Raw genomic sequence first — 72,089 nt, forward strand, 5'->3', positions numbered from 1 at the left:
ATATATATATATATATATATAAAAATAGATATAGATACAGTGAGCAAAAAAATTATTCATGCACAGGGTTTCCACTATTAAAACTGGGGCTAAAATTAAGGATTTTAAGGAGATTTAAGGAGATATTTTCCTATTATTTAAGGAGATTCGTTCGCGAACAAAGCCTATCCAGTCAGGCATAATTTCATATATCTCGATGTAATTTTATCGCAAAGCACTCTGGGATGTCCTGTTGGACCTCAGAATTTTATAAGATAAAGTAGCGAAACTCATTTTTTTATGTACCTAAAAGAATTTCGATTTAAGTTATAACGATGCCATTATTTTGTGCTGCTATAAACTGTGGAAATAAAAGTGGAAAAAACTGTAAAGATATTACATATTACATACAGATATTCCTAAAGACGAAAAAAGGCAAGCTTATTCATATATTATTTATAATATTTTTTTTTTTCATAAAAAGTTTATAAAATTATTATTGTAGTATTCTAAAATATATTCTTTTATTGTTTAATTTTTAGATGTAAACAGTGGGTCAACAACTGTCGCACGAAAGATTTAGACGAAAAAGATTTTGTATTTTTAAACAAAAACTTTTATTAGTGCAGTAATCATTTTGAACATAAAATGTATTATTCTACAAATAATAATGGAAAACGTTTGGTACAATCAGCAATTCCTACAAATTTTAACATCCCAAATTCTTCTCCACTTGTTGGTTGCAAAAGGAAATCACCAGTTGAACGTCATTAATTTCCAGCAAAAAAGCAAGTTGTTCACCTGTTAATTCAGATAGTAACTAAGAGAAAAAAATGTCTACTAATGAAATAAATTTCAACAAACTTCAAAGGTTACTACTGACATTGCAAGTCAAAAATTCTAGACTACGTAAACAAGTTCGACATTTAAAATCCAAACAAAAAATCCAAAAAAACTGTGATGGGTCTATAAAACATATTTTAAATTTATCCAGGAAATACAAGTTATTTTTTTTCTTATACAAGTTAGTTTTTTTAGAAGTCAATTAGAAATGAGTAAACGAGTCAATAAAGGAAAACGTTGGGTAGTTTGTGACAAAGTTTTGGCTTTGCGAATTCTGTTTCATAGTCCTCAAATTTTTAACGTCTTGGGAACAATATTCTGTTTACCAAGTCAAACCTGTTTATTATAATTTTTGTCCCGCGTATTTTCAGATCTTCAAGAAGGGTTTTCTACTCGATTGTTTTCTTTATTAAAGTTACATGCTGATGCAATGAATTCACATGATCGTAATGTCAGTCTTGTTATGGATGAAATGTCATTAAAGCAGCATTTAGAGTATCATAGAAATTCTGACAGGGTTTATGGTATGAAAAATGGAAAACTTTTAAATCAGGCTCTTCTAATTATGGTTAGAGGTTTGGCAAATAAATTGAAACGACCAATAGCTTATTTTTATAATAATTCAACAGTATCAACAGCTGACTTGGCTTCTTTACTATGTGATATCATTTCTATGGTTCAAGAAACTGGTTTACACATTAGATGTGTAGTTTGTGATCAAGGATCTACTAATATAGCTGTTTTAAGTTTGTTTGGGTTTTCCGAAAATTTACCATACTTTCCTAATCCTTCCAATGATAAAAATATTTATGATCCTCCACATTTAGTAAAAAGTATCAGAAACAATTTACGAAGACATAACATTGACATTAATGGTGAAATTGTTTCTTGGCAACACATCCAGTCTCTGTATAATTTAGACAAAATAAACTGTGTACGTCTAGTGCCAAAACTAACAGATAGACACTTAGATCCTGATCCTCTTTTAAGTGTATTACCAACAGCAAGATTTGTTGAGCGCATGGATACTTTATTCGATATATTGAATTCATACAAACTATATGCAGATAAACCAGGTCGTTGCGCTCTAACTTTAAAAGGAGCAAATATTTCTCAGTTGGAAAAGTTAAATCGTTGGATTGAGAAATGGAAATTTTGTTATGTTAGAAGTCAAGCAAGTATATCATGTCATTGGGGTTTAAGTGTCACAATAAATAGTGTTCTAACCTTAAGTAGAGAGCTATTTTCTGAAGGTTTTCAGTTTGTTTGTACTTCCCGTTTTAATCAGGACTGCATTAAGAATTTTTTTTCCATTATTCGAAGCAAAGGTGGTTGGAATGACCACCCAAATGTTAGACAATTTCGAGCTGCCTATAGAAACGCTTTATTACTTTTATCTATAGAAAAAAGCAAATCCAATAGCAGTATAAAGGATTCAAATTTTGAGACAGCTTTCAATATAAATGATCTCATGAAGTGTTGTACTCAACCACTAATTGTGGAATTTATGAAACAGAAAATAACATACCTAAAGGAATATCTTATTTTCATCCAGGATCATTTTATATGTTTAGTGGAAAAATTTTAATGCAACCAAAGGATCTTTTTCACATGGCTGGATGGCTTATTCAAAAGGTTAAGTTATGTCATAGGTGTGCAGATGTACTCTTTCTTAGTTCAGCTGACAATCCATCAGCTTTTATGTCACTAGTTTGTGAAATGGAAACAATTTTTATGAAATTTATTGATAAATATCTTGAAAGAGATGGACTGGCCATGATTCTCATCAATAAAATAAAAAAAAAAAGTCATTTTCAGTTTTTGCGCAATCAACATAAAGAACATGCGCTTTATTTGAAAAAAAATATTGTTCTGTTTTTTGTTATTACAAGAATTTTTTATTTCATAAATTTTTTAAACAGAGACATAAACCCACGCAATAAGTCAAATGCAAAAAAAATTGCGCGTATTCTTCATAATTAATATATTATGATACTATTTTTATTTTTTTAATAACTTTTTAAAAAAATTGTGTTTTTTGTTATTACAAGAATTTTTTATTTCATAAAATTTTTAAACAAGAACAAAAACCCACCCCATAAGTCAAATTGCAATTTCAAAAATATTGTACATATTGCCCTTTGATATATTATGATATTAATATATCAAAGGGCAATATGTACAATCTCCTTAATTACATAATTCTTTGTAATTTATGTAACTTACTTATGTTAAATTATGTAACTTATTTATGTTATAATATATAATATTATTAACTTTTGTTAATGTATAATGTTAACAACTTTTATTTTATGTTCTAAAATAATAATTCTATGTTCTAAAAAAATTACACTAACTTGTTCTACAAAATGTTCTACAAAATGTTTTTTTCCCATTATTTTATTCTTATTGAAACATTCTAATGGTAATCTTAACAAAATTGATGTATCTTAATGTTACGAAATTGATATATCTTTAATACAAAGTTGAGATTAGCAACAAAGTTGATTAACTAAAAAAAAATATTTGTATTAGTTGCGGAAGAGGTCCGGCAGAACATCCCAGAATGCAATTTCGATCAATTAACAGGAGTTTCGCGAAGTGGATAGGCTTCGTTCGCGAACGACAATTTTTTGAAGGAAAAAGTAAGGAGAATTAAGGAGAAAACAATTATATTAAAAACAGAATCTTTCTTTTTTCTATAAATATTAAATACAAATAAATACAGATAAACTATTATAAGTGAATATATATATATATATACGTATATATATGTATATATATATATGTATATATATATACGTATATATATGTATATATATGTGTGTATGTATATATATATATATATATATATATATATATATATATATATATATATATATATATATATATATATATCATTAAATAATGACATTACATTTGGTGATATAAACTAAAAAAACATTTATATTCAAGGCATAAACCTAAGGCTATTTTTTTTTTCAGCACGGAATCCAGTTTTATCAGATGACTCTTTAAATTCACAATTATAGATAATGTCTGTCAAATTTAAGTATTGACAATTTCAATATCTTCCATAACTTTTCCTTTTCTTCCATTTTCAATGTTTTTTCTATAGACAGGGCTTTTGAACATTGATCATCAAAATACTTCTTTCTTTTATTTGCAGTTATCTAATTAATCTTTTGTTATTTCAACTTCATGAGGCATGAACCCATGAAATGTGAGGTAATCTTGGACATATTGTCATCTTTCAGACTTTAGTTGCTGTTAAAACCACGTTCAACTTGAGCTTGTCCATGCGATAAAATAAGGACAATTTAAAAATGTGTTGTAGACTTGCATACATCTTTAAATCAGTGTATTCCCACAAAAAGTAGTCCAAACAATCCATATCTTTATCTAAAGTCAAAAATACTTCTTTATTATCAACGACCACATTTTTACAGAACGTGGAATATATTTTCTTAGCTAAATCACCGACAGAAGCTCTAATTTTCTTGAAAGTAACAAGCTTCATCAACAGTTTGTCAAAAAAATAATCACACTTTTCTGTGATATTCAACCATAAACGATGGAGAAATACACACCAGACAGCAAGAAACCAGTGAAGATGAAGGGCTTTTCCCAATAATATGAGTTCACATTGAGTCACCAAACTTACATATTTCCTTTTTGAACGTGTCCATTTGAATATCAGTAATCTTTGTCTTACTCTTAAGTTGTTGCAGATAATCCTTCAATGAAAAACTAACATTAATCTTGCTGGTTGAAAGCCAGTTTGTGTAATTAAACAAATCTATTATTAACAAAGACGTTGTAGTTTTGTCATTTAAAAGAAACATCTAACCGAATGAATTTCGCATAAAAGTTGCGTAATAGTTATTCAAGAGTCACCACTAGAAAAGGAGCCATTGGTTTATCAGTTTGAAAAGAAACTGGAAGAAAAAAAAAATGCAAGATTGAAAATAGAATTTTGTGATTTTTTCTCAAAATTTTTAAAATAATATGAAAAGATTATCTCAGAATATTTCTATACTTTTCTAATAAAACAAAATATATTACATAAAAAGCAATAAAATTGCATCTGGATCAAATATCATCTACCAAGGAATGTATTTAGACTGTCACATTTCTTCAAGAAACTTCAACTTTAAAGGAACTAAAACTTTATTTGTTTGAGTACTTAGATGTTCAAAGGTGGTGTTTTGCCCTGATTTATTAAGTCCAGGTTGCTTACTCTTTGGTAAAGACTTCCAGTAGTCAACAAGACTACCTTTGACCAAACCTCTATTGCTTTCTTGGCAACACTTTGATTTTTAGCCCGTCGAGTCCCACAAAATATGTAAGGAAAATATGTTGCCTCAGCTATTTTTTCATAATCGCTTGCTCTTGATGGACTTTGGTATATTGAAGAAATTTAGTACATTGAAGACATTACCTTCTTTAAGTTCCAATCTATAGCTTTAGCACCAGTTTGTAAGGATCCATTAATAGTATGTAAACCACAGGCAATATCAATGAGTGTATTTAATTCATTTTTATGACATTCTTTGTTGAGCATTTCCAAAAACAGTTTATTTACATTAGAGATATCCATAGAAACTTGAAGCATTTTTTTAGCATTTAAACCAGTCGTGCAGGATTTAAACATATTTAAAATATCTGGGGCTGCAGCTTTTCCCATGAACTCTGAACTTCTTGTACAAACAGTATTCCTCACTTCATTCCAATAGCGCACATGTAAGTCCATTTGACCTTTCTTTACAACTTTATAGTAAGACTTATCAAAAAGACATACAAAGTTATCCACCAGGGTAAGGTCTTTTCAGTGTTTGGAAGAACGCGTTCCAAAAGGAACGAGTTCCTTGAACTTGTTCCTTTTTTGACGAACGAAGCTTGGAACTGGTTCCTTTTAAAATAGCGGAACGAGGAAAGAGAACGAATTTTTTTTTTGAAGGAACGTGAACGAAAAGTAATAGTTCCTTAAAAATTTATAACTTTACTTTTTGCAATAGTTGTTTTTAAAGTTCAAAATCAAAATAATTTGTATTTAGATGATGTTCAACCCAAGTTCGGATTTACTTGGCCACATGTAATAATTTTTGAATTTATTTTTACAGTTTAAAAATTAGTGCATGTGCTAACTTAATCCGAACTAAAACCGCGTAAAATAGAAAAACATTAAATAAAAACATTAAATAAAAGTAAAAATAGATAAACAATAAATAAAACAGATAAACATTAAATAAAAGGTATTCTTAAATTTTATTTCACGTGGTTTTAGTTGGCGGAATAAATCCGATTATTGATATTGTCAGTGATGTTCCAGTTATTGAAAGTGTCAGAAATTATGCATGTAATAATAATACTGAAGTTAGTGGTAAGTTTGTATAAAATATGCTGTTACTTTCTATCGATTTTATATTGCATTGACTTAAGTTTATTATTTTTAAAGTAAGTTTATTAACTAACGTCCTTAACTTAACTGAGGTCGTAAGTCTATGAAACTAAACTACTCATTATGCTTAACACTAAGTAATCTTTTCTTTTTCTCTTAGATAAAAGAATCATTTTTTGTATTTAATGGAAAGAATGGCAATAATATAAATGGAAAATGTGTTTTGTGTGGCCCTTTAGGAAAAGAAATAAGTACAGCTAAAAATACATCATCTAATTTAAAACGGCATAATAAGGTAAATAAATGTAGTGTTTCTTACTATTTTGAAGTTAGCTCAGTTAACTTATTTTGAATTATGCATGAAATAAAATACATACTTAGCATGCATAGTATCATTCTATGTACTTCATACCAGCGGATGCAAAAAAGAAAATATTTTAAACATAAAGTAGCTTGAATAGGTGCATATAATGTTAAACATGCAAATTTAATAATTACACCATGTTGAATAAAGAATGTAACTCTTTGAATTTGCTGAGGTTTCGAATTTGATTTACTTGTTAGTAAAAATTGTTAATTTAAATTTTTTTTTTTTAATTAGAGAATTCACCCATTCAAAATGGTTGCTTTTGAAAAAGCTATAAATGAAGGTAAAAAAGATGCATTTGTTAAAAAGAAAAAATTAAGTTCGTAAGAGAATGTGAAAAAAGGAGTGGTACAATCTACTCTTGAGAAATATGGAACCAATAAAGGAAATGAGCATTTTAAATTAGATCAAAAAAGTTTAGATCAACTTGTTGTAAATTTTATTGTTAGTGAAACACAACCCTTAAATATAGTTGATAAACCATCATTTGTGAATTTGGTGAAATTAGGCCTTCCTAAAGACCTCAAGATTATTTGTAGTAAAACTTTAAAATACGTATTAATAATCTGTATTTATCAATGATTGAAGATATATTTTCAACACTTGCAGATGTTATGTATGTTGCAACCACAGCTGACTGTTGGAGTAAAGGTTTTAGGGGTGACTTGCCATTGGATAGATCAAAAGACTCTACAGCGTCATTCAGTATCTTTAGCATGTAGTCGCTTAAAAGGAAGACAAACATATACTGTTTTGGCTAATGTTTTGTATAAGATTCACACAACCTATAAAATACAAAACGAGATTGTTGCTACAACAACAGACAGTGGTTCGAATTATGTAAAAGCTTTTAAATCATATCCAAATTCAATAAATTCAGAGAATGAAGAAGATAGTAATGATGATGATGAAGATAATGACAATTTATGGGATGAGAATATAAATTTGTATGAAATTTTGGACAAAAGTAGCTATGAACAAGAAGAAAATGACTTATTTGTTCAGTTACCACAACATTTTAGATGTGCTAGCCATACACTAGACTTAATAGCAAAAAATAATGTTGAGAAAATAGTACAGACTTCAGAAACTAATTTTAAGAAATGTTATAGGAAAGCAATGGGCAAGTGTTCATCATTATGGAGTAAACGAAATAAATCAAATAGAGTAGCTGAAAAAATTCACAATACATTAGAGGTTTATTTAAAAACAACAAACAAAACAAGATGGAACTGTACCTATGATAGCTTATTACAAATTAAAAATATATTTTTAGACTCTAATGGACATAACAAAATGAATAACATAATGGATTTCAAAAAATACAATCCGAAATACAAAGGTTCACTAATCAAGAAATTCAATTAATTCATGAATACTGTGAAGTGATGGCTCCTCTTGCCCAATCTTTAGACTTTTTATTAGGAGAAGAATCAATGTTCATACGGTATTTGTTACCAACGCTTTATGCTTTGGATAAAAAATTAATTATTTTGCAACAGAAAAGTATGAACTTTTGTGGTCCACTCGTCAACACGGTAAGAACTTCAATTAAAACTCGATTTTGTTCTATTTGGGAAAAAAAAGAACTAATATTAGCATCTTGTTTAATACCGCGTTTTAGATTTTTATGGCTTGATGGTGTCAAACGTTTCACAGCAGAAACATGGTTAAAGTCTATAGCTCCGGTTAAACGACTATTTTCACAGCAGAAACCTGGTTAAAGTCTTTGTTTGAAAATGTGGATCTTAGTTCAACAGCTTGTGAAATCAAATCCTCTTCACATATAGCAACAGGTTTGTCTAAAGAAGACTTTTTCTGTTTACCAGTGGAAAGCAACGTAGTTACAAGTTCTGGTATTGAGGAGTTGGAGTTATATTTAAAATCACAGTCAAAAGAGTTTAATGTGTTATTATTATACCCAGCAGATTTAATGGTTTATTTAGAACTTAACACATCTCTTTCGTCGAGTGCTCCAATTAAACGACTGTTTTCGACAGGGTCTAATGTGATGACTGAAAAAAGACATACATTAAGTGACTCTCTATTTGAAAAATTAATTTTATTGAAACAAAATAAAGTTGGTGTCTAAAATTTTTTTTTTGTCTTTATACTTTTTTCTTGTTTTCTAAATCTTTATTTTACAATAACACTTTTATAATGCTCATACTTCCGAAATAGCTGAAATTAATATATCAATTTTATGTGTATAAAGTACATGCAGAGGCAGACTAGGCCAACAGGACAACAGAAATATTAAAAAAAATTTTAAAAGTAATGATTAAGCAAAACACTTTAAAAAAGCACCCGCTTAGCGAAACAATATATCTACTCTTAAATTTGTCACAAATGTGCAATAAGTAATACCATTTACCATGTAAAAATAAGTTTAAAAAAAGGAACGAAGTAGGAACGAGGTCTATTTTTTGAGGAACGCGTAACAAGTTCTTTTTTTGATTAAGGAACGAGGAATTGGAACGAGTTTTTACTTTACGAAATGAACGGGGAACGGAACGAGATCCTGTTAAAAAGGAACTTTCCAAACCCTGGGTATTTTATCAGAATTTTTTTACAATAAGAGGCAAGACCATGGGTTACAATATAGCCAGATTTTGTTCGACCACATAAAAAGTTGCTGGCAATTTCTCTATCTGGAAATATCAAAGCAAATTGTTTAGACTTATTCTCACTTGATCTAAAAGAGTATTTGCTTTGAACAATATTTACCAATAAATACCAAACTACCAATAAATACCAAATAAATAATTACCAATAAATACCAAATTAATTCTGCTTTCAAAACTGCTTCCTTCTCAAGCATATCTGAAATGATACATTGCTTTGATGAGGTAGGCTTTTGTGGTACTGATTGCAAAGTTTCTTTGAACACAAAAACATAACCCTCTTTAGACAATCGCTTTACATCATATTTCATACAATTACACATTTGAATATATCATTTTTTTGAACTTATTAGGAATATTAAACACTTTATTCAAGATCTAGGTGTGTAGCAAAGTGTAAAATTATAGTATAGAAATTTCCTAGAGTTACCAATATGGTTTTTTAAAATTCTTAATAAGTTTTGCACTCCGTAAGTGTGGTTTAACCGTAAAAAATGTTTTACTCTGCTGAAACAGATTTTTTGCACAATTTGATAAATCAAGTTTTTCCATCAATACATTTATACATTCAAGGTTCTTAGGTGATTATTTAACATTTAGTTTTATTTAATTAAAGTTACAGTTAAAAAAATCAAATTTGCACGATTCAAATTTTAAAAAAGCACGAAAAAATTTGATTATTGGAAAATAATTTATATTGGGCATTGGTAAAATCCGAAATGCAGAGATGCGGAAACTTTCAATGGGTAAAATGGGTAAAAGAGCCTTTATACCCATGCCTGCTAATGAGGACAACTTAAAACAAACTTTGCATCTTGCAAGGCTGGTATATTTATATTTCTGAAATCAAGAAGTGTAACTATCATTATTTAACGAAATATTCCGGAAACTTTTATATTTAGGCATCTAAAGGAATTAGTGAAAAAATATAACAATCTTTTTAACATTAAGTTTGTTTAACATCTTGCTAATGGTTTTTTTCCCTAAAGTATATACAATTAACTGTAATTAAGTATATGTGTATATATATATATATATATATATATATATATATATATATTTATATATATTTATATATATATATATATATATATATATATATATATATATATATATATATATATATATATATATATATATAGCTTTACATGTATATATATATATATATATATATATATATATATATATATATATATATATATGTATATATAAAACAGAATTATAGTGTTTTAACTCATCAAAAATGTAACTATGCTTCTCTATAGATAAGTATAATCCATTTGCTTTAATAAAATTTCCTAGATGATAAAAAAAAAAAGTAAGGAGAAATTATGGAGAGCAGTCAAATTTTAACTTTTTTAAAGGTTATTTAAGGACTTTTAAGGAGTTTTTTTTTTTAAGGATATTTAAGGTTTTTAAGGAGGAGTGGGAACCCTGCATGCAGCCAATAGAAATTAATAAAAATGCATTTTTCTCAAAAAGTATAAACTTTTTTGAAAAACTAATTTCACCAAAAGATAGCGTTTAAAAAATACATTACAAATTATGTTTGAAAATAAAAAATTTGAATTAAATATAGTTGTATTTAAAAAAATAAAGAACTAACTTTATAGAAAATTCCTGACAAAAAAATTATTCATGCAACAAGAAAATTAAATTGGTAAGTATCAAAAATTATATTATATTTAATTATATTATTTATTTATATTAATTTAAACTATATATTTATATTAATAAACTTTCCAGCAATAACCAGCATTAAAAATATAAAATCTAAAAGAAGCTACACATCTCATTCGATTGGACTTCATGCACGAGTAATTGCCTTATGGCAAGATGGCCGAAGCCAAAGATCAATAGCTAAAACGCTATGAATATCGCCTGCAACCGTTCAATCCATCGAGGAAAAGTTTTAAAAAGTTGGAAACCTCGACAATCAACCTAAAAGAGGACGCAAACGAAAGACTACGGCGCGTCAAGATCGATCTTTGATCAAAAGAGTCGAAATTAATCTAAGATCTTCAACAACAGCAGCAGCAAAGAGTTGGAGGAGAGTTTTGGATTGTCTCTCAAACCGCAAACAATTAAAAATCGCTTGCGTGAAGCGAATTTACATGGACGAACACGACGCAACAAGCCGTATATAAGCCCAATCAATAAAAAGAGGCAGCTCGAATGAGCAAAAAAGTACGTGGATAAGCCACAAGAGTTCTGGAACTAAGTCATTTTGTCTGACGAGTCAAAATTCAATTTATTTGGCTGTGATGGAGCTGTAAAGATATGGAGGAAGCTAGAAGAAGAGCTTCAATTGAAGTGTTTGAATGTCACAGTTAAACACGGTGGCGGTAATATTATGGCCTCAGGATGTATGGCAGCGAGCGGAGTCGGGAAATTGGCGTTTATTGATCAGAGAATAGATCAATATTTATATAAATCAATTCTGCAAGATAATTTAAGTCCATCTGCAGATTTGTCGGGTTGAAATATAATTTTATCTTTCAACACGACAATGATCCTAAGCATACGGCTCGTTCGGTCGTCGAATATTTAAAAGTTTCAGGGTTCAAAATGCTCGAATGGGTTGCTCAATCACCAGACTTAAACCCAATCGAACATCTTTGGGCTCACGTCGAGAAAAAATTAAACAGATTGGCGAATTTCGAAGAAAGCCGATCTGAAAAACTTAATTTTGAGTTTTTGGTCGGAAATCGGGTCAGATATTACCAGAAACTTGGTAAATTCAATACGTAGACGTTGTTTAGCCGTCATTCAATCAAATGGTGGACCTACGCGTTATTAATTTTATACTAATTTTCTTTATTTTTAATATAGTTTAATTTTGTAAATTATTCATGTTTAATTTTTTTGCCTTGGTTTTTTGATTTTTTATTTCTTTTGTAATTTTTCGTAACTTATATTATTATTTTGTAATTTTTTAGTTCCTTTTTTGATAAATTCATATATAAATTTTAATAATTTAATATAAAAATCATAAATTTTAACTTAATTTAGTTTAAATTCAGTTTTAAAAAGTTTTTACTATGGTGCATGATTAATTTTTTTGCTCACTGTAGATGGATAGATAGCGCCCCAAGTGGTTTAGTTATTTATAAAAGATTTACCCGCGGGCAAGGCCCGCGAGTAGATTTTATAATTAATTAAGTGATGTAGAGGGCGCCGCCGCCCTTCGGAAATTGGATAAAGTAGTGTAGCTGCGTCCTATAAATACGTCTTATTATTATTTGAATGAACATGTCACTAGACATGTCATCTAGATAAGCCGTATTGATAGGACTTACATGGGTGGGTTGGATGGGCTATTGTCTTCGCCGTATTGTCCTGCCGTCAATCACAACTAATTGGATTAATTGGATTAACATATTTGTGCTATAAAAGACTATATAAAGGCTAGTTTTATTCAGTTGGCATCAGAATGTGGAGTAATAAGCAACGACAACAACAATTAAGAGTAATCGAAGAAGAATTCCTTAGAAGAGCGTCAGAACCTCTTCACGCCGAACCTTTTTTATTGAAAGACACAGTTGAGCTACAACCTGTTACCTATCGTCCCCTTCACATAATATTTAATGTACAAGATGACATCACCTTATCAAATGGTAGAGAACTCTGGGTGTCCGACTTTGGCCGAATTAAACATGCCGCATACCATCACGGCTGCAATAAATTTCAATATCATGAACACTACCTTGTGCACGCCCGATGGAAAACTTGCTTGGGACTACAGACGATTTTTCAGGCGATATTTCACCTTGTACGGTAATCCAGAGTGCAGAATTTGCCAAACAAATGCTAGAACAGGACAATCCTCCAAATGCGCCGATTGTGGATGTAATGTCTCCATCGTGTCAATTAAAAACAGAGAACACTACGATTCAACACGCGTCTACATCCAAGACCGCCTCGAAACGGTCGAAGAAACGATCTCGCCTTGTAATAAACACCGACAGCGATCATTCGCCTGCTTTGATTGCGAGCGTTACTACACCTTCAAAGCCGCAGAAGAGATTAAAACGCAGGAGGATCTTGGAGAGTCCTCCTCAGACACCAATTCCATGGCCGGAGATCGACCAACATCCGAATCTGACAGAAGACACTCTTTCTCATTAATCCTTTCTAAAGAAATGGCAAGAGGAGAACCAAGTGCTAAAAGAAGTCGTCCAAAGCGCAAGATTTAATATTATAAACGCTTATGCAAAAGTTTCCTGTCAAGACGATAGCGTAGATGGACTAATGGAAATAGTCGAGCAAGCAGCTCCGAATTACGTAAGAGTAGCAATTAATAATTTAAAAAAACATTCATGTTAAATATATGAAGATGAGGGATAATGTTATGAATTGTGTAAATGCAATATTTAGAAGTATAGATTGTAGTTGTAAATATTGTGTAGTACATAAAGTTAATTCTTTTTTTCTAGAATAATTCAGAATTAATTGAAAGAGACCTTGTTTTGTTTAATAATGCCCCTACTCAATCGTGGTCCAAACGCGAATCTAATAGGAAAAAATTCGATAATTTAATTGTGGATAAATCATTATACAATAATGGAAGATACATGCGCGAGCTAAAAACCAATGCTCAACTACTTCACAACTTAAAGCCATTAAGAATGTAGCGTTTCAACAATCGTACGCAATGAAGACGTATTTTTCATATACGGATTTATGCAAATCACACTTAAGCGATGAGGAATTTAATGTTTGCAAATGCTATTACGTGAGTCCATGCGCATATAACTTACATTCAATAGATACTGATTTACTCAAAGGATATGCAACTGCGATTCAAATATTTCGGAGCATAGCTGAAGAAAATCACATAAGTTTAAAGGACTTACTATATAATATTGCACAAATAATGAGTGGAACAGCTAAAAAGAAATCTACAATTATTCTTATCGGTCGTAGTAACAGCGGAAAAACAACACTTGCCGAATCTATTTTATCTGTTTACGATGAAGATAATATAGGCTCCTTCCAACCACCGAATATCACAACATACTCAACATTCTGGCTTCAGGATCTTATTAACAAAGATATTTATCGCTGTGAGGAGATGCATCTTGAACGTCCAGAGGCGGTGCAAATAGTCAAACAAATGATGAAAGGTAATCTATGTCTTAAATCAGACGTAGAAAACGACTTTGCTATTTGAATACCAAAACGACCGGTTTTCATTACCATGAATGGAACAACAAAATCAGATGTAACGCAAATGGTAAGCAGCGAACGTCAGGCGATCGAAAACAGAGCATTTATAATAGCGATGAATCGTTTATTGGAGGACCGTTTTAGTTAAGGCGATATATCTGCTTGGAGGGAGAATAAAGAAAGAATGGCGCTATTAAAGAGATTGTTGAATGATTACAATCCCGAGGTGATGGAGGAAGTAAATATGGTAGGATACTATCAAACATTAGTGAGCGAAATAGAAAATGAACTTAATTTTAAGTAACGTTATATTAATAAAATAATACATTCCATTATTATTGTTTTTCATCGTCTCTTGATTTTTATTTGCGGGGTCGTCGCTTTCAACTTTTTGACTGTCTACAATAGCTGGTAATTGTTTCTTCCCATCTTTATTCATACCGGTAACAGGAGTATTACTATATAAAATACGATAAATCCATGGCATATACATTTGCACATTACCAGTATGATTAATATAACCAAATTCAGTATCAGCAGAATAAATAAATTTAGGCATTTTATTAACATTATACATAGTAACACCAGTAAACTTCTTTAAATTATTAATACTCTAAGAATATCTTGAATTTTTCCAAACATGTATTTTATGTATAAATTCTAAAGTGTAATAAATGCGATAAGCTTGAATATTATCACCATTCATAAATGCCTCCAATTGCATATACTACTGTGATCAAAAAGTAAGGTGAATTTTTTTATAAAATGAAAAATCTTTATTTATTCTTCCAAATCTGTATCGTTCCCCTCAAAATAATCCCCCCCGACCCCAATGCACTTTTGCCAACGTTTTTTCCAGTCTTCAAAGTCAGGGTTAGGGTTAGGGTTAGTATTAGTTAATAAAAAGTATTAGTTAATGAATATATGTATTTATATAAATGTCAACATGCAATTATTACCCAAAACTATTTGCAGAAAGATTTTTAAAAATCAATAGTTCTAAGTTAGTTTTAATTTAAAATTATTTTATTTTATTTAGAAATAGTTTATTCGCAATTTATTTAAAGTATTGTAGCATTGTTTTAATTAATTGCCAATAAAGGTTGGGTCGATTTTTACTGGCCTTATTTAATTTGTTTGTAGTAATATAATTTTTGATGGGCGCACAGAATTTGTTGTGTTTTCAGATGGGACGAAAAAGTGCATCGCAGGGCCTCATTGAACTGGCCCGAGAAGAAAAGAAGTTTAAAAACATTACAAAATTGTAAAATTTCATCCACCATTTTTAATTCTCGATTTAAAGAGTGAAGAAAATTTTTGCTGCAAAAAGACGTTTTTGAGTCAACAAAAAGAAGTTTTGTTGACTCAATAAGGTACAGTAATATTAGGAAACTTTATAACATTAACTGTAAACATTTATTTGTAAAAATAGTGTTGTAAACATCATACATTTGTTAATGTTGCAATTTTACTGTGAATGTTAATAATAACAGTGACAATAACAGTTTACTGTGAATATTAATAATAACAGTGTTAATATTGCAATAATAACAGTGTTAATAATGGTTTCTTCACTTGGATATGTAGACTCAAAATTAACTATGCAGTTATTAGGAGTATAAATTAGTAGGAATAGGAACATAGCAAAAACATGATATTTAAAATAATGTAACATAAATTACTAGTATAAATGTTGGTTTGACATAAACATTAAAAGAGATTCAGTTAAATAAAAAAATTATTTTTTAATAATTTTTAGAAACTAGATTTTCTAGGACAAGTCATTTTATTCTATAATTATAACAGAATAATAATAGTAAAAAGAATAATAAAACTATAAATTTAGAAAAATTAAACAGTTTTGAAAATTGATTTTAAAATAACATGAAAAGTTCTGTGCATTTCTTTTATGATCAACAATCTTGCACATTTTATAATTTTTGTTAGCTAACTACATTGTTCATGCATGTATTTTTTTTTTTTTTTTGAAATTTATAACGCTTGCTTTTTTTTTTACGGGGAAAAAAAGTGGTTCAGCCATAATAATGAGATTCTTGATTCGTGATATTATTCGAAGAAAGGTATTGCAAGTGTATGGCAATCTTTATTGTGACACGAAAAAGCTCAGTCATTTCTACAATTATAATAAGAGCTACAAACTGTTTGTACTTTTGAACTTCTTATTCTATTCTCAATGAGGAATTGCTGAAGTTTATTTTTTCCAAACAACTTATGTAATATATTCTGTGGCATAATGAATCAGCCAGTAAAAATTGTTTACATCGTTTGGTGGCAGTTAAGTTATTCTACCTTTTAAGTTGCCAATTAGATCAACGCTGAACCAAAGCCAATTTTAACCATGATGATAAGCATTAATCACAAATTTTAAAGAATTTTTTATCAGTAAAAAAATGCAAATGGGTTTTTAAGTAATATTTTAAAATTAGTCAATATTATTAGTTAGATACAACAAAGGTACAAACAGCTAAAACAATAGAAGATGTAAAGAAATTTAATCGCAAAGACTCAACCAGTGGTGGACAGTTACATTTCATAATACAGCTTCATAATAATTGATACTTCCAAAAAGGCACAAATTAAAAAAATATAACAATAAAGATTATTTTAAAAGGTTTGACATTTGCCATTACCATAAAAATAAAATAATCAGAATATTTTATTGAAATGTTTTTTTTTTTTTTGGGGGGGGGGGTTAAAGTCGAAGACAAGTAACTAAAACTATATAAACATTTAAGTACTGTTATGTATGCTTACAAACAGATGTTAAGTTTTTATCTTTAACTACATATAATCGTAAAGCATCTTTGACAATGTAAATAATCTATTATTATGACTGATATTGTAAATGTTATATTTAAGAATTATGGATTTAATTAAGTAATATATGTGCTGTATTATGAAAAAATTATTTAAAAAACATGTTTTGTAAAATTGTTGTAAAAGTATTTTGTAAAAGTATCTTTTTTGTTTTTGCTGACCCTTTCGCCACTCTCAGAAAACTTTATGTGAGGCTATCAGAAATTTCAATGTATATCTAATGTTACATTTTTTATTATTTTATTGATTGGTAAATAAGATTAAGAGCCCTTCTTGACTAAACTACTGTTGATAAAGTTTGCTTTTAAATCAAACCAAAGTCATAGTTACAATATAGTTTAAACTTATCTTATTACAAGAATTTAGGTTTATTAACAAGATAAATGAGGATGAACAAAATTGACAGTATATCGGCTTAACGTTCTCGTCATTGGGATCCGAAAACCAATTTTGGATTTGAAAAAATTCAATTTTAATAGACAACATTTTCTTCGGAATCATATATAAAATATTAAAACAATTAACCAGTACTACGTGAAGTTAAGTTGATGTCGGAATTGACTAATTGAATGTCCTATTCCAATTTATAAATGAAAATAACCTGGTTGAAACATTTTAGGAAGAATGAAAGTTGATAGAGATTGTTTTGGTCACGCCTGTGTCTACAGCTGATGCTGAACGGTATTTTTTTACTTTAAAAAGAGTCAAGACACTTTTGAACCATTAGGGCAGTTTTCAGTCAGTTTCCGCTGGTTTTTACGTAGGTTTAAAAGAATCCATGCCATTAAATACTTTATTTTGAAAGTATGCTAGCGCATAACTCTCTTAACTAATCAACAAACGCTAGCGTCCTAAAAAACACCAAAGCATTAATTACGCTGACAAACAAGTCGTAGCGATATTGTTCGGTGAATATTTCTTAGCCCCACCAAAGTGTATTGTCATCGGCCGCCACGGTATGTATGTATGTTTGTATGTATGTATGTTAATATGTATGTATGCACGCATGTATGTATGTATGTATGTATTTGCGTAAGTATATATGTATGTATATATATTTATGTATGTGTATATGCGTATGTGTGTATGTATTTGTATGTCTGTATATATGTGTATGTGTATATATATAAGTGTATATGTATGTATGTGTGTGTATACCTATGTGTATATATGTGTGTATATGTATGTGTATATGTATGTGTGTGTATACCTATGTGTATATATATATATATATATATTTATATATAAATATATGTGAGTGTGTATATGTATGTACATATATAGATATATATGTATTTGTGTATATGTGTTTACATGTAGGGTAATGCAGCATTAAGCTCTATTTACCTTGTTCATATAATAAAATGCTTAATGTTATTGTATTAAGTGAGAGGGACATTCAATTTTACATCATAGATACTAACTAACCAATCAGGGAACTTTTCTTAACATTACTTGGGTTTTTAACCAATGGCGTTGATATTAAATTAGAATTTATAGATGAGTGATTTTTCTATCTAGTTTTCCGTTTCCTTCAAACTTGTTGAAAAACTTCCGTTAAATTAGCGCGAGTTTGTTATGACTTAAAATACAATTACATATAAAGGCGTGTTTGTTTTGACTAAAAACACAAGTACATATAAACTTAGTAAGAACCATTTTTAACTTTATAACTATCTGTGTATGTAATCAATGAATTAAAATACTAATATTTCTTGAACAAACTAAGGTAGCAATTTGAACAAAGTAAAATGGCAGTTAGATGAATGTCTAAGAGATTGTTTAAAAAGAGCCCTAAAATTCACTTTAATACTAAGTTTCCATTAAATACTTTAAATAGAAAGCATTTCCAATAGAAATAGGATTCTTTTGATTAATAATTAGTTTAATTAGCTTATGAAAATTAATGTTTTAATTGTTGTCCTAAAATGCCAAAAAGGTGATTAAAACATCTAAATAAAATTGATTCGATAAATAAAATCAATGTTTTAATTTTATAAATGTTGCACAGATATAGTTTAAATTGAAAACAAAAGTTATTTATTTGTAGAAATAGTTTAATACTGTTTTTAATATAGTTTTGATAATGGAGCTTATTGCCCCATTTGTTTAGCAGAATGGTATGAACATACAAAAAGAGAGAGAAACTAGGAAGGAAGTCTTATGCAATTAGCCAGGCAGTTATAGATGCCTAAAATTCTGTCATATGTAAGTAGATGTCTTCCAACCATGCTTCCATGCATTATGGAGTTGTTAAAGGCTCTTTTAAGGAGAGTGCGAGGGGAAATACAAGTAAATTCTCATCCAGGGAAGCGAACTGTTTTAACATTTAAGCAAGAAGAACTAGCAGACTGCCTTGTTGTGTTAGCTGAGTGGGGTTGGGGTTTTAGTAAAGAGGAGGTTAAAGACATATTACAGGAATTTGCAAGAAAATGGTATTGAAACTCGATGGTATTGAAAATGGTATTGAAATATGGATGGTCGACCAAGTAGGAAATGGTTGTGTGGCTTTTTGCAACGCCATCCGAAAGTAGTTCCGAGAAAAACAACACCTAAGCAATGTGAGAGCAAAGGCTGAAGACCCTGAGGTCATTAAAAAATGTTTTCAGCTGGTCCAAAAAACTCTACAAGATGCTGGAGTTAGCAGCTTACCAAGTCAAATATTCAACTGCAATGAAACAGGTTTTGTCACCGACCTAAACACCCAAGTTGTGTTAGCAGAAAAAGGTGCTGCTAAAGTGACCCAGAGCATTGGTGGCTCAGGACGCGAGCAAATAACTGTAAATTGTGCATACTCTGCAAGCGGCCTGATACTGCCACCTTATGTTGTGTTCAAGGGAAAAAATTTGAATTGTGAGTGGGTTCAGGGTTGCCCTGTTGGAGCTGCCTATACAACAAATAAGAAGGGCAGGATGGAATCACCTCAGTTTTTGTATTGGTTTTACATAATTTTTCTTAAGAAGCATCTTGAAAGCCACAAAACAGTCCTCATATTTGATGGGCATGTATCACATGTGAGCTTGCCTCTTATTGAATCAGCAATAACAATGTCATCCTACTGTTATATTGTAGCAATAACAATGTCATCCTACTACGCCTGCCTAACCCATCTTCTCAAACCCATCTTCTAAAACCTCTGGATACATCAATTTTTTGACCTGTGAAGAGCATATGGCAAAGCCTGCTATTGAAATATGCAAGAACGCACTATGGACCAGTATCAAAGAAGCATTTCCCTGGTTTGCTACACTCTTTTTCAAAGTTCATTCACATTATAACAAGTAAAAAGCGGTTTCGGGGAACTGGCATTTTCCTATTTAACAAGGATGCCATTAACACAAGCTTGTTTAAACAGTGTCCTCAAGTTATGATGTATACAAAAAATGCTGCAGAAAAACGCACATTGCCCACTCCAACTGTGACGGTTGATACCATATTGTATGCACAGAAATTTCAGATAGGGCTGATATTGAAGCCATGGAATGGATCTGTGACACTTGCCTACAATGTGAAAATATTATTTTAACATCTTGAGCTTAATGCACCCATTTTTAAATTTTGAGTCATTGTTAGTTGTAACTTTTAAGCTTTTTTTTCACTGTAGGACAATAAATTTTTCTGATGAAAGCTTTTGTACTTGCAGAAATATGCGTTGTCTATTACTTAAAAACACTTTCAGTTTGAATTTAATATTTATTTACTTATTTTAAATAGAAATTAAATGTTTTTGAAAACATGGGGCTTAATGCCCCACATGCATGGGTCCCATAAGGGACCCACCTGGGCGAGCATAAGGGACCCATATGGGTATCCCTAAGGGATCCCATAAGGGTTGCCCGCTGCAATGCCCATAAGGGTCCCATATATTTACCGTTCTTTTGCCCTTATGGTTCCCATATAGGCTATCTGGGATTTCATACGGTTGCTTTCTGGTATGCCCATATGGGCCCCATATATGTACAATTATTTCGCCCATACGAATCCTATATAGGCTATCTGGGATATCTTAGAGTTGCCCATGAGGGTCCCATAAGTTTTCTGATTTATTTGTCTCTACTTAGTAGTGCGCCTGTACGTAATCATAAAAGTTATAAAACTCTATACTTTTTATCGTTTATTAACATAAACAACTGGCAAATGGATGTAGGTAAAATGCGTATATTAAAATTATTGATTACCCAATTTAGGTGGATATTTAAAAGACTTTATAAGAAAAGGAATTTTTACATAAAATACTACCGATTTTGGTGATATTTTTCTTCATTTAAAAAATAAAGAGTAAACAAAAGCAATTCTTGAAAGACGTCGGAAGATGTTTTTTGTGTCCATTAATCTGAACTGGGAGTCGTCATTGTAGCTTTCGTAATTGTATATCGGCGACCGTCAATACCACGATCTCTTGCGTTTGAAAACCATTTTGATAATTCTATTTCAATATCTTTATTATTATATTGATTTGTATTTGGGTTTAGTTTCACAGCACCTATAATTGCAATAAAACTACACTGTATTAAAAGTAATAAATAATCTTAACTAGAGACATGCTGAATATTTCCTAGATCCTCGCCACCAATGTCTGATATATGTTTTGCCTAAAATAAATGACATGCAATGAAAAGACATAATCGTCTTTCTTAACCATGTAAATTCACGTTTGATCATACTTCCTTTAAACAAGTCACCCTCACTCAAACACAGCAACTTATTTAATCGAAAAAGTTTGACATAACGTTAAATATAGGCATTTTAAGACACAATTTAAGTAAAGTTTAATAATTTAATATATTATAGTATGTGATGCGACTCAGGAAGCAGAATTATTATTTTTTTAAATGATATAATTAATCCACCATCACATTTCAACCAACCCTTAATAGCTTTTAATAAAATAATAAGGTAATAAAAAGGTCATACATAAATGTAAATAAATGAAGAAAATAACCAATATGCAAAGTTATGCAAATTTATGCAATGTGCAAAATTCATTTACCTGCTAATCCCAGCACCCTTGCCTTGTAGATTGGCCAATTTATCTCTGCATCATGGCTGTTATTTTTTGATTTATAAATAGTGTTGGGATTTTTAAATGGTGGCCAATAGCACTTCACTGATGTTTGATTTGTAATCAGCAACTGGATATTATTAGCATCCACTCCATCAAGCCATTTCAACGGAAAATAATCTGTTTCGCAAGTGTTTTCAAAGGCAACAATTGCAAACATATTTTAACTAAATAAATGCTTTATAAGTTTTGAAATGTTTTAAAACTTTTAATTACAGTAATTATGTATTTTTTATTAAATACTAAATTTATAATAATATCTTTTAAAAGTAAGCGATTTAATAACAACTACTTTAAAATAAGATTTTTTTAAAATCATTTGAATTATTAAAAAAAAAAGCAGATAACAGATAATAGCAAATAGCAAATGATTATTATTAAATACTAAATAAATATAAAACTGTTTAAATTAATACATAATACATTTGTTATTTTAAACCAAGATTTTATTCATAATATTAACTTTAGTAAAAGTGCATTTGAGGGATTACAACAAAACTATTTTTATGTGGCAGCAGAAAACATTTAGTTCTTAGTTTTCTCAAAGAATAAACTTTCACAAGGTATGAAAGTTTATCAACATAGAAAATAGACAGTAAAGATGAGTCAAGCGGATCTGTAAAAAATGGCTCCTTACGATCAAACTCTAGATAAACAACAAAAGCCTCAGAATCATTTGAATCATTTACGGCAAGAATATTTTTAACTAAACAAATTTTGTTGTCTATAGCAAAGCAGTTGTTTCCATTTTCATTACTAACTAGAAACTTAGAACCAAAATATTGCTTAAATTGGGAGAGGTGACGTAACGGCAATGGAACTGGATCATAGAAATGTTGTTTTTTAAATTTAGAAGTGAAATCAGCAACATTTGTTTTAGAGTATTGCAAGTGGCCCTCTGACAATCTAGATATAATTTGTGTAACAGGGGACTGTGGACTACGGATTAACTTCTTAAGTCTTCCTAAATAACTTTCAAAAGGAAACGAAGATACATTGTCTAGCACTCCAAATCTTCGAACATCATCTGGCAAGTGTATTAGTGAATGGACATTATATAAACACTGGTCATTTCCATATAACATGCAAAAATTTGACACAAAATACTTTAACAGTTTTTCAGAATAATCTACATAGATGTTACATAAAGATGGGCTAGTAAGTATTCTAATAGCTACTGACAGACACAGAAAGTTAACATAAAATTCTTTTAGAACAACAACACCAGAATATAATAGAAATTACCTAAGTTCTGTAGCCTTCCAATGTTTATACTTAGAGAGTGATCTAGGCTTTCGTGCAAATTCTCGAGGAGTATAAGATTTAATTGCTACAAGTTTATCAGATATCAAATCTATTGCTGCCCTTGATAATCTATGAACCAACAAGCCACGTATCCATTGATTTATAAGTCTTCGAACAACTCCTAAACACACTAGATGCATATAATCTAGAGGAAATCCACTAACCAAACCAATATTTAAATTTTCTAAAGGTGATAACAATTTACTATGATGATCAGGGTTTTTTTTATTTCGAAAATTACTGTCAGTTCGTAAAACAGCAAATAGATTAGGCATTACAACTTTCCCAAGCCAAACTCCATTTTGTACACACCTTTCACAGAAATTATAACCGTTGTGAAGTTTGATGCACTTTATAAAAGATCGTGCTTGTGCATCTCAAATAACTGCTTATAATTTGATAGAGTAACATTTGTCATTTTTTTTAAACCCTGTATTCATTAGCATAATCATTTCTGAAACTAAATCTTCCATATAATCATCAAGGGAAGTTGGTTTGCTTTTACCAAATTATACCGCAATCGGAAATGGACACCACCCAGAATTTTAAACCAAGCAAAGTATAGGCCACAAACTATTTGTTAAACTTTTAAAAATTGGCAGACCATCTATAATAATATGAAAATCTTATTGATTTAGATCATTATTGAGAGGATACTTTTCAGTAAAAATAGAAAGCCAATACTGCAGGCTAAAATAGATATATTCCCCACCCCTTTAAAAAAAAAGTAAAAAAGCTTAAAAACCATTGATTTTTTTTCTGACTTAATGGGTTGTTGAAGTGATCTTTGATTGAAACAATAGTGAATGTTCCCCGCGATCTAAAACAATATCGTACTCTAGAGGTATGTTGAGGTACGTTGCGTCAACTTTATTTTCATCTAACCATTCACTAGTTTCCGAACTCTTCTGTAAGGCGATGACTGCCAAATGTTATGTCTGACGCTAGGCAGCGATACAAACTGTTAGGATTCTTTAGATTGGAGGGAGTGTTAAACCAGAAGAATAGATAGAAACGCGCTTTTTCAACATAGTTTGAGAGGCAAAGTAGATATTGCACTTTTTACAGATTCTATTAGCTAGCCTAGACTGAATTGATGGACAAAACCGTCATACGGAAGAATCGGAAAGCCTTTGGCAGTACGGGGTTAGGGTTACCATTTGACTCAAATGGTAATATAATAATAAAACGATTGTAATTTATATTATATGTTAGTAGTTGTAATTTATTGAATGTCTCTGGGAAACTTATTATAATAATTTATAATATTATATTATAAATAATTTAATAAAATATCATTTCAAATTCCCGGCATTTAATATTAGTTTCCCTACACACGAAACATCATTTCTATACCATTTAGTAGATATAAATACCTTTAAAATCTGCTCATTAAAACTAAAAAAAACAATTTTAAATTGACATCATTTTGGTCTCAACACACCTTTTATTGTTAAACTTTTCAGCACTCCCCTACCCACCCACCCACCCCCATTATTTACTGACATCATTTATGGATGACCCCTAACCCACCCTTGCTTTATAAATCAAATATTTTAACTTTTCAAAATATGCAATCTCGCTTAGGTAAAAAAAAAAATTAATAAAACTCTTAAAGGGATTTCCCATAACTTGTAAGTTTTCTTTGTTTCTTGTAAGTTTTCCCTTGTTCAACTTGTAAGTTATGGGAAATCCTTTTAAGATTTTTTTTTTAGTTAATTTTTTTACCTAACATAATTGCGCATTTCGAAAAGGTAAAATTGTTTATTTATAAAGCAAGGGCGTGTTATACTTTTTAAATTATTAAATTTTCAAACTGCGTAAATTAAAAAATATATATTTACTACATATTAAAATGTATACATATTATAATATGATTATAATATGATATTAAATATATATTAAAAATTTATATTTACTACATCTTAATATGTATAAATATTACTGTGTATACATTAAACTGTGTAAATTAAAAAAAATATATTTACTACATATTAATATTATTATGTAGTAAATATATATATATTTTAATTTACACAGTTTGCGAATTCAATAATTTAAAAAGTATAACTCACCCTTGCTTTATAAATAAACAATTTTACCTTTTCAAAATGTTTTTAAATTTTTTTTAAAAGTATTTAGGTTTCATAATATATTATGAAACAAAAATATATATTTACTATAGTAACTATATTTTTGGTTTCAGAATATATTATGAAACGTGAATGCATTTTAAAAAAATATCTTAGCGAGGCTATAGGTGTTAAACGATTAAGTAAAATTGTTTTAATTATGTTAAAACAATTTTACTTAATCGAAAATTTACTTAATAACGAAAATTTAAAAGAATTATAACACTTTCATTGTCTGATGAACAAATTTTACTAAATAATAGAAACTTTATAATAATTATAAAATTAGTGACTTATTTTGAGAGATTTCAATGTAATTTTTTTATAAAGCAACATAAAATATTTAGTACTAAATTTTCTCCACGAAGAAATATTGCAAGAAATAAAAGTTTTAAAGACGAATTAACATTAAAGACGAATCAACTTTAAGTAGGCATGTTTTACAGACTTATTTGATTCATCATTAGTATATAAATAGTATTTATAAAACAAATAATATTTAAAACCAGCACATATTTGGTTTATGTAGATTAATTTTTTGGTATCAACAGTTTCCAGTATGATAAATAATAGACCAACTTTATCATGACACACGCTGTGTTTTAAATTATTGTTAATAATAAAAATATTAAATTGCATTGAGACTTTATAATCTTCAGCAAAACAAAACAAAAACTAAAATATAATACATAACTATTATATATACATAAATTTATATAATTATAGTATAATAATATATACTTGATACCAAATATAATATATAATTGATGGCATTATTTTCCATTTTTTTAATAAATATTTTTGATAACTAAACCAAAAATATATTTTTAAAAAAATATTAAAAAAATGTAAAAGAAAAGAATTAATGCAATCATCAATAATAAACATAAGCAATTTATGAATATGATAATTTTAAACAAAAAACAGCAAAAGAAACAATACGTATTGCAATGCGGTAAGCGTTAAACCATTTTGATAAATCTGCCTCGATATCAATTTTAACATTTATTTCCCATACGGGTCCCAGACAGATCCCGCAAAAAATACCCTTATGTATCCCATACCAGATTACCGGACAAATCTCATATGGTACCCATATCGGTTGGTTGGCTGGGATATATATATAATATATACATGTATATACATATATATATATATATATATATATATATATATATATATATATATATATATATATATATATATATATATATATATATGCATATGTAATGTGTGTAAGTCTTAAATAAATGTTGGCGTAGTCTATATAGTTTTATTTATAGCACTTTCCTAAATGACCACTTCTATGCCATATATTGTTATTGTTGCATGTTATTATTATCTCTATAATTAACATTATTATTTTTATTATTGATACTATTGCAAATTGATAATGTTATCATTATAATTGTAACTATTAATATTATTACTACTGTTATTATTTACAATGATTATTTTTAATTTTACTATTATAAATTACTATTAGATTTATGTACTTTTTCAAATTTACGGTTAATATTTAAAGGTCGTCACGTAATTGCTAGTTACATTACATTTGTGACTGATTCTAGCTTTGAATTAATTTTATTTTATATAGTGAAATAAAAGATTGTTCGATATAGTAAGACTAGTACTGGTGCTCATTTTCACCTCACTGCTCGTAGTCACCTTGGATAAGCAACGAGTTGATAAGAGGTGATAACAGTTAACTTATTATCACTTATCAATTTATTTAAACATTTAATTGATTCAAAAGCATTTACTTAAGTTAGCACAAAACCTAAAATTAGAACCAAACCCGAAAAATTTAAAATATATATAAGTAAAGAAAATTTATAATATAAAGAAGAGAAATATAAAATTCATAAGTGCTTTTCTAATGCTTTATCTTCAATGTTACGGCAAAAATTCAGATAAAAATTGCAATAAATTATGGTATAAAAGTCCTATTAAAGTTTGTTTATTTATATCAAAATATTATTTGCATTTTTTAAATTATGGTATCTGTTACCGCCTGCGGTAGGTTTATAATTTTCTCAAAAATCGTTTATTTATGGTATAATATTGTTTGCAGTGTTATAATTTATGCAGCAATTGTAGTTGATCTAAAGATCTAACCTTTCCAATCGGAATTTTTACCTAGCTCAATCTGCCTAATATATTCCTTCCACCAAATATCTTTTCACAATCGTAATTAGTGTAGTTACTGTACGAAAGAATTTCGTTAAATTTATCACATCAATAAGCGTCCCAACAAATTAAAGAAACACATTAGTTTTATTCTAAATCTTATTTCCATTTTTCACCAATGAATGGGTTTAATAGCATTTGTTTTTCAACTTTTAAGTTTGTTTATTACAAAACTGTAAACTAATGCTCAACTAAACGTAAAAATTATTTCGCTGTTTACGTAAACTGTTTAATTCAGTACAAAAATATTTAATCTTCTTTCTTCGCAGTAAGCAATAAAAGACGTAGTTAAACAAAATGTTATTTATGGTACAATACCAGTATCCCGTGTTACGGTAAACAAGTAAACATAGACCGTATTTCATGTTACGGTAAATAACGAAAAATTATTCCGTTAAAAAGAAAAATCTTCAAATAGCATGGTGCCTAAATCCAAAAGATGTGCTCGTAGCTTTACAACACTTAAGGTACTAAAGATTTATAAAGATCAATGTAAGATCTTTATACTAATTACAAATAATCAAATAAACGTTGTAGTTAAAAAGGATTTAACTACACCGAATGGAAACAAAGTGGAAATCGGTACGATATTAAACTGCAGTAAAATATATGTGGAACACTATTTAACTAATTCACCCTACTTACCCAAAATAAATATTAGTGAAACTATTATAGACCCTAATGACCACATATGGGGCCATATGCCATTTAGCTTACTTTTCAATTATGTCAAAACTATATACGATGAGACAGTAATTCTATCGTAAAAATGTTTTGTGCCATCAAAAAAAGTTTATATGTTTATAAAATGTTTATAAAAGAATTGGCTTTTTCGCTAAAACATTTAATAGTCTGTCAAAATTAAATGTAATAGCCATGAAATGCATTATAATAATTCTTTCTCTAATGCTACAGAAGCCCTCATTGCGGTCCACAGTCAAAGAACATGCAGAATGTTTAGTGAGATGAATTACGTTACGGAGGAATGGAAACTTTAGTGAATTGATGCGGGAAATCAAATATATCCAGAGCAAATTTAATACCTCTAAAAAGAAGAGGACATTCAAGGATACCTCAAGAATTTTTTTAAAACTAATGATGGAAGGTAGAGTTGCTGCTGCGCTAAAACTTTTAGTTCGGGATTCCAGGCCTTGTTTTAAATAACGAATGCTTAATGCATCAGCTTAATGTGAGTTTGACGTTTTAAAATTCTCTTTATCTCTTCATTTTTTAAAGACATTGATGTCTTTAAAAACCACCGCAATATAATAAATTTCCGTAAAACGCGACCATTAAAATAATAACTAAACCAAAAACAATAAAGAAATGTAATATTAGAATGTTTATTTTCTTTAAATTTTTAAATTATTCTTAAATAATTAAATGAATTATTAAATTTTTTTAAATGCTTAAACAAACTTTTTTTCTTAACATTGATATGTTCAAATTTATTTATTTAAAATATAATTTTTTTATTTTGGTTTTTAATTTCTGCTCTGCTAATAAATGCTCTTTATAAAAAAAAAAAATCTGGGAGTAAAAAATTAAAAAATCATCATTTTATTTACTTTTCCAATGATTTGTATTTGTCAACAGCAAGTTTTGTACGTTCAAAACGTATGTATTCTGCAAATTTTTGATGCAGCCTTTAAATTCGTCTACAATTTTTAGTATAAAAAAAAAAAGTATAGGACAGAATGGCAGAAAAAATTGCGATAAAAATGAGCTCTTTAATTTTTAAAGAAAAAGTAAAATTAAAATAACGAACAATATTTATTTAAATTTTAAAATAAAATTGATAGTTAAGTTCTACTCAAGAATAAACTTTAATTTTGTTATCTATATAAAATTATATAAATATGTATATATTTATATTTTTATGCATTTATATACAATATCATGCAATATAAATTTTCTATCAGTTAAATTATTTCATGAAGAGTGTCTGTTAAAATATCATCTTCGGTATCAATATCACTATCTGTATCATCTATATCGCTTGTTTAAATTATTTCATCAAAGTCTACTAAGTTTTTCTGAACTTCTTGATCAGATGTAGTAGTTAGACAGTTTCTACGCTTTTGCATATATATTGCGAGAGAACTCTCAATAATTTCGTTTTTCTATAGATCTAACCTTTCCAATCGGAATTCTTACCTAGCTCAATCTGCTTAGTATATTCCTTCTATCAAATCTCAATAATAATCTTCAACCGACCAAAGACTATGGTTTCCAAGAATTACAACACAATCAGCAAGTGCTTCGTGAATCAAAGAAAGTCTTTAATCTGATAATAGTGACAGTGCTAAATGTCCTTTCAACTTGAAATTTAATCCAGATATACCGTAAAACGGGGTGAATAGAAACAATTTTCAACTTTGGTTTAAAATTTTGCATATTTGTAGTTGTTTTAGGTACACCATTTTTTCCCCAAATACAGGTCTCTGTTAGACCTACATTTTTACGGTATTTCCATTTTTTTATCTTATTTCATTTTAAAGAAAACAAATAAAAACATGGTGTTTCTATTCACCCCGCAGATGGGGGTAAATAGTAACAGTACTTCAATTTCATGTGTTTCTCTATTGAAACAAATTTAGGGTGAATTGAAACAGACAAATATGGATTTTTGGTCAATAAATGAATACAAATAGTTTTATTTCTTAACATAATGATTTATTTGAGTACATAAACAAAAGAAGTTACATAAAATGTACCCTACGGTAAGAAAACAAATTGGAATAGTCCTCTTCATCTTCTGATGATATCTTCACACGCTTTCGGCTTTTCTTTGGCTGAATCTGTTCAACACCTGAGGTACCTGGGTTTTGGCCAGTAGAACGTGAAGTTTGGGGAATCTCATCGTCCACGTCGAAGTCCTCAACACCGATACTTTTGCCAAGTTTCTCATTTACTTTGGTCCTTTTTGGCCTTATTTTAGGAGTCTGATCATGATGCAGACTCTGAAGGAGCTCTTAGAAACTCCTGTCAACAGCTTCAGTACTCTTTTGAATGTTTCTGGATTCTGATTTTCCTCATTATCAATGATTTTTGGAAGCATAGACAGCACTTTGTTCCTGTTTAGAGGCGCTATACCGCACTTCTTAAAACCGCTTATCACATTTTCTTCCTTCAATGAATCACACAACTTTTTCAATAACGCTGGAAATTTGTCCTTAGGAACAGTTGCTTCTGCTCTTCCTGGGCCCTTTTTCCACTCTTCGAGAATCTGCCGCCATGTTTTCAATGGGTGAGAAAAGGCTACGTCTAGAGGTTGTGTGAGATGGGTGGAGTTAGCTGGGAGAAAACTAAAACTGATATCATTGTCTTTACACAACTTCACAGATTCCATTGATAAGTGGGAAGACAAATTGTCCCCAATCAGAATTTTTCGACCCGTTTTGTTTTTCAGGTACGGAAGAGCAACTGTCAGTACCCAATCTTCAAAGCAAAAGAAATCGAACCAGCCAGACTATGTTGGATTGTACCTGGCGTTTTTTGGCCCACCTTCTGTCCAGCTTTGATACAAGTGCATAGCCTAATACACAACGTAAGGTGGTAAAATACAATCAGCAGCGGCTGCAAACATCACAGACGTAGATGACTTTGATGAGTTTATGACTCTTTCTGGATATTTTGTCCCTCTACGTATAATAACCTTTCGCTTACCAGGGTCATCACTTAGATTCGTCTCATTGATATTAGATAAAGGCAAATACGATATTAGATAAAGGCGATATTAGATAAAGGCACACCGATAATATATATACGATATTAGATATACTTAGATTCGTCTCATCGATATTAGATAAAGGCGTATAGGATATTAGATAAATACGATTTCAGATAAAGGCACATCCTTTAATTCATTTGTCAGTTCATCAAAATAGTTGTTAATTGTTTCTGGTGTTACACCTGCCCTCGAGCGTTTAATATTCTGACACATTCTCACGGCCAGTTGTTCCTTATGACGTTTTATAAATGATTCCACAAAGCCACGGCCGGGGAGGTTCTCTTTAAACCTCTTAACTTCTTTCCCTCTCCGGTCTAAAAAGTCTTTTACAAGGAGTCGTAGAGTTGTAGTGTCAATGGGATAACCCCATTCGCCACATATCTTAAGCCTACCAACAAACAGCTGTTCTTCTTCAAGAGATAATGCTGTCTGACCACCATGTTTCTTCAAATTTGGACCTCTTTTCAAGTGTCGATAAAGAACACTATAATGCAAACCATGTTTTTCAGCTGACTTTCGAAGGCTTAATCCATTCTGTATGTCAGAAATTGCTTTTTCGATTGTTTTTGGATCGTGGTTTTTGTAGCCACCTCCAACCTCGTGTTTGTACTTCCTTGGCATTTTACAGGGTTCTGAAATAAAACAGCTGTGTCAGTTAAGTATATAACCACGGCTATCTAAAACACAGGCCTATTAATCGTGCAAACCGTAAAAATAACTGGAGGCCGATTAGTAAAAATTTAGTTTAGGCTTTATTTTGATTTATAAAATTATTTTAACAAATTACAATTGTTATCTAATTTGTCAACTAAAGGCATACTTATTTTATATTTATTGAAGAAAAAATATTACCAAAATTCAATAAAACATAATTGATTCAAAAGAGTTTTATGTAAATCCAAAAACAAAAAACAACACAAGTTTTAATTTAATCACTCAGTTTTAAAATTTTTTGAGCTGGCTCCTTGTAAGAGCGTGGAGTTTTTAGCTTTGAATAATTATTTTAATAAATATTTGACAAAATTTTACAACTTTTCATACACTTATTATTCTTGAAATAACCAAAAAAAAATTGTTGATTGATTGAAAGTAGTATGATAAGGAATGCAAACAAACTGGCAAAGTATCATATCCAGTGCAATATCCAGTGCAATAAAAAGTATATAACAAAAGAAAGTAAATTGACTTAAAATGTCAGTTGGCTCTGTTAAACCACCTCTATCTAAGTCTAAGAGATAAGCACCATACTCATTACAATATGAATATGTATCAGTGTCAAGATCTTCATAACCAATCTTAAATTGAAGGTCCCCAGCAATGTTTACTAAAGCCATTTTAACAGAGTCAGTTAAACTAGACTCTAATGTTTTCAAAGAATCAAATATTTCACTTTCCTTTTGTATTAGTTGCCTCTGACAGTTTTATGCAAGTATGGCCAAGATGAAGCTCACGAAAGTCTCAATCATATTGTAAAAGTAGTTTTGAGTGCTCAATTTTAGTTTTTTCTAAAACTTATTGAACCAAAATAACATAAGCACCACCAGCTCCTTGACGTAACTTACTCAATGCCTCTTCAATAGGGTCAGATGGTAAAGTCACCAAGTTTTACAAATTTGTGTGATGTACTTAACAAATATTTTGCTAACTCAACTAATCCTTTTAAAGTATGGACTATCGCTTTAGATGTTCCAACAGTCAATGCTTTAATTCTATTTTTTCTATTATGGCAATCCATATCTTCACAGATTTGTGATAATGAAAGTATCTGTTACAGACGAAGATCATCAGTCGAATTTATGACAAAGCGCAATGGGTCTCTTAACCTTTTATTATCACCCAGTTTGTGAACATTAATAATTTTCCATGCGTCTATAAACATTTTTAGAAATACATCTGTTCCTTTAACATTGGTTTGGTCTATTTTAGGATGTGTTGATAAGGCAGAAAGAGTTTCATCACAAAAAACTCTCAAACACAAAGATAAATTTTGTCGCTCAACAGGTTTTGGAAAGATAGAAGCTGTATTTAAACGTGAAAGAGTCACAAGTGTTTTACTTTCTAAGTTGTAAAGGTTCTTAAGATCACTCCACCTTGCAATTAAATTATCATCATCATCATCATCTCTAAATTGCATTTTTTCAGTAATCCAATTATTTCTTATGTTTTTCTATATATGAACATAATCGTAAAGTAAAAAAATGTTATTTTTAGTCACCCATGGTTTCTCTTCTAAAGTTTCAAAGAGAGAGAAAAACTTTACATCGACTTTATTATTGTCACATATAATCGCAACACAAAGTCCATTTGCATTTGAAATTGATCCAAGTATAGAATCAACTACTTCATACTGAAAATCTGAATCAAAACAACATACTGGAATCATGCATACTATAAAAGTGGGTCCACCAAAAAGGCATTTAATCATTACAGCTAATATTGTTTTTGCTAATTTGTCTGGTTGATTAACAGATTTCCCAAATAGTTCTCCACCGTGATAAGTTAATGAAGCTTTAACATATACTTCATCAACTATTAAAATGCACTGTCGTTGTCGGTTAGTAACTTTGCAAAAAACATGCAAAATAAATTCATCATTGTTTAATTTTGAAGCTTTTGATGTCAATTTTTGTAGAGTAGAAACACTGGGAAGCTGATAATCATTTCGAATTCGCTTTTGAAGTGCTCTTGAAACAGAAAAATATTCAAAAGCTCGAACAATAGTGTTGAAGAATACAGTGTATCTCCAATACTTAAGACTTTCATAGAAGATAAACTTTCTACAATAACATGTTTTTTTATCGATTGATGATATAGTATGTTTGAAAAGTGTGGTAAGATCAGACTTAAGAGTGAAATTGTGGTATGAGTAAGATTTAAGAGACCGTTCGAGAGGGGGGCCGTCAAATGAGCGAGAGGGGGGCCGAATAAAAAAATGTTAGGAATATTGATTTGTTTAAATGAAGAATAAAAAAATGTTAAGAATTTGTTTAATAAAGGTTCATAATCAATGGAATCGAAAAATAAACCGTATATGAATGTTGGAAAAGTGTGGTAAGATCAGACTTAAGAGTAAAATTGTGGTAAGAGTAAGACTTAAGAGACCGTCAAATGAGCGAGAGGGGGGCCGAATAAAAAAAATGTTAGGAATCTTTATTGTCGGCCGAGAAGAGGCCGTCAAATGAGCGTAGTCAAGGGTAAAATAGTCAGAAATAAAAAAAAGTTAGGAAATTTAATTTGTTTAATGAAGCGTGATGCGCATGCGCAGTTATAATAGAGGTTCAGATGTAAAAAAATTTATTCATATAAAAAAATGTTACAATAAAAAAAATGTTAAACTTCTCTGAAAATGAGATAGTTCTTTTTCACAAAATTTTCAAACGTCATGTTTGGGTGAAATCGTTTCCCGATGGTGATATAGTGATTATAAATGTTAAGTTCCTCAACGAATGTTTTGTTATATTGTTCCGCAATCTCCAAGACAAAAAGTGCTTCTTCAGCTGATAAATTGATTGTGTTTTTATAGAGACAATTGCCATTTCCACACATTGTATTAGTTAGCTAAAAAATAAAAAATAAAAATTTATTCATATAAATATTTACAATTGAGTTCAAACGGTGGGGCATCACATATCCACACTTCTTTAAGCTCAAAGGGTGGGGCGTCACATATCCACTCTTCTGTTTCTTCGACTTCTTTTTTTTCTAATTTTAAGTTCTTTAGTTCAAGTTTTGCACATTTTTCAAAATTAAGACCTCGGAGAGGTCTTTTTAATTTCGTGTTGTTAATTTTAATTTTAAAACTTTCACCATCGAGTTCACACTCTTAATCATCATTTTTAGTTGTATTATTCATTTATTTTTCTAAAAAAAAAGATAAAATGTTAGTATAAAGTTGTATAAAAAATAGGAATAAAAAAAGCAATAAAAAAATAAGAAATAAAAAAAGACAAAAATGTAATAAAACAATATATATTTCTGAAAATAAAAAAAATACAAAAAAAATTATTTTTGAAGACTACAACTTTGGCAAACGCGACATTTTGTTGTGCAAAAATATCTTGTATTAATTAATTGCGAATGTCGCAAACTTTCTTTGTTCATGATAAACAAGTAGGGATACATGGCTGTAAAAAAAAAATAAAGAAAAAGGTTAAATAGAAAAAAAAAATTTTAATTTAAAATTATATTAGAAATGGACATACCTTTCATTTAATTGCAAATTTTTTTAGTTGTTTTTTTCTTGGCATAAACACTTGTTTTATTTATTTTGTTCAATTTTTTTAGCTATAAATATAAAATAATATCGTTTACATGTACAAATTTTTGTGAGGTAATAAAATAATATTGTTTTATAGCCAAATTAATATAATTTTTTAATAAAATATAAAAATGTTCATATTGAGTGTTATTTAAAAAAGGTTGAATATAATGCGAATTTAAAATTTCAATGCTTGTATATATAAAATAAGCTTGATCGTAAAAAAATTCCAAGTGTTTTCAATATCAGTTGATTTGTAAAAACGTAATAATAAATAATATATTCTGAATCGTAGAATTTAATTGGTATTACTTTGGCAAGTTCTTTTAAAAATGCTTGTATTTCAACTCGTATTCTTGCAAATCCCATATTTCTTTTACATAATTGTTTCAACGTTGGTATTTTTTCATATTTATAGTTTAGTCTTGTTTGTGGACAAAACCATACCCATTTATGATAATGCATATCGTATTCTTGGAAAGTTTTTCTTTGTACTTGCATTTTTTTAATTAGTTATCTAAGAAAGAATTTTAAAAAATTAATTTACAATATTAACATGAATAAAACAAGGTTCTGTAATACAAAAATATTGTTGCTTTGCCCAGTTTATATAAGCCATTATTAAATGATATAGTTTTTTCATTAAATTTGTTTTTAGTTGTTTAGTGGATCAGCAAAATATGATATTTCTGTAAAAAGTAAACTAAATAATCTGTAAAGGTTACGTCTTTGAAGATGAAAAAATAATAAATGTTTCTTTTATTCTGACATCCCATTCTTAAAAGATGTTTTTTCGATAGCTGTAAAGTAATAATTTAATTTCATCTTTATTTTTCCATTTGGAGAGTGGTAGTTTGGTTCTATCGAATACAGAAAAGATTTTATTTTGTAATTGTTCAAACTCAAAACGAATTCGTTGATGTGCCAAAGTACTTTTACATAAATCTTTCAAGGTGAGTTGAGATTGATTTTCAAAGGTAAATTTGTTGGTGTTATCTAATCTATCATTGTCGTAATGAAAAAGATAATAAGAAAAATGTCGTTAGTTTGGTTAAAACCAAATCAGTGTTTCGTCTTCAAATTTTTTAATGTGAGAACGAATGTTTTCCAAATAAATGCAACGTTCTTTCGTTTTTTTGTCCAACTTTTTGACTTTTTTTTCTCGTTCCATTTGTTTTTTACGTTTATGCAGAAAGTAGTGAAATGAAGTAAATTCTTTTTCAAGTATGTTGCCAATATTGCCCCAGTTGCTGCCCATTTTTTTAATTAGTTAACTAAAAAATTACAAATATAAAAAAATATAATAAAAAAAATTATGTTTCGGAAACAAGTCATAGTTTTAGTTATACAAGTAAAAAAACTATATTTTGTTTCCCAAAAAAAGTTTTTAGAAGAAATCAGGTTCTTGAGCGCATTCAGGTGCTTCAGGTGGTTCAGCATTAAGAAAATGATAAAAATTCAAAAGTTCTTCTTGCTTGGCTTCAATGACAATTTCTACTAAATTCATTTTTTTATTAGTTAATCTAAAAAAAAAATATTTTAGTATATAACAAAATATTTTATTGTATAAAAAAATCATTACATAAAAATAGAATTAAAAAAAAATGACAAATTTTTTACAAAAAAAAAATATATTATTGAATTGTAATAGAAATAAATAAGTAATTATTAATAATAAGTTGCTTTAGTTCTTCGTGTGAAATGAAATTGGGAAATCCAACTGCTACATTATATTCTTCGGTAGGTTTATCAAAAGAACTCGCGTTTAAACTTTGAAGATAATTATCACTCGTAATAGTGTGAGCAAAAAATGTATCGTTATTTTTTAGACTGCAAATCACTTTTTTGGTAAAAGGTCATTTTAAAGCGTCATCAAGGTCTCCTCGCACAAGTTGGAAGTAAATGGCTACATTGTTTACGTTTGTACTTCGAGTATATATTTTCATACGATAATGTGTAAATAGGTTGTGAATAATAAGCTTCATCAGATAGTAGTCTGAGATTCATTTGATCGAGTTTGATGATTTGACTGTCTTTAAAGATGTGCTGTATTACTTTTGTTTCTTTGGTTTGTTGAATTGATTTTTTTAATGCTAAGAATTCTGTACTGTTTTCTAAGCATCAGTGTTACGTTCGTTCAACTATGTTTAACTACGGTCAACGAAGTTGAACGTAATTGAACGTAAATAAACGTAACGTAGTTTTGTTTCAATTACGTTACGTTTATTTACGGTATTTTTGTATTAATCATCTTAGTTAAACGTAAATGAACAAAGTTGAACGTAGTTGAACCAAATACATTTTTGAACAACCTAATTAACTTTTATAAACCACTGATTTGTATTGCTAGTATAAATAACCAAAATTAAATTTAAGAAGATGTTAAAGCCAGAGTTTAGTGTGATTTTAGAAAGTCGAGCCTAAGCCTGCGAAAATGTGGTCTCAAGCCTGTACTTTTTGAACTAAAATTAGACTTGGCAAAGTTTCCAAAAATATTGTGTAATATGTTAGCAATAATAGTGTAAAGGAAAAACATTTGCTTAAAAGCCAATTTATCATTAATTTTATTGAATTATTAAATTACAACCCTTAAACAAGCAATTAAGCACATTTTTTTTTGTATTGAACTATTTGTAACAATTTATTATAACAATTATTGTAAACAATAAGACAAAATAGAGAAATGAAACTTTATTGCAATAAAAAAGGATACATTAAAATTTGTGAATATTACAAAATATTGGAATACAATTTTGAAATTAAATTCCAAAAACCCAAATGTTTAAAGGAGTGGTGTAGCCCCCACTTTCCTCATTAACATTCTTACAAGAATAGGCATTTATATCAGAGAGTTTATTTTAATTCCTCTATTTAGAACAAAATTGTTTGACTGAAGTGATGGGAGAAGAAAACTTTTTTTTTCATTTAAGCTTTGGGCAAAAAATAATCAGCAAAATTTTTTATTCGTTGTAGGGTGAAAATTTGCAAAAGCATCTTTTCTGTTCTTTGCACTTGTTTTTTACAAAAGCTATTAGGTACTGATAGTATTTAATCAAAAGAATTGTTTAACTGCAATAAGACTAACTGTTATAATAAATTTGTTCCAAAACAAGGTATGGACTAAATTCGGACTGAAATGAGAATTTAATTTCTGCATGTGGGATAAGGGTGATTCAAGAAAAACACAAAAGAAAACATTTAGATGTGCTGTTTTAGGCACATGGATAAAATCTTGAATGAAAAGTACAAAAATCTTTGATTTTACAAAAAAAACTTAAAAAATATAATCTCCAATTTTAATGTTTTGCTAATTGCATGATACTCCGATTAGTTTTTTAATTAATATTCTTCAATATCTTACCAAAATTGCACCCCAAAGTTCTGCTGGATATCCTATAACACTGGGCATTGCCCCCCCCCCCCCCTACTTCTGCTAGATAGTCTTTAAAAAAAAAACTTAGAAAAAATTGAGAAATTCGAGATATATGATACTCGAGATTCTTTCTGCCTCTAATTTTTTATTATTTTTAACTGTTTACTAACTGCACAATACAAAAAAATCTGATCAGTTTTTACTGTAAGTGTTTCTCCATTCCACGTTGTTTCTTTTCCTCTTCAGTTTCAATGCTTTCTGCCAGATTTCTCTTTATTTTTGCCATATTTGAATGACAGAAAACAAGCATGTGCACATTTTCTGGATCAAGGTTGTGTCTTTGATTTGTAACAATGCCCCCAGCAACAGAAAAAACTCGCTCAGATGAAGCAGAAGTGACTGGAATGCAAAGAAATTTTCGTGCCAGCTTTGAGAGTAATGGCAAAGAGGTTGAACTATTTCTCCACCACATCAGAATATCCAGTTCTTTAGGATCTGGCCTTGGCATTGCCAAATATTTATCAAGTTCTTCCTCCATGTTTGATTTTGTTTTGTTTGATGAACAGTCTGAAATTAATCACATTGTTATATTACTATGGCTCTTTTTTAAGAAGATTTTTAACATTGCATGAAAAATTAAAAGCAGCTGGAATTAATTATACGTTTATAAATTAAACATGAATCTAAAATGGAGAATTAGTAAGTTAGAGTTAAATAAAATGTTTAAATTGCTTTAACAAGTTAAAGAAAAGTATTGGCAAATTGCCACATTTTTGTCTTTGAACATTAAGGACGGCAATAGCCCAAAAAGATTTATATAAGCAATCACTGATAAAAGATAGGTGTAGATTAGCTATAGGCATTTTGTTCATACCCAATGGTTTGGACCCTATAGTGACCCATTAATAAATGACACAAAAGTTATTTTAGTTGAATCAGCAATGCATGAAACTTAGTAGGACTTTTCATGTAATTTACTGGGGATATTACATAAAGAAATAAGATAATTTGAATTAAATAAATTATCAAATTTGTATTGGAAGCCACAAAGGAACAATAAGTATTTAAAAATTTTTATGATAAAAACTTCATAAACAAGTTTTTGAAACTCACCCTGCTAAACTGCAGTGTAAATTTCCAGCCATGTGCGCAAAATCTTTTACCTAGAACCACCCTTCATGAAAAATATTTAGCTAATTCAAAACCAACCCTTTTCTTGAGCGGTCTTCAATTTTTTCATAGAAAAAGAAAAAACTTCTTTTTTCTAGTTTTGAATTCACTAAAACTTATTGAAAAAGTTCTTTCAAACAAATTTCAAAAGTAAGTTAAACACAGTTATTGTACTAAGATTATTTTAACCAAAATCTTCTGTCAAAACTATTTTAACTTGAAACAATAAATATTATAGTTAACCAAGACTTTTATTAGAATACCAACTATTCTACTGTATGTGTTAAAGTTTAGACTGTATCTAAATGCAGGCTAGGTTAAAATTAGGAATTTAACTATTTCTTGTATTATAAGATTAAAGTCTTTACAGCGATCATTAGAACTTCTTACATACTTAAAAAGATTATTATTTTACAATGTTTCTAAGATCTACATACATATAAGGCCCTGATAATATAAAACACATTAAATTTTTGTTGATGTAAAGTTTTTTAAGTAGTCAAGTCACCAATTAACTAATGTCAAAATAAAGCAAAAAAGAGGTATTTAAATTTGATATCTGGGTCCACAGGCAAATCAGGAATTAATTTAAGTTAAAATAAAGCAGAACAGGAAGCAATATCTACTCAATCACTATTCAAATTTGAAAGATGAAAATAAAGAAATATTATAGACCTGATTTTTTTGCACTGACCCTTAAATATTTAACAAAACAGATGGCAATACCTTTCCAATTGGTTTCAAACACCAGTTGTTCTAAAGGGTCTGTTTGATCAATGATGTTTGGCTCCTCTGGAATGCTTTGACGGTTTGCATTGTTTCCAGATGAATGACTATCTACAAGTTTTGTCTTGATGTTGTTAAATCGATTTATTTTGTGCAAAACAGCTCCTTTGTAGAACGGATGAAGTAAATTAGACAAAGCATACAGATCTTGCTTTGTTCCGCAAAGTTCAAATCTTTGTTCAAGCTGTTCCAAAAGTTTAGTTGCAAAGTTCTGAATATTCAAGTCATCCGATGTATTGACTCTATCTGTTAGTAAGTGTTGAATTCGAAACAGTTCACCACAAATAAGATGAATAGTTGGAACTGAGTCTGCAGAAAGCTTTTCAGAAAGTTCTTTGAAGAGCTCAAGGATTGGAAAAATCATTGCTAGAATTTGTAACTCAGCTTGTGTAGGGATGAAGTCATATTTCTTATTTTGAAGGTGTTCTAATGCTGGTTGAATTTTGAGAATGGATTTAATCATCATTGCATTTGAATTCCATCTGGTCGAAACAGGAGCGATGACTCTAATTGGTGCCACTGAAAAAAAGAAATATTTAAAAAATCATTTAAAGTATTTAAGTTTAAGGATCACACTACCAATGGTGTTCAATTAAACTATTATTATTTATTTTGAAGTATTATACAGGCTAGCAAGATAGACTTGCTTCTACTAGAATTAGTCACTATTTTTATAGTTATGTTGTCTATTTAGAAGTACATTGTTTACTTTTATTTTCAAATGCAGGAGTTCAAATGAATGACTTGATGAACCCTATTTTACTTACTCGGGTATCTAGTAAATCCACCTGGGTTAGTGGATTATGATATTTCAACAAAATATTTCTTCTTTTGGTTATTGGACAATCAAGGAGTTTGGTGAAGTCTTTTGAGGAAAAAATACCCCACTAACATGGAAAATCAGAATATGGGTAAACATTTATCTTCAAATTGAGGTTATCTCAGAACTTGCCGATTACAAAGGGAATTTAAACTGTTTTAGGTACCATTAATGGGTGTGTTTACCTAGACAAAGAAAGTACTATAGTCTTATAGGCTCAATGAGCCTGTCTAATTTCACTTTTATTTTGATGAGTAGTAACTTCAGTGGAATGAGACCATGAGTGTGGTATTGGAAGCAAGTAAAACATGAAGTTTGAAGTTAACAGCAATTTTGAATATGAAATCATAAAAAAATGTTCAGTTATGAGGAGAATATAAAAAATAAAATAATATCGTAATTCTCCTCAATCAAAAACTGAGGACAGATAAAAATATGAATTCATGAATGACGTTTCATATTATGAGCTATACTCTAAAATAGTGTTCGTTAATTTATTTTGGAATATTAAGTTCATATTTAATATCACTCAATGGAATATTTTTGTTAAATCATGATTATTTGGCATTGTTTCAAATAAATATCAAAAAAATATTTGTGGCAATATTTTTTTGGGGTGACAATTTTTAAATGAGGTTAACTAACAGTAGGGTTGCCTACCTGATGTGGTAAAAATTCCCTTTTTTTAAAGGAACTGTTTTATTAAAAATTCTTTTGACTCTTGTACAGACAGAGTTGACGCTATTTAGTTTTTTACAATGGAGTCATATATATATATATGCTAGGATATGAAAAATTCATCAATTTTCTTCTTTCCAGAAATAAAATCTGTAAAAAATGTTTATATAATCTGTGTATAATGCAACACAACTACAATTTGCTATTTTTAAATATGGCATTGTGAATGGTTGGTTACTTTAAATTTTAATTCTTAATTTTTTACAATAGCAGAAGACAATTGAAAAAAATTTCAAAATAGTGATTTAGTATAAACTAACTGTACCTCCTACATCCTTGCAAGCTTTCTTGATCAGCTCATTAGCTAAAGTTGATTGATGGGTTTTGCTGGAGAGCAGGGTTGCTTTCGTTATTGCCTTTTGAATTGGTTCACATCCTTCATCAGCTTTCTGCAAGACAAGATTGATTGCATGATCAGCACATAGTAATGAGTGAGAAAGTTGAGAGCTGTTTGGAAAGGATGCCCTCATATTTGCAGCTGCATCATGAACCACTACCTTCTCACATTCTGACTTGACATTTTACAAAGATTAAATTTGTTTGTCTATTTCCACAGCTATTGCCACTGCAGTGTGAGATCCAGGAAAATGCTTGCAACTGATGACTTTTTTAATGAGGTTGAAATTTCTATTGACAAAATGCAAGGTAAGACTCATGTAAGCTTCATTAGCTTTTGATGTCCACATATCTGAAGTAAGAGCAAAACCATCAACTTCAGGTAGCTCTTGTTTTAACTCTGTAAAGATTTGTTTATGAATCTGTTCATATAGTAAGGGAAGCTTAAACTTTGCAAAAGTTGTAGAGTTATTAACTGTGACCCTTGGCAGCTGCTTCTTAAAAAATTCTTTTGTTTCTTCATGGTCAGCAACACTGAAAGGCATCGAGAGTGCAACAATCCACCTCATGAAATCCAGGTCAAACTGATGCTGGCGCTTGTCGTAAGTAGAATACTTTGGCTGGAAGAATGATGCAATTGACACAGCACTTTCTTCACGAAGTTTTTTTGAGTTTGAAGGACTTTGTAGACTGCCTGATCCTGAAAAAATATTATTGTTTTCAGTCATCAGAAACATTTTATACATCTCAAAATCTAAATAATTTTTTTACATTTTTCATTATTTTATTTATCTCCTTATTAGGCATTCATTTTTCGGTTGAGTAGGACAGTGGTACAATTGCAAAAATGGAATGTATTCCTGATTATTCACTGTATATTAGGCATGAGTATTCTGCTCTTTTATGATGGACCTGAAGGAACTTTATTGGAGAATTCAAATTATTGAACCTAGCCTAAACTATCTGTGTGTCTGTGGAACAGAAGAATTCTTTTAAAACAAATAGAAATTCATACTTAAAAAGTTCACTAATGAGGTACCTTTTAACTCAGTTCCAATGTTTACTCAAGAGGGGCTTTCTATTTTAAAAGGTACCTTAGGCCCATTAGGGCCAAATTTAGAGAATTGATGTGACTGAGCCCGGTTTTTTCAACATCTTTAAAGATAAATAGTTGGGAGTTAGCAAAGTTCACTCCTTCAAAATGTGTCTAAAAACGGATTTCATTATGAACTCAATATTCTGTTTCATAAACCAATCTTTATTTAGTTCAGAGTTTTACTGTGGAACTTATTTTTAAGGCCTAAACTTGAATTAAGCTATCTCACCTCATGCGTGTTCAGGTGTTAAAATTGTTTATTTTGTTAATTTAAGAAGGAGCCAACGTTTGCAATAAAAATGCTATGAACGCCATTACAAAACTAAATATGTAACAGCTTGATAGGCATTTTTAGATGCTGAATTAAAAAAAACTCAATTAAATATTCCTTTTTCATTTAGAACTTACTGAAATTTTTTAAAAATGAGTCAATTCGAGTTGAGTTTTTAAAGTTTATTGATTGAATCATTTTTACTTGTATTAACTTTCTTCTTGTCCTTTCTCTAATGTGTACATTATCTTTTTGATAGGTATGCTGTAAAGTCTTTCCTTTCACAGAAATAAATGCACAAAAATATTCTTATCAAAATTTTTTGGGATTTAAGACTTAAAATCAGCTTAAAAATAGTTTTCTTTCAAACAATATCTTTAAGCCAGAGGCTTATAAAAACCATGCTGAATTTTTTTACTTGAAATAAGTACCTTACTAATTAGGAATAAAATTTCTATAAACCCACACTGTAGCAAAAAAATATTAGTATCTTACCTTTGTCACACTGATTTAACTTTTGTCCTGCTTCTAAAAATATCAGCAGATTCAATTGCTGCTTGTCTTTTTCGAGAGGCTTTCTTTTCAAGTACTTCTGCTGCAATTTTCTTGTGTTTTGACTTGAGATGACCCCACAATGCAGCTGTTGAAAGATTTTTACGGCGTAGTGTCACATTAGTGCACAGTCTACATTTAGCTTTTAGGACACCATCAGCATCTGGCTCACAGTCTTCAAAATGCTCCCATAATTCTGATGCTCTAACATTAGTCTCTGTCATTTCTAAAGTTTTTGTTTGATGTTTAATATCTAACTAATGACAAGCACTCCCAAATCACTAGTAAAATATTTCATTTTAATCACATTTTGAAAACAAAAACAAAATGGAACAAAAAAAGCTCCTATCTAAAATTTAATCATTCATAGCAATATGTTTATATATATATATATATATATATATATATATATATATATATATATATATATATATGTATATATATATATAATTTTTAATATTAAATTTGTAAATGTTCTAAATAATGCTTTTCTCTAAAAAAATCATTATAGGTTAAAAACTACCAACACAAGTTTTCTTTATGAGTAAAAATATTAATTATTTTTAATGTTATGCCTAAAACTTTATGGCACAGATCACTGAATGCAAGATTGCCAACAATTGTTGATGATTTTATTTCAATTAACAACATTTCTCATATAGCAACAAAAATTAGCATGCTTCTGTTAGTAAATTGGCAACATGATGTGAAGATTTATCAAGATTTATTAAATTACTCAATGTATGGGAAATAAAAGTTAGCATACTAATAAAGAATTACTATCTTTGTCAAATTTTTATTTCAATTTTGTTTATTAAATAGCTTACACAATTGGAAATAACTTTACAATAGTAGTACTAAACTTTTTGTTTTTTACTAAAAATTAGTCAAAATAAATAAAATGTAGGTCCCCAAATGTGGCAATAGCCAGTATTAAGTCCTGATTATCTTTTTTAAGTTTTGATTTAGTACATTTGATATCTCAGTTTTTAATGCATTAAGGTAGTTAATTTACATCTTAAATTGACCTTATACCATTGCTAATCTTAGGTTGAAACTATTAGTTGAGGCAGCATTCATATATATTTACTAATTGCAAATTGGTGATGAAGTTTTCAATATTTTATGTTATCCTGCTCAACTTTGTTCAACTTCGTTCAACTTTGTTCAACTTCGTTCAACTTTGTTCAACTTCGTTTAACTTTGTTCAACTTCATTCAACTTTGTTCAACTTCATTCAACTTTGTTCAACTTCGTTAAATTATTATTTCGTTACGTTCAATTTTGGTTTTTGGGAAGATGAAGTCTGACTACGTTACGTTTCGTTACGGTCACAAAAATGAAGCTAACACTGGTGCTTACTGTTTTCATCTACAATTTGATTGAGTTTTGTTATTTCTTGATTGAGATTTTGTACATCTTCTTGATTTGCTAAAACCATCATGTTGTCATATAAGAGATTTTTTAATTCTGACATGTCTTTGTTCATTTCTTCTAGGGTTTAATGAAGTTTGGTATTCTCTTCTTTCAGATTTTTGATTTCTTGCTCTTTTTCTTTTGAGTTGGGTATTTGTTTAGTAAGGATTTCTTGATGATTTTTCATTCCATTCATGATGTGGTTAATAAAAAAATTCAAATAATTTAAATTTTTCTTTTCGTCTTGAATAATTTGCTCGAAATACTGATTTTGTTGTTCTTTATAAGATTGAAAACAGATAAAAGAGTGTTCATAGTAATCTTTATTATCTACTCTGGTATTACAAAAAAAACATATTTTTTGTATGTCAAGAAATTCATAATCGCATTCGTGGTTTAACAAATCTTGCACTTTTTCCTTACACGTAAAACATTCGTGTGAGAATTGGTCTGTAGAACATTCTATTTGATGGTTCATAAGTTGTTCTTTAGTAAATTCTTTGTCACAAAAACAGCTTGGATATGTGTTGTCTGCCATTTTTTATTAGCTGCTGAAAAAAAACGCAATAATAAAAAATACACTAGTCTTTCTTAATATAAAAGAATTAACTAATAAATAAAATGACTAAATAGAACAAATAAAAGAGCTAAAATAAAAAAAATGTTCATTTCAATGTCTTTCTTATCGTATTCGAATTCGTTTAAATGATAAAAAGTCACATTTTCTACTTCCAACTCGTTTTCTTTTTCAAACAGGTCTCCAAAACCAGGAAACATATCATCGAAATTTTCATCATTATTATTCATTTTTTTAGTTGCTAAAAAAAAAGAATTTATATTTTTATAAAAAGGAAAGAAAAAATTACAAATTTAATTCGGGGAGATCATCCATTTTATTCATAGCTTCAATGATATATTGTTCCAAATCCATTTCATCTAAAATTTCGTGAATTGCTTTTTCTACTTCTTCTTCTATCATTTGCTTTTTTAGTTCTTCAATATAATCCATGCTTCCATTTCTTCCATGTCTTCTTGTAGTAATTGTTCTAAATAAATATCGTATTCTTCTTCTGACATTTCTTCTAATTCCATTATTTCTTCCAATTCCTTTTCTTCTTTGTCTGACAATAACAAGTCGTGATAACAAATAGTCTGCTCGTTTATATTTTCACCATAACTTAAAGAAAAAAATAATAAATGTATAAAAAAATATAAAAAGAATTAAAAAATACAAATTGATATTCTTACCATCTACACTTTTTGATATATTGAATCATTCTTTAATATATTAGTTAGCTAAAAAAAATTACAAAAAAATTATTGCAACATAAAGTTTTGTAATAGAGTCATGCTTTCATTTATGTTATTTAAAAGTTCTTAATTTGTTTCTTTGACAGTTGAAAGGTCTAAGGACCAACTCCATAATGTATCGTATAAAATACGTGCTGCTTCAATTTCTGTTCCGTGTTTTTGATATAATAAAGTTAAAACTCTAAAGAATCTTTCATTCGTGTCTCGATAGTCTTGTTGTATGCATTTAATATCTCTTCTTTTATATCCAAGGTATTGAGCTAGACTTTCCCATTGCCATTGTAAACGTCCAGCTATTTTCAGTTTAATTAGTGAAAAGTTCATTTTTATTTTTGCTAAAAAAATATAATATTTATCGCAAAATAATTTTAATATTATTAATTTACAAACAGGTAATTCTAATAAAAGTTCATTATTAACATCTTCTTTTTGCCATTTCGTTAAAACAAAGTATAAATGACTTATCGCTCTTTTTTGTTTGTGTGCTGTAAAATGTAAAGAGTTAAAAAAAATTTTATTTTATCATAGTTTTTTAGATAACTAACATCAATTTTTTTAATTTCGTTTCTTTTAAACTTGAGATTAATAGCTAATTCTTTCCAAGCATGATTCAGTTGTTTTGAATTATGATTTATAATTGGTTTAATCATTTGTGTAATAACAAAATTGTATTAAAAAAAGTTGTTAAACAAAAAAAAAATATAAACAAAATTAATTTAAACACAAAAAAAAGACTATAAAAAAATTATTTTTTATAAAAAAATAATTTACAAAAAATTTCATAAAATTTGACTTTCATAATACGGATTTTATAAAAAAAAGTGAGAGGGAAATATTAAAAAAAATGAATTTATTTTTTATTAATAAAAGCAGTAAAGTTAAACTTACGAGAAGACTCATCAAGCTTTTGCTTTTTTCTTAGTGTTTCAATTAAATTGTGCACGACCTCTAGTCGTTTATCTAAAAGAAAAAAAATTACCCAAAGCCGCATTGTAAGGTTTTACTTGAGCTATTGGTATTTTTTTGCCATCTCTTATAATAAACAGTTTTGGGTATACTGTACTTTCATCTTTTTCTAACTGGTAATTTGTTTTGTTTATTTTAATAAACTCCATTTTTTTACTAAAAAAATGATTAGTTGTTTTATATAAAAAATACCATGTTGATTTTGTAATAAATTAAATATATATAAAAAAAAATATCATTTTTTATAAAATGCCAAAACAAGGTATACTCCTAGATCATTAAACACTGTCAATATGGCGCGTACAAAAACAACAGTTCCAAGAACAAAAAAAGCAGTTCAAACACAAACAAGTATAAAACAGAGTTCAACATCGACACAGACGGAAAGTCTGTATTTACCGAGCAATTGTAAAAGAATATTATATTGTTTACGAAGAACAAATAACAGATATAAAGATATAAAAGATATAAAAAACAAACCGTAAACTTGGAAGAGTTGGTAAAAGAATAAAACGCTGGGTTCATACTGCTGAATCATATGTCGATATTAAACATCAATTAAAAGAAGCAAACATAAGACGAAAAAATAAAAACAAATAATATATGAAGAGCACAATGGAAAAAACAGCAGTCACATTTTTCACATTTTGAGAAAACCTAAATTAAAGGTTTGAAACCTTTTTATTACAAATTATGTGAGAAACTGTCAATTCTTTTAATTTTTAAGGGAAGGTCATCCATTTAAGCATCAAATTTTAACAAATAAATATTCTGAAAATCATGTCAGCTCATGGAAAATTTTGTTTTTTCAAAATGTGTTCAGATTGGACTCTGCTGTTTTTTCCGTTGATTAGGACTTTGCCTGTTTTTCTATTGTAACACATAAGAAATAACTATATAAAACCATTAAATTTTAAAATTTTTTTATTTTAAACAAATAAAAAAATAAAAAATGCATGAACATTCACTGGTCTTGACCCTCATCTTCAACTTTATCGTCATACGGCAGAGCATCATAGAATGCCTCATTGGTGGTAAATTTTTTGAGGACTTGGAGGTCTTTGTACTTTGCAGCTGATATAGCCAGTCTGTCTTCATACAAAGCTACTGGCACTGCTGTGCATACTGAAAAATTGTTTTTTCTCGTTGGAACAATGATGTTTGTTTTCAAGAAAATACCGTTCCATGAGTCTCTGTGACAAACGGTCCCTGGACCTTCATCCTTGTTAAAAACCATTTCCCGAATGGGGCGCGTGGGGAACGGGCAGCCTTTCTTATACAATGGCCTTAGAAAGCCGGAGAAGTTTTTGACCAGATCCTGTTTAACATCAGTCACGTTAAATGGTGTAGGATGTTTTCGTGCTTCACTAAATATTTTTATCCAGTCATCTGGAACACTAGCACTAGACTTTGTATTTACTGGACCCATGTCCCTGTCGCACTCCATATAAGAATGTCCGCGCTCTGGGAATGTCACTGTCACTAAGGTAAACCTTTTTCTATGGTGCACCATATAATCTAAAAACCGAATCAGGGTAAAGTTCCTATTCCGTCCTGAGCAGGAATCGCAGAATAGTTCAAAGTGAGTAACCTCTTCGCTGACCTTGGTTGTGATGTGGTCATACAGGAAAGAAGCCACCTCATCTGAACCTTTCCTAGCGACAGTCTCATCATAGCAGTAAAGAAAAACATCATCAGTTGATAGTTGGTGAATGTTAAATGATTGGTATGTGAGCTTTCTGTTGCAGTAAAAGTCATTGGTGGACTTGTTATGTAGGTTGACATTTTTTTGGTAGTCAAACGTAAAGGCCTCAAGATGAGGTGTAATCTTGGCCCTTCGCTTAGCGTCTCTTTTTCTCCGGTAGAATGTGTCAGCCTTTCGCTGGTGGAGATCTTTTTGAAATTTTAACTGCTTCAGGTCCCTTATGAGGACTTCATTTGTTGGGTCTGATTCAAGAGTCTTTGTAGCAATTTCTATTTTTGCCAAGAACTGGTCGCAGGCTGAGCAAGTGTTGGTTCTTGGGTACCCAAAGCCAATGTTAAAATCGTTGTTGAATATAAGCCTGTATGACTCATACACTAAACTGTCTCCAGGCCACTTCTCTTGATATAAATCAAACATCTTGGAGATGCTGAGTTCTTCTGGCAGGTACAGCCGTCTCGTCTTCTCTTGTGAGTAATGAGACTGCCGACCCCTAAACAAAGAGATGTGGTCTCTTATTCTCTGCCGCAGTTCATCAGATATTTTGTGATCACTGCCATGCTTTCCTCGTCCATCAACAGGAGGCAGGCCTGGGGTGAGTAAAAAAAATTAAAAAAAAGTTATAAAAATGCATGTTCAGAGAATAACAGCACTCTTTATGAATTTCAACATTTCTTTTTAAATATTGAAATGTATTAATATATAGACAAGAAAGGATTATAGAAAAATGTGCATTTTTTTTACATTAACTATGATAAGAAAAAATAGCTTTTTTATTCCACAAACTGAAACAAAAAACTATTGCTAATAGTATAAATTACCTGTAGTAGCAAGACTTCTCTTGATAGTCTCAAGTCTCCCTTGAAGGCTTGAAAGCAAACATAGGCAAATGAATCTGGGTCAACATCATCTGTACTCTTCAGGAATACTTTATAGTGATAGCTGTGACTGTTTGCACTTTTAGGCTCTTCCTTTCGAGGTCTTTTTCGGCTAATCTCCGTCACTGTGATTAGTGAAGCAAGATAGGAATCCTGTAAAAAGAAGCAATATAAGATTATTAACGCAACCGGTCACACATCTTTGGAAACACAAGCATTTTTATAAAATTTAAAATATATAAGTCTACCTACTTTGTTAGAATTAACAAATTTCACTGCTTTGTGCTAGGACCTACTCAGAAAGTTGAACATAATAGAATGATCGATTTTATCAAGAATTGTCTATAGATAGTTGAACATAAATGAATTATCGATTTTATAAAGAAGTTTTTTTTTATTAGATAGACGTCTAGGCTTGTTGGTATGCTGCGTTCAAATAGAACAATGAACTGTGATATTGGGTCCACCCCACTAAAAAACTAAGTTAAAAATGCCTATTAAACATACAATACCAGCCTTGGGTATCATAACACAGTAATACAACCAGATGTCTACCATGGTTATGATTCAGATGTACAGGTCTAGCTATTCTAGACCTAACTAAATTTGAACGAAAATGAGAATGAGAAACTCTTTGTCTTATTTAATCAACATGTTCATGGTGGAATAACAGTTGCATTAAAATTATGAATCTAGGTCTAGACCTAAATCTAGAGCTAGTATTATAAATAAAAAAATAGTCTAGAACTATATTTAAAGAGTTTAATTTATAACTTAAAAGGAGAACTCACCTGAGCATCCTTTGTTGGTAATGCATTGAATGACTCGAGGAGCAAGGCTCTATTCTCTTCTTTAACTGTTTGAAAGCATTTAAGTCTTATACATTTACAGTCAGGGCCAGTTACATGAGATGACAACCTCTGTTTCTTTGCTATGTCTTTCTTACTGCCATTTTTCTTTCTCTTTTTTGGCTTATCTGTAACAATAGGTGTAGCATCGTAGTCAGCCATTTTGTTTTAGTATAGATTCTTTGTGTACTGGTTACTCAAATGAGCTTGTGTACTGGAACTCAAATGAGCTTAATAAAAACACCCTATTTTGATCCTTATGAATTTAAAATCAAAAAAGATTTAAATTTACTTTCTATATTACACTTAAACATAAGAAGCATGCGGCAAAATTTTGAAAAGTTTAAAGAATTTCTATCTATTATAAATTACACGTTCGACGTCATATCTCTGTCAGAGACTTGGCATGATTCAGAATGTCCTCTAGAGTTGAATTCTAATTATAGTTTGGCAAATTACAAACTTATTAGCCAACCACGAGGAAGCAATAAAAAAGGCGGAGGCATAGGTGTTTACGTGCTCAAAAAGTATTAATTTAAAATAAAAAAGCCATTAAGTGTAGCAAATAATAATTATGAAGTAATTAAATATATGAAGATCACAATGGAAATCAAAACGGCAGAGTCACATATAACGTTATTATATGGACCCTGCCTTTTCTTTCCTTGTCACTGGTGGACACTGCTGTTTTTTCCATTGTATACCATATTTTCTTATTCCATTTTACCATAGACTATGTCGGTTTTTTCATTTGAAACTTGGCTTAAAAGAAGCATTTTTCAATGCTTTATTACCCAAGGGCCATAACTGAAAAATTATAAAAATGTGACTCTGCCGTTTTTTCCATTGTGGTCTTCATATTTATATAAAGTTATAATTTAACAAAACAAGTTTTTTTTAAATTGTATTTTAATTTACGTAATGTGCTTTTTCTTCTATGATTGTTGTTATTTGTTTTGTTTTTTCTAAAAGAATAAAAAAAATTTTTTTTTTTAAATATATATAAAATAGTGCATTCGCTCGCCGCACTATGTTTCAAACGCCATGCCATTAGACCGTCGTGGGTTCGACTCTCGTTGAAGGTTTAGAAAGTTTAGAAAGTTATATGTATACGGTGGGTAAAAACACTCACTGAGTGATGTCTAGAAAGTTATATGTATACGGTGGGTAGAAATACTTACCGAGTGATGTCTAAGCGTGTGAAAACGAGTGAGCGAACGAGTGTGTGAGTAAGCAGGCTAAGGAAAATCAGGCAGGACTAAGTAAGTTAAGTAAGGACTAAGTAAGGTTAAGTAAGTAAGTAAGAAATACGGCCGTATAAAAAGTAAACACTATAAGAAAAAACATAAGTAAGTAGGCCTACCAAGACAAAGTAAAGATGGAATAAGTAAGGTTGTGTCAGGGTGACACCATGTTTTTTATCTTGTAAAAAAAAAAGATATAAAAAAATTACAAGTCAATAAAAAAAGTTAGTCAAAAAAAAAAAAGTCAAAGTGGCTGCAGATGATGTTGATTTTTCCCGTATGATTGTAAGACGGAATTAGTTTTCAAGACCTACATATAAAAGTAATTTAAGACCCGAATATTCATCTAAATTACCCAAATATATGATAGATGGAAAATGGCCTTTTCATAGAGATGCTTTTTTTGAATTTTTTGACAGGACATCGTTTGATGAAAACGAGTTAACTGATCCTAATAATACAGAACTAAGAGCTCTAAGACGTAGAAGAGCTAAGAAAAATTTGAAAAAAATTAAGCGTCAATATTGTAGAAAAGCACTGATGTGTTATCGAAAAACAAAAGGCAAGGATATAAATAATAAACAAAATCGCGAAATGGATCGAGTAGGAAAACCGATATATCGCTTTGTCTTATTAAAAGTGGATCGCGATAAACAAAGAAATATTTTTTAAAAAATGAGACATAGAAGGCATAAGGTCATAGAACTGCTAAAAGATATATTTTTGTTCACCGAAAATCGAGACCTCATCCTAGATCTCATCATTTTTTATTGGTAAAGGGCGAAAACGTGGTAAAGGTATCCTTGGTAGCCAATTAGAAAATATACCCGTACTTGGTGGTGTGTTTAAAATCATATTTTAATCGGATTAAAAAACAAGTATAAAAAAAGCTCAACTCTGCAAACGCTTATTTACAAAAATGAATTCGACACAAGCGTGCAAACATTCAAAAAGAAAGACACATTAAAAAACACTGTAAAAAATGCTTTCTTGAAAAATTAAGACAGCATGTTCAAGAAAATTCAAAAGAATATATATGGATACTAAAAGAGTTGAAAAAATACAATAAGGACGAGTTAAAAAAATTTACGAACTGACATCAGTGGACGAGAAGACTACATTCTGACTTATGAGTATAAAAATGGCATCGCGGAAATCATAAGTGGCGATAAAGAAAATGGTCACACGAAATCATCTACTTTTTTTGGAGGATTAATTTTAGATTTTGACATTGTAAATAAAATATATTGTATTTCTCATTTAAATGATGGTGTATTTTATATTGGTAATGAAATACCAAAAATAAATTGTTAAAAAAAAATAATTAATGGTGTTTTTTCTGTTGTTTTTTTAAAAAAAACTATAAATTTAGTTTTTTGAAATAAAAAAATTTATTTGAAAAAAAATTCATTTGAAAAAAATGGAGTTTAAAACTTGTTGAAACGAATTTTATAAATCTATTACGAATGTAGAAGCTTCCAAGTTTGAAGCAAATGATAGTTTAAAACAAGTCCAGGGTAATTTCAAATAAGTATTTCGTTTGGATGGACTAGCTGAAATTAAAGTAACACGCTCTAACGAAAACGCTCATATTGATTTTATTTATGATAAAAACAACCACGAATTTGAAATGATATATGAAGACTTTGTTGATGTTATTAAAGAGTCATTTAACATTTGGCTACTCGAAGAAGTAGACGTTATACAAAATGAGTTTTGAAACTTATGCCGAGATTTGTTATCCATTTCCACAATCATCTGATTTTTATATTTCGCTATTTGAAACTACTAGTAATGCAAAGGGTGATTTCTCATTAACACATCGTTTGAAACAGGGTCAAATTATTAAAGTAACTCGTTCCAATGATAAACTCATTATTGTGTTTATATATGAAAACGGAGAAGAACATTCTTTTGAAATAACTGAAAAAACTTTTTATTTTTTGCTTTAAATTCTCATGTAGAATGGCTTATCAACAAAAAAGACAGAAAAGACATTATAGATCTAAACGAGGAAGATCTAAGTTGCGTAAGCGAGGAAGAGTCCAACGAGGAAGAGGATTAGCTGATTTTATAACCCCTAAAAATGTAACCAACGCATTTCAAGTGGGTTCGCTGTTATACGGTATAAAAAAAGCGTGGAAAGGCAAAAAACAAACACTCCTCCTGTTCCTGTTGTTACAAAACCCACCAACCCTTCTATGCCTCCGGATAAAGTATTTGAAGTATATTAAAAAAAACACAGTTGTAAAAAAAAAATATAATATTATTTCATCTAAAGAATAAACACGTATAAATAAAATATTGTCTTGTTTTTCTTCTCCTTTTTTCTTCTTATTACGTTTTATGGTAATTGTTTTTTTCCCTTGCAACTTAAACAACACGTCTTGTGAAGATGTATTTTCGCTGATCTTTTGGTGATGCTGTTAAAAATCCATACTTCTGTATGAATTTTTAACAGCATCAACGTGTAAAGTGCAATATTTTAACTAGTGATTGTTTTTTTTTCTTTTAAAACCAAAAAAAAAGCTCGCCATATCCATTACACGTAACACATTTTTCTTCTACAATGTCTTCAAGCAGTGTGTGAGTTGTTCTCTTCATGTTTGTTTATATTAATTTCAGAGCTATCTGCCTTTTTATTTCTTTTTTAGTCATAACATCGTCAATAGGTACATCTAAAAATTGATTGGCAGTCTTTAATCGCGTGTAATTGTTCGCATAAATTCTATCCATTTCAGTTTGGATCACGTAAAAATATTTTCCTCGTTCATCACAGATGGAATAGCTTGAATATCCAATATAGATAATTTGTCCCACGTAACTTCATAATTTGTTCTTAAGAATCCTGCATCTTTTAAAAATCTTTTAATAGCATTTTGAGCCAATATTTGTTTTTCATAAATATCATAATGCAAAGGAGTTTGTTTTGTTTTCATAGACAATAGATCACGTTCCAGATTTTCCTGTTTTCTCATATATAAGTGCAATTGCATGTCTTTTTCAAACAGTTGTTTAGCAGTGTTATCAAGGTGTGGAAAGAGTTCGTGTTTAATAAATTGAAAAAATGAATAAAGATTTATCTGAACTAGTGAAGAGGCATGAAGCGTTGTTACTTCATAAAAATAATGGTTTAACAGTCTGCACAACGAAGGTAAATATATTTGATCTGTATATAATACATTTTCGCTGCGAAAGACTAGAGCTACAAAATAAGCGGCAAATGCACCACATAAACTACTATCATTCCATTGAAAAGGAAGTTTATTGTATGAAAAAAATACGTTTTGATTGCCAATGATTTCACTATATTTTAAAATAAATTTAGTAAACCAATAAAACTCGCGATTTTCTGCTGTCCATTCTGTAGGAAAATGATATGATTGTCTTATGTAAGAATTAATTTCAATTTCATTGTAGTTTATGATAATAGTGTTGATTTGTATATTGCTATTGACTTCTTCTACTGCTTCAAACAAATATTTATTAAATCTTAAATGTTTTGGAATTTGTTGTAATACACTTTCTTCTCTTAAACTATCAAAACAAAAAAAATGACCCTTTATCTATTTTCATCAACACTCTCCAATATTGACCTGCTTCTTTTGTGGTTTCATTGTTGTAAATGATAAAAGAACCATTTTTTTTCATTTGATTATTAATATGAATATGAGTTTTTGTTTGACTTAGCTCGTCAAAAGCAAATACTCCTATGAAATAATTTTTAAATTCTGAATTTATAAAAAAACAAGACAAAGATTCGTCAATAACCATTTTTTATTCTTCTTCTTTTTTAAACTAAAAAAGCTCGTAGTAAATATAGTTACAATAGCGTGTAATATATAGTAGTACTGAGACTAAGTAACATGATTTCTAACAAGTGTTAATTGGTCCGGATTGCGGTCTAGTTGATCGTGCCATCCTGCATCACCTTTTGGAAAAAGAACTAAATAAAATATAAATAAATACAAACTTGAAAAAATATTGATAAAACTTAAAAAATATTGCAAATATAGATCCAATGTAACACATTCGATCTAGATTTGCAGACTTACTTGAAATTGTTTATTAAAATTGATCTCGGGGATACTTAACTACTTCTCTTGTTGGACGTGGAGTACCATCATTTCCGTCAAACACAATGGCAACTTCCTCATGTGAAGGAATTGTATCGAAGTCTAACTCGACTTTCAAGCAATGACATTTTTACAACAGTAATTGGTCGACCTTCTTTTGTAGCTTGACGAACTTCTGCATCTTTAATTTCTGCCATGTTTTCACGATCAACATGGATGCCCGTTATTTATAAAAAAATAAGTTATTAACAAAACACCAAATAAAAAGAACTTTTCAAAAAAACGATTTAAATACATTGAGACAAAAGGTTTCTTGGACTAATAAAGAGATTTATTGGACTAATAAAGACGACTAAAATCGAATTACTGAACAAATAAAAAAACATCATCAAAAGCCACAAAAATTCTTAATAGAGGTCGATAAACAATTTCAACAAAAACAAACTAAAACAAAATTGAAAATCAAATGCTACCTGACATGATAAAAGCGATAATTTCTATAAGTCTAAAAAAAACATCTAACATTGTAATAATCTGACAAAAATAACTGCACAATGTAATAATCAAGTAATAAATCTAAATTTATAATTTATAACACTTTAGATAAAATAAAAGTCAAGGATTAAACAGATTAAAGAGATAAAAAAAAAAAAATTTTTAATTTTTTCTTTTTTTAGTTTTAAAAATTTTTAGCATTAAATTAAGCCTCGTAATGGATTTAAACCGCGTGGAAGAAAAACTCGATTGGCATTTTGTTTAAAAAAACTCGGTTGCCACTTTGTACCACAGCAATGTTTACCATAAACAAAAACGATTAATTTATGTATATGTTTGCTTGCTCAACAAAGTTATTTTGCAAAGAGACTTGGAATCAAGAAAGTTGGTAACTAAGTGTTTAAGAACTTTACGAAAAAGTAAAATTCTGGACCTTAACTACTTTTTTTTTGAACTACTTTTTTTCTTTTGTTAGCGATGTCAGTTCTGTGTCAAAGTGCTGAGCGTAGATTAAACCCGTGAATAATATCTTTACATATGTTGTCTATATAGTATCTACAAAACTCCAAAAGTGTTTTATTTTGTATTTCGAAAAAATCTAGAAAAATTAGAAAATAAAGTGGTAAGGGTCGAACCTTGGCTTTTTAGTTTTGATGCGCTATCCACTCGGCAACGCTGTCTATGGAAGTTTTGAAATAATTTAATAATAAAACACTATAATACGGGAATGCTATAGATCAAAATGAATGAAATGTTGCCGCAATGCAATTTTCAATTGAAAGTAAAACTGCAAAACTTGATATATGTTTTGGTATGTTTTAACATTACATATTTTGAAGTTAACGTACGTTAGCTATTTGCATACACGATTGTTCACGTTTTCTTATTAAACCAAGTGCTGCTACTCTTTCTCGCCATTACTTTAGTTGCAATGGCTGACAAGGGTTTCGTGTCAAACACACTCGAAGGGACACTACTACTATTAAGTTTGTCTATAATATATAGAGGTATATAAAATACTTTTAACAGGCACTCACAATATTTTTATTTTTTAGTGTTTTTCTTCACATCTACTTTAAGCTATTTTACCTCTTCTTTGTGACTTTTTAAAAACACAACAAAGTTACAAAATTTGTCAAGACACAATAATTCATTGACATAAAAAGGGTCTTTGTTATTAGAAATAAAATTGAGACTTACACCTGATCACAAGTCGAAATACTGCTTAGTCTAATCCAATTATCAATAATTCTGAAACGTTTTAATTTTTTTTTATTGGTATTGGGGCTACTAATTGGTCAAAGGTTTCACAAGTTGCATAGTATATAATACAGAAAAGTTTTTATTAAATGGATTTAGCACAGCTTTTTAAACTTTAAGTTTTGCAGATGTTATATTTTTATTACAAAGACATAAATAGATTAATAAGTTTACTGTTTGATTTATACTTTTTATTATATTTCTCAATTAATATATTTTAAATTAAAAACAACGGTCAACAATAATACCGCTGTTATGAGATAATATTAAATTAATTATAAGTATTTAAAAAACTAAATTGAAATTGAGTTTCCAGAGTAACAATAGCATGTACTGTAAGATAGGTTGAGGAAATCTCATAAACATATATTACTCTTGACTCTGGATACCGCTCCAGGTCAAATCCTTGTGGCTATGAAAATAGCCGTTTCACACGGGATACGGACGGGAGACGCAAATTAGTAACGCATAAAATATTGGGGCATCTTTAAATCGTTGACGCCTATAAATTTATGCAGATGTGAAGTAAATTAATCTTGGTAAATTCCAAATTTTTGACGCAGTTTGTGCTATGCATGCATTTATAAATATTTACATTCATGGACCACAACTAAAGGGGATATATTCTATCATGAATGTTGTCAATTCTTGTATAAGATGCACATCAATCGTAAACGATATGAGTTCCACGCAAAATACTTAGTAGCATGGCGTTTTGAAGACTTTTTGAAGATTGATCTGGAACTTCTACCAAGAAACATTTTTGCGAAACCCTTTTAGTTCTGCCAAATACCAAATGGCCTTATCACCATTGGGATAATTTTTACAATAGATTAATTTTAATTCGTCGATTTCAACAATAACTGCAGTCCCGTCATAATTAAAATCTCCAATAACTGCTGGGTTAGAGTTTGTATAATGAATATGTTAAGCATAATTTGTTTGCGTGTGATTATTGGGAATCCTTGTGGGTGCGAAAACACTATTCAATTTTCATATGGGCGACTATTATTACTTTCAAATTCCCCAGAACGTTAGCCCTAATGCCCAATTTGAGTAAAACAAGAATAACCCTGAAAAGACTTTGTCGATTGCGCCCGGTTGGAATAATTAGATATTCAGAGGTAACGAAAAGAACTTTAAAAATAAGGGCACTTCGAGGATAGCTGAAACTGTTGTTACTGGTTTGACAGGTGCTGGTAATCCTAAAACTTTAGTTAATATTGCTCAAATCTTAAAGCATTTGCTGGCATTGACTTATACTTATATGCCTAAATTTAGAATAGCTTTAAAAAATGCCATTTTACCAAAAAAAAGTTTACCATCTACCGAGTATGTAGCTTTAAAGTAGAGTCCTTGAACTTAAATCATACTTAACTATAAAGTTTACACACAGTTTTACGAGACTGCTGGTAAAATACTTTTGCATACAAAAATTATATGCAGTTTTACCAGACTGGTGAATATCTTTGTTTATAAATTGATATATATTTAAATTATAAAGAGTTAAACATTAGAGTTTTAAAAAGAAAACTTGTACTAATTGCTACCTTACATGATCCATGTCAATTCATGAACTCCATGATGATTATGTTTTCATGTTTTGTTTCAACCTTGGTTTTGAGGAAGCTGATATGTTTTTGTTATTACATAACAACTCAAATAAAATATTATACTTAAACCATTAAACAATTTTTAAAGATTTATTTAGGAAAAGTTTGGCAGGCTGCATTAACTTACATATAAAATATTACATGATATTCTACTTGAAAATTTAACAAAAGAAGTGGAATTTCTGTTTGTCTACTTAACAGTAATTTTATGTAAAGTTACATATAAGCACTAACATTACAAGCAAGAAAAAGTTAGTCGAATAAGTTAGCCAAGTAAAAGTGGATAATGGTATCAAAAAAATGCAGAGGGCGATGCCTTGTAGTCTGTTAAATACTAGATTAATAAAGCTTAATTGTAAATGTGAAAAGGTTTCTAAATGTGTTTCTCGTCAAATGTAAATAAATTTAACAGAGGTGATATTTGATTTTCTACAGAACAGTTCTTTCGTACAGTTACATATAACCTTTGATATTACAGTTACATACAAGCTTTAGTGTTACAAGCTAGCAAGGAGTATTGAGTTCAAAAAAATTTTAATAATAAATTTAAATATGTTGCAATAAAAAATGATGATGCAAGTTTTCAAATATTTTTTTTTATCAACTCGTTGTCTCTGTCTGTTTGTATGTAAGCATCAAATATTGCAATCAATTTTTAAGTCACTTCCTGATGATAGATTTTCTTCGAATTTTGCATAGATAGTCTTGCCTAATGACAATAAATATTCAATCCTTAGTTTTGCAATAAGTCAATTAATTTAGTTGATTAAATTTATTTTTTATTTGGAAAAAAGAATAAGAAATTTGTAAATAAGTATATTGATTGTTTTCATACTTATATACGCGTTTAGCATATTTGGATAAGGCGTTGACTTCGTAAACGGAATGTTTGTTGTTCGAGGCCATCGTCTTCCTGAACTTTTTTGTTTTTTTACACACGCATACAGCCGAATATTAATAAAATAAAACTATGATATTACCAAATGTATTATCATAAAAAATTGATTGCAAATTTTGTGTTTTAATAGCATATAAAATCATTGGGTTTTAAAAACTCGTGTTTAATTTTACTTGTTATATTTTAGAAATTGAAATCTCGCAATTTTTTAAAAGATTAGTTTAAGAACTTTTAATAAAAAAAAGAGTGAACAGGTTTTGAAAAACTCTACGAAGAAAAAAAACTCTACGGAAAGTGTAAAGATAATATGTCTGTAAATTTCAAAACTCGCTGTATCATTACGTCGACGTAGCCTAGTGCATAATCACTCCACATTTAGTTTAAACCGCCATGAGTTTGGGTCTAGGGTTCAAATCTCACCTCATGAAACATATCACATCATTCTATGTTTAAACATTAAGTCGAATAGACTTAGTGATTGCGTCTAGAAAGAATATAAAGTTCCATGTTAAACATTTAGTTGCAAGACTTGGTGATTGCGTCTTTGGTGAAAGAGTAGAAAGTTTTATGTTAAACTTTGAGTCGCAAAACTTGTTTAACATATAACTGTTTAATATTTTTTATACGAAGAAAGCGTGGAAACGGTGTACTTGGTAGTTTATTAGACCCTATTCCCTTACTCGGTCCTCTTTTTCGAACCCTATTTATTCTCTTTTAATGACTTTCAAATAGTTTTGTACTAATAACTCATACTATCAAGATCTGCTACTACAGTAGGCACTCACGCGTACATTTCATTGACTATTTACATTACACACAGTTATAAGAACTCAAAACAGTTTACAACTCTCACTGACCCTTGTTGTACTGCGACAAACCATTGCGCTTATTAACAATCTTGGCAAAAAATTACTTACAATTGCATACAAGTTGTACTGAACCCCCCACTAAGTGTCCTCTAGTCTCATTGTCAATGCAGAAGTCTGTGGCATTTGTCCTGATGGAATACTCTGATAATAGTCTTTTTGGGGTAACAATGGGATACCTCAACAAAAAGATACCCTGGTGTAGACCTAGAATGGAACTTCTTATGGGACACCAGTCTAGGATTAAAGCTGGAGGTCTTCTTGTGTCCATAAGGCGCAAGTCCATTACATACGCGAGCCCATACCAAACGTTAAAAGAAATATCACCGCCCCAGTTAACCATTTCAACTGGGTCCCAAGTGGGACCCAACTGGGGAAAATGCTGGGACCCATCTGGGTACCCCACATGGGTCCCATTGTGATTCTGTCAGTGGGATCCAACTGGGTCCCATCTGGGATTAGTCTGGGTTTTTGACGGGAAATCCCATATTGAACCCAGATAATTTTTCAATTACCTCGGGTTTTCTCAATTTTTTATAGTTTGTTTTACGCAGATTTTTTTATTTGGAAATGTGACAATATTTTGATAAAAAAGCGTCGCATTTTATATATTAAATTTGCCGTCAGGGCAATAAAATGTGTCAGGCAAAATGAATATGTGGTCTGACATTTTTACGAATCAACCGAAAAAACGGATTTGAAGTTCATAATATTTTAAACCAACAAAAAATTATTATAATACAATGATTAGATGCCAAACTGATCTATTATAGTAATATTCTGCCACAGTAGTTCTCTCATATCGCCACCATAATCGCATGACAAAATTCTGCTTTAAAGTTTATCGTTACGTTTCTTTAGTGCTTTCATCCACTTTTACACTAATTTTAAAAATAAAAGATAAACAATTAAATAATATAATATTTATAGCATATATATTTACAAAGTTTAGATAAAAACAGTTATTGATAATATTATTTAGAGTGTACAATGCAGCGTGTCATACCATGCCATATCTTGCAAATAACTAACAAACACTAGGCAAACAAAAACACACGTACAAATCACAAGCTCAATACAGTATATAAATCGATATACGAGATATAACTAACATACCCATAGCCAGATTGAAGTAGAGACCCAGGGCAGGACAATTAATTATTCTCATAGTTTGTTGTTACAAAAATAACATAAACAAAATAAAAATAAAATATATAATTAAATACATAAATAAATATTGGAGAACTGAAGCCTCTATGACACCATGAATAACGGTGTTTCAACTTCAGTTGCCATCATTTAGTTTTAAAGTTTGTTCATTTTTTTTCTTAACCAGGCATCCTGCAGGAAATCTAAAACCAAGTTATTTTACGGTTAATGTTTGATGTTATTAATTAGGTACGACATAAATAGACTTGTAAACAACAATAATACAACATGACTATTATGTTACCATTTAAAATTTAAAAACTTAACTCGAGTTAACATAACATCAAACCCTTAAATCAGTTGGTGAAGGTTTAATATCTTTTATATAAGTTAATAAATGCAAAAGTAATCAATATCAATAACATTTTGATTATATCTAATTAAACAATAATCGTTTTAGGCAACATTATTACTTGAAAATAATTATTTGTTATAATTTAAACATGTTGAAAAAAATTAAAAACAATTGTAGTTTGACCACAATAAATTTTGGATTAAAATCATTTTCACAATTAAAATTTACAACTATAAACAAGTGTTGAGTATTATATATTAATATATGTAATAGCTAAATTTATGATTATTCAAACATAACGTACTTAAATTATCGTGAACAAAAGTTTGTTGCTTAATTCCATGTTGTCTTTGAGTTACATTATATGATTATATATTAAATTTATTTCACAGCAAATTCTAAAAAATATACAACACCCTAACAAATTGGTTTAAAAAATCATTATACAAAGATAACTTTTAAACTTTACTACATTGTGACAATGGCAGCATGTATTGATGACAATACTGCCATTAAACTATTAAAAGTTGACTACTGAAATAATATTGCATGAATAACATACACACTTTACCATGTATGTATGTATTATTACTAGTAAATACTATTCTACTGATCAACAGATAAATGAAAATAAAAATAAAAACAAACTACCTTTGAGTTACCAAATGAAGTTTATGTGAAAAATCCTTCAAATATTCCAAATCATGTCAAACTACTGTATATGTAGTTTTTTAAAAGTTTTTTATCATATATAATCATAAACTTTTAATGAAAAAAATGTAAAACAAATTATTCTTGATCTAAAAATATGTGCTATAATAATACCATTCACATTTCTTAGCAATTCAAAGTCCATCTTCTAATCACAGAATTTATCTATTCACAGAAGCCCAGGTCAATAATAGGAAAAACCTGTATATCTTACAAATTCTATATACTTTTAATATACAGAAATAATTTTATTTATTTTATCAAACTCTGTAAACTAATAGTTTGAGATATTAAAGCTCAGGAAAAATAAATCTTTCCTGAACTTTCTGAAACAAAAATATTCAAAATAATGTTGTCAGATTAAGTGTAAACTTACTAGATTTAGATGAACTATTTCATGAGAGATATTACATAATGTGTAAAAAACTAACATTTCTTAATCATAAATCAACACAAACCAACTCTCAAAACAAAACATAGATACTATTGAACCTCTTAAAAAAAATTTAATAAAGTTTTATACAATAATAACATTTAAAAAAATGTGTTATCAAAAAAATTGGATATCTTTTTTATAACTTTGTAAATAAATATATTATATATGACTATATCATATAATAACACATTGAAAATTGACTTACTATAGCAAGTGCAAATACAAAAACATTCATGATTATTCAAACATCCAGTTTTTGCAATATTTAATATCAAAACTACATTTTCAATTTTATATTGCACTAAAGAAGCATTTTATGATTGTATATTTAATTTATTTCACAATATATTCTAAAAAGCATTATAAAACATCCTGTGATAATTAATTAAAAAACATATTAAAACCTAAAAACTCAACATTTAGACCAAATTGTTTCTTAAACAAATGTCTGAATATTGCTATCAAAATACACTTTTTACGGATTAAATTACGGATTAAAGATCTATTAATATTTAAAATAGACGCAATAAACTATGGAGGCACCACGTCTTTTTAAAAGTGTTTCTTATCTTATTTTTCAAAAACTTTTATTGAAAATAATGCCGATGAAACTGCTCTTGTCGCTTTTGTCAGCTTTTAAAACATTTATTCTAAATATTTTATAAATTATTTAAAGAAGTTAATAAATTATTTGAGTAGACACTGCTGCATATATATAATATATATGCATCATATATATAAAATAGTATGTATATATAAAGATATGGTAGTATGGTATTGCAGGTTTGTAAGTCTCAAAAGACAGGAATTACCAAAAAGAAGTAGTCTGTTTGGTTAGCAGGTTGACCAGACAACTATTAGCTACAAAAAAACTCACTTTTATTTGGACTACTACTATGTTCTCTTTTTGTAAGATCAAGGAGGCAGGAAGAAAACTTTCTGCTTATTTACTATTTCTAACTGCTATGTTCCTCAAGATTATTTAGTACAGTTTTTGTAGACTACACTAACAAAATTTTATGGAACTCACCTTCTTCGTTTTTTGTTATTTTCAACTTCAAAGTTCGAATTGTCTTTAGCCAATATTGCTTTCTGACAAGCCTCGGGAAGTGAACAACAATATTTTTTAATATTAATGTTTGTCTTGACTCGGTATGACTTTTATAGACTTGTTTCATCAGTTTTAATGTGAAATGGCATGATTAAAATTTAAATACTAATAACTTAAAAAAATATTTATATCACAACACAACTTTACTTTTTAACCATATGTATCAGGCATGCAAAATAAAATTTATATGATTATAAAAAAAAAAACAGTTACCAGCAGTAGCCAAAATTCATGCAGTATAAGTAGGCCAATTAAACTCTGCCTCTAAACACCGACTTTTTGCCTTAGAAAAACTTTCTGGATTTTTTAGAGGCCAGTAAGACTTGACAAAATGTGCCTGGTACCCGGTTCAGACCTGGGGACCCGGTAATTCTGCAGTACCCGGCACCGGGTAACATGAAGGAAAATTTTAATAACAATTACCTTAAATACTGTAACTATATGTTTAAGTGGTACTTTAAATTGTGTTGAAATATTATTTACAGGATTTCTTTAAGTTTTAACTTTAACCAATAAACTTTTTGATATAAGTCTAAGAGTGTCATGGAGTCAATAACCATTTTTTTGTGTGATTTAATTTTAAAGCTCTTGATGATTTTCGCATTAACGAGGTAAGACGGCAAGTGATTCCAAACATTAACAACCTATTAATTATTATTTAATGTTAAGAAACTTGATATTTTAGGTAAACTTAATTAGCGCAAATTAATCAACATTATTTTGTGAAAATAATGTAACGCTAGAGATTTTCCAAGATTTTAAACCACTTTTTGGAATATGGACTCGTTGCCGGGTACCCGGACTCGAACCCAGTTATTTTCTTCTGGGTACCCGGAATGTAATGAAAAAAAAGGTACAGTAGAATCCAATTAATAAGAATATATAAAAAAAGCAAGTAAAGAAATATCATAAAATTTTATTAAAGTTAGTATAGATGCATCAAGGAATAATTACAAATCCATTTTTAAATCAAGAATATTTTATTAAAACAGGATACCTTCTCTGCAAAAAAAAATGAAGGCAAGTCAGAGTTCATTGTAAAAAATGGTTGTAAAAGTTCATATTTTTGAAAAACAATATAGGCTTCATTGCATTCGCTATTTGGAACTTGTAAAAAACTTCTTATAACATAACTTTTATGTTCACTTTAAAACAATCATTAATCAAAGCAAAAAACTTAGCATTATTAAACTGTTTATATTGCAAACAGTGACGATATGGTATGGGAACTGACCTTGATTAGTGGGATTCAAATGCCCTTCAAAAATATTTCTCACAATTTGAAAGCACAAAAACTGAGGTCGTCGCACAAGCTTTTTTAATCTTCTACTTTTAACATAATCAAGATAATTTTCACAAAGTGATGGACTCAAAATATTACGTATAGCAACAAATAAATCCAAGAAGTTTAAATAAACATCATTTGGCAAGGTACCTTTTAAAATTACCGGACCAGTATATAACAGAAACTGACATAATTCAGTAGCTTTCCAGCATTTAAATTCCCATATCGTGCGAGGTTTGCGTGAAAATTCTTTTGGTAAATGATGTTTAAATAAAACTAGTTTTTCAGAAAAGGTTGTTAATAATGTTTTTGATAAACTTTGATTTTTTTTACTCCCGTGCACCCATTGATTAATCATTCTTCTAACTACTCCTAAGCATACTAAATTCACATAATCAAGTGGAAAAGATGAAACCATTCCAAATGATAAATCTAAAAATCAATCTAAATATCAGTTTATCAATGTGATGCTTTTTATCTGCTTGCATATGAAAACTTTTGTGAGTTCTAAGTGGAGCTGATAAATTAGGAAGAATAATTTTTCCAAACCATTGACCTTTTTGTAAACATCACTCACAGCTATGATATGCAGTATGAGATTTCAAACCTTTAAAAATGCTCTTGCAGGGGCATTGCATATTACTGCATCTAGTTTTACGATAAACTTATGACCTTTATTATCCTCAAATGGTGACTTTTCTAGATATTTCTATTCTGCAACAAAGTCTTTCAAATAGTCAGTTATTGGATTAGGTTTACTGTTACTGCAAACATTTTCAAAGAAAACGTGATAAATATTTTATTAGTACAAACAAATAAAGTTAAACGGAAAAATACCTAATAATTTTTGTTATTACTTACTATTATTTACAAATAATTTACAATATAATTTAAACATTTTTTCATATAAAACCTTATACTATAACTTATAATATCAGTTACAGTATTTATAACAAAGTAATATATTATAAATTATATAACTTAAAGAAAAACGTAAAACGTTTATGTATTTGTAAATAACATGTAAAGTTTAGTTATGACAGTGTTACTTAGTAAACCCTTACCATATTTTGTAATGTGACATTGAGATTTACTTAAAAAAGATAATTAAAAAGGAAACACACTAACATTAGTTTATTTTGTTTTCGTAACTTGTAAACTGTAAGTCAACCATTTAAACTAATTTGAAAAATTTTCAACATTTGTCTATAAAAAAAAACATTTTACAAGTCTGTAAAAAAGTAAACGTTGACATACTATTGAACTTATTAATGGCTATGAAATTTACAGCATTTAAGAAGTTTAAGAGTATGCCACGTTTTTTTTTCGTCATATTTACACTTTTAATATAAATTTAAAACTGATATGTTACATATCAGTTTTAAGTTTATTTACATATTATGTAATTTTTTTTTTTTTACAAAAATACAATAAAAAAACCAAATGAAGTTCCTGTGTATATTTACTCCAAATTCTTACTGCATATGACATTTTAAAAGAATGTTGTAATTTTATTTCAAGGTAAACCATTTTTTTAGACAAATGTAAACCATTCTTTAGACAAATTGCTTTCAATAACTGTGTAATTATGAAACATCAAACAAAATATCATCATGCAATACTTTAATACATTTGTCACAAGTGGCTTGATGATACTTGTAACTCATTTTTAGTAATACTATTATTAAGACAAAGTTTTTTTTGTCAACTTTTAGTAATATATGCTCAACATCTATAAATTATGTACCACCTGATCCTTGCCGAAGTTTTCCAAATGCTTCCTCATTAGGGTCACTGGTAAAATGTCTTAGGTAAACATACTTATGACTTGTAGTTAGTAGATGTTTTACTAGTTCAACCATACCCAACATGTTTGAGTGAAAGCACGAGAAGCATCTTTGGTTTGATTTTTTAATCTTTGACCTTGTTTTTCAGGAGCCATTTTTTCGACCATATCAGCCAAATTTAAAAGTTTATCATTGTTTGATGAACAACAGCACGATATTTATTTCTAGTACTTTCTAAATATGAAAAAGTCCTTTATATTATCGTTTTTTGTATTTATATAAAAACTATATTTATCTTTTTTTTTTAATAGTATCATTTAAAATAAAATCATATTTATCTTTTATTTTTCACTATATGGTTCAGAATCATCATTATCACTGTATAAAGCACATTATCGTTACATAAAGTCCTTTATTTTTTAAAGCTTATTAACTTTACAGCATTTTAATAATTTTTAAAACTTTGATAAAAAGGTTAAAAAATACTGCGGTGTCTTCGACGTTTTTTTTATGGATGAGTTTTTAAAGCAGCTACAGTCATTTAAATTCAAAAACGTTTTTGAATGTTCAATACTCACGGACCTTTAAAAGCGGCAAGTTATTACACGCAAGCGCATTAAAAGTTTCAAAAGTTTAGAATGTAATGATGACTACGGTCTGCAGTTACGAAAATATTTATTTATATGAAAACAACACAAGGACCCAAAGGCCACTAATACTAGAATATAAATTTTCTTTACTCAAACGTTAAATTGTATCAAGTGATGGAACAAATTTGAAAGAAAATTCTATCAAGTTGAACGAAGCAGTACAGCGAGACGATTCCTAAACATTGAGACAGACAATGCAGAAACTACATTCTCCGATTAAATATTCCATACATTAACAACTCCATTAGAAAAGAAACACTTGGTGTGGTCATAACTTTAATCGTGGTCATAACTTTAAACTGCACAAACACCATTACAATGGTGTTTGTGCAGTTTAAAGTTATGACCACGATTACCCAAGTAAGAATTGAGAATAAAAACATTTATAGGTCAGTGTCCAGTTTACCATTAAGAATTTTGCAGTATAAAACTAAATCTTTAAACATTCGTCAATATTCTAACGTATTGAGCTTTAATATGGCTAGACGCTTATCATATGAAACTGACCATAGACCAACAATTCTTTTAGTAAAAAAACACTGCACTTTCTCAATATTAATCAGGCATATAGAGAATAAAATGTAAAAAAGAATTATGTTTAACTCTATCTGGACCATGATAGTAGTGCCAATCTATATCAATGCTATTTACTGACTCCCACTTTAGGTACATATTGTATAATAATGTTATTTAGTATAGTAGAAAAAGTATGCCAACAAGCTTTTAATATTAAAACATATTTGAAAGATAATACTCAAATCTATCGATTTCAGATATTTATTGATAGCTTGGTAATCTCTATTTTCCAACAGAAGAACTGTTAAACTGGAATTTCATCTTTATTATTATATAAGTTTTATTATTATCAGCTATATAAGTTTTATTAATAGCAGCTAAAATTATGAGTGAATATGATTTCATTATTATCACTAGTCCAATAGGTGGTTCGATACAGAGATCACTAATAAATGAAGTGGAAGAACACAAAATAAGATCTAAGATGCTATTTTCGCGAGTTGGTTGATTAACATGCTGAGTGAGACTATATATGTTTATAAAATGTAAAAAAGAGTTATGTTTAACACTATCTGGACCATGATAGTAGTGCCAATCTATATCAGGTGAGTAAAAATCTCCAGTATGACCCCATTTTTTTCGATGGAACATAATATAGAGAAACATTTTACACTACTTTCCATATAATCAATAGCGTCTTTACCGAAACCCCCAATGCGATAATTCTAAACGACTGACCATTACCTTTAAATCAGCACAGACAATTTCCAATTCATGAATTTCTGGTGGTATATCAACTTTTGTAAATTGTGTAAAACTGTGAAAAAGTAATGCTACTCCACCATCTTTACTACTTCTGTCAGAGCGAAGAACACTGTAAAGCCTAGAACATAATAGACTGTTAAGTTAATTTTTATTTAACCAAGTTTCGATAACCCAACAAATATTAAGATTGTGTAAATGGACAAAGTGTTGGAAATCAACACGTTTGTTACCTAGACTGTGAATGTTAGTAAGTGCCCATTTCCCACAGTAATAGGTTTTTGGATGGTTAATTAGCTCTTGGTTTTTTAAATTTATTAATTGCCTGTCGTTGTTCTTCTCAATCAACTTGTTCAAGATTATAAAGAGTAGATTTTTTGGAAATATTACCCTTTTGGAAATATACACCCTAACCCTAGCTGACCTGGTTGACTTGATATGAATTGCTATCTTTTTATGAGTTTTACAACGCGTTCACTTCTAATCCCGTAATAGCATTGATAATCTTTATTAGCTTCGTTCAATTTAGCACGTTCCTCTCTTAAAGCTTACATTTTAAGTCTTTCAGCCTCTGTCATGTCTGCACTAATAAATTTGTTATTAGTTACTGGTGAATGTCGTAGGGTTTTGGCTGTTTTTAGAACAGCATTTCCTTCTTCTTTGTTAGTTAAAACAACAATTACTGGTGCTGGCTTGTTTGATTTTGTATTT

At 29.4% G+C, this 72,089-nt stretch overlaps 2 protein-coding genes across 2 annotated transcripts; both read right to left on the reverse strand.

Annotated features, from left to right (window-relative positions):
• Positions 1–21,472: 21,472 nt before the first annotated feature.
• On the reverse strand, positions 21,473–22,483 carry LOC136077616 (uncharacterized). Its single transcript, XM_065791887.1, has 2 exons — positions 22,212–22,483; positions 21,473–21,704 (listed from the first exon to the last, which is right to left on the reverse strand). The coding sequence occupies exons 1-2, from the start codon at positions 22,441–22,443 to the stop codon at positions 21,550–21,552; spliced, it is 387 nt and encodes a 128-aa protein (XP_065647959.1). The 5' UTR covers positions 22,444–22,483; the 3' UTR covers positions 21,473–21,549.
• A 14,805-nt stretch (positions 22,484–37,288) lies between these two features.
• On the reverse strand, positions 37,289–43,258 carry LOC136078380 (uncharacterized). Its single transcript, XM_065794150.1, has 4 exons — positions 43,054–43,258; positions 41,171–41,749; positions 39,478–39,841; positions 37,289–37,424 (listed from the first exon to the last, which is right to left on the reverse strand). The coding sequence occupies exons 1-4, from the start codon at positions 43,256–43,258 to the stop codon at positions 37,289–37,291; spliced, it is 1,284 nt and encodes a 427-aa protein (XP_065650222.1).
• Between the last annotated feature and the right edge of the window lie 28,831 nt (positions 43,259–72,089).

The sequence above is a fragment of the Hydra vulgaris genome, chromosome 03, assembly GCF_038396675.1.
Source record: "Hydra vulgaris chromosome 03, alternate assembly HydraT2T_AEP".
NCBI classification, from domain to species: domain Eukaryota; kingdom Metazoa; phylum Cnidaria; class Hydrozoa; order Anthoathecata; family Hydridae; genus Hydra; species Hydra vulgaris.

Bases quoted from the DNA above. Each gene is read 5' to 3' on its own strand.
- LOC136077616 (XM_065791887.1), bottom strand. From the start codon at position 22,443: ATGTTTGCAATTGTTGCCTTTGAAAACACTTGCGAAACAGATTATTTT. The intron at 21,705-22,211 runs GTAAATGAATTT...TTGCAATTATAG, and splicing joins AAGGGTGCTGGGATTAGCAG to GTGCTGTGAAACTAAACCCA.
- LOC136078380 (XM_065794150.1), bottom strand. From the start codon at position 43,258: ATGAGGGCATCCTTTCCAAACAGCTCTCAACTTTCTCACTCATTACTA. The intron at 39,842-41,170 runs GTATTGCCATCT...GATTAATTTCAG, and splicing joins GTTTGAAACCAATTGGAAAG to ACTGTTCATCAAACAAAACA. The intron at 37,425-39,477 runs GTAAAAACTGAT...TTTTTTTTTTAG, and splicing joins GGAATGGAGAAACACTTACA to ATTAACTAATAAAAAAATGA.